This window comes from Rutidosis leptorrhynchoides, chromosome 2 (genome assembly GCF_046630445.1).
Source record: "Rutidosis leptorrhynchoides isolate AG116_Rl617_1_P2 chromosome 2, CSIRO_AGI_Rlap_v1, whole genome shotgun sequence".
Classification (NCBI taxonomy): Eukaryota; Viridiplantae; Streptophyta; class Magnoliopsida; order Asterales; family Asteraceae; genus Rutidosis; species Rutidosis leptorrhynchoides.
The window spans coordinates 658,709,781-658,781,869 of record NC_092334.1 but is presented as its reverse complement, the minus strand read 5'-3'; positions in this window follow the sequence as shown (position 1 = coordinate 658,781,869).

The following is a 72,089-nucleotide window of genomic DNA, read 5'->3' as shown; positions in this document are numbered from 1 at the left end:
CAAGTGTGACTCTTTAGGATCAGCTTGATATCTGGCATAGAGACATGTGGCAAACATAATATCTGGTCTGCTGGTTATAAGATAAAGTAGGGATCCAATCATACTACTATATTCAGTGATACTGACTGGTTCACCATTGGGATCAGCATCTATTTTAATGGATGCTGCCATTGGGGTCCCTATATAAGGTCAGACCAAATTTCTTTAACATATCTTTGATATATTTATCTTAACTTATAAAAATTCCATCATCAAGTTGTTTGATCTGCAATCCTAGAATGTATTGCAGATCTCTTTGTAAACTCATTTCATATGTCTTTGACATAAGTTTTGAAAATTCTTGACAATGTGATTCATTTTTAGAACCATAAATAATATCATCCACATATATCTGTACCAGTAAGAGATCACCATCTATCTCTTTTAAGAATACAGTGGTATCAATTGTTCCAACTTTAAAACCTATACCAGTGAGATACACATGAAGTGTCTCATACCATGCTCTTGGTGCCTGTTTGAGGCCGTAAAGAGCTTTGTCTAACTTGTAGACATGGTCTGTACATTTACTGCTTACAAAACCAGGAGGCTGTTTGACATAAACTTCCTCTTGCAACTTCCCATTTAGAAATGCAGACATAAAATCCATCTGGAGTACCCTAAAGTTCATCTTAGCAGCATATGCCAAGAACAATCTGATAGCTTCCATCCTAGCCACTGGTGCATAAGTCTTTCCATAATCCAATCCTTCTTCCTGTTTGAAACCCTGAGCTACCAATCTAGCTTTGTTTCTGGTCACAATCCCATCTTCATCCATCTTGTTTTTGAAAACCCACTTGGTACCAATGATCTTTTTAGTTTCATCATCAGGTTGAGGTACCAAAGTCCAAAACTTATTCCTATCAAACTGGGAAATCTCTTCTTGCATAGCTCCTGCCCAGCTGGGATCTTTGATTGCTTCTTCAGGTCATGTAGGTTCAATGGTAGATACAAAGTTTACATGCATACAGAAGTTGCTGGTTGCATGTCTTCTTATTTTAACACCACTTGCCAGATTACCAATAACTTGATTAATTGGATGCTCCTTTGTCCATCTCGTGTTATGAACAGGTGAGCTTGTTGTGGAACACACAACATCTTGATCATCAGTTGGCTCAGAGGAATGAGCAGCAGTGGGAGACAGCTGTTCATTATGAATGTAACCAGTACCAGTTTGAGATCTTTCTGAACTAGTAGACCAATGCTCAAGTTGTAAAACTTCTGTAGAGCCAGTAGGTCCACCAGGTTTAGACACAGATGGAACAGAGTGTTCCATCTCATCATCAGAGAACCCAGCAATATGGATTGATGAGGGATTTGCTTCTAGTTCTTTTTCATCATCTAGAGCTTGCTGAGTTGGCTCTTCAAACATTAACTCCTCATCTTCTTGACCAGAAGATGAAGTAGGGGCAGTTTCATCAAATGTAACATTAATAGATTCTTCAAAACAACCCCTTCTTTTATTGAAAACCCTACATGCCTTTGACATGTTAGAATATCTAAGAAATATACCTTCATCAGCCTTAGCATCAAACTTACCTAGCTGATCCATATTGTTTAGAATGAAACAGGGAGTGCCAAATACATGAAGAAATGAAATTGAGGGTCTTCTACCTTTGAGAACTTCATAAGCAGTTTTCTGAGTCTTTTCACTATTAAAGATCTATTCTGGTAAAACATGCAGTGTTTACAGCTTCTGCCCAATATAAATTTTTCAGCCCAGACTCAAGACTCAGCCAACATAGATCTTGTTCCTTCAATGAGAGTTCTATTTCTTCTTTCTGCAACACCATTCTGTTGAGGTGTTCTCACGGAAGAAAAATTCTGTGAAATACCTTTGTCAGCACAAAATTCTTCCAAAGTAACATTTCTGAATTCTGTACCATGATCACTTCTAAGCTGCTTCGCCAGTTGCCCATTTAGTAGTTCCATTCTTTTGATAAAATTGATAATTTCATCAGCAACTTCACTCTTTTGCGTCAAAAAGAATACCCAAGTGTATCTGGAATATTCATCAACAATCACCAGTGTATACTTCTTCCCACTACAGCTGGCTATATTAACAGGACCAAAATATCCATATGAAGTAGGTGAAATGGTTTCTCAACAGATGAAATCTGCTTTGACTTGAATGAGGCATGGTGATGCTTCCCTTTTTCACATCCAGGACACAGTCTGCCTTCACATAAGACATTGTGGGTAGCCCAGACACCAAAATTTTATTAGATAACTTATGAATATCATTGAAGTTGAGATGTGAGAGTCTCTTGTGCCATAACCACTTAAGGTTATCTACTGCCTTTGAATAGAAACAAGTATCAGTTGTTGTGACTGCTGTATTCATGTCAATTTGATACATGTTCTCATGTCTTTTTGCTGTCAGCAATGGCTTCCCTGTCTTATCAAAAATAGTATCAATCTTCCTTCTGAACTGGACTATCTTACTTTTGCTTGTCAGTTGGCTTATTCTGAGTAGATTATGTTTAAGCCCAACGACATATGCTACATTTGAAAATGTAACATTCCCATTTGTTAAAGTTCCAAAACCCTTTGTGTAACCCAACAAATTATCTCCATATGATACAACTAGACCATCCTTTTCTTGATAGTCCATCAACAGGGACTTACATCCGGTCATATGTCTCGAACAACCACTATCGAGATACCAGATTTGCTTGTTTTGAATGCCCTGCACAGTAGCTAAGAGATTAGTTCTTTTTGGGAACACATCCAAGGATGGGTTCTGGAAGGGTCATATTTGATGATATCTTCCTGTCTGCTGGCTTGCTTGAAGATGCAGCAGCAGATGGGGTTAGGGTTAGAGTACACCGGTTGGCTAAGTGAAACTTGCTGCCACACTTGTAGCATTTTCTCACATTTGGTATCGGTGACTGGTCATACACTGAGTAAATGGGTGCAGTAAGATCGGGTCTACTTTCAGATATGGCAGCAATGAGCTGGTTAAGCTTGACAGTCATTATCTCTGTGATAGATGACTCAGCACATGATTCCACAATTTGGTTCACTTTAGCTTTTCCCTTAAGGGCAGATTTCCTTTTAGAACTAGTACCATAATCATGGTATACTGCCTTGCCTTTGTTGTTCGACGAGCCAGTGTGGGAAGTTACTGACCCGTTAGCTAATACCGGACGATTCGTGTGAATCTTGATTGCTGCCTTTGACTTGCCAGCATTGCGTTTTGCTGGCTTTTCAGCAGCTACTGGTTGACCAGTATAATTTTCATCAGCTGGCTTAGCATTGGTGGAATTTGAACATGAAGGGGAATCAATTGTTTTGACTTTCTTTGGTTTTTTTTCAGTGATTTGCCTTTTAATGCGTCTTTCCTTTGGAGTCATGTAGTAAATGCTTGAGAGATCAGTAGTTTCATCAATTGAAGTACTGGTTTCCTTGGCTTTTACTTCATCCTCCAAGATTTTTTTCATGGACGGTGGTGTGGTCTCTGTAGGTCTGACAAACTTATTTGTTAAGACCTTTTTACCCTTAACTATCTTGGCAAAAGTATTTGGAAAGATAGCTTCAGGATCAGTTTCGAGAATGGGGTCTATGTAAGTAACTTCTGCAAGAGCAGCAGCAGCAGCATAGTCATCAGCAAAGAATGCTTCAACTTGGGTAGGCACCTGCTCATTCACACATTTTGTTGTGCGTTGAGCAGATGTACACCAGGAAGCAACAATATTTTTGAGATCGTTTAGCTGGTTCTTGACCTCTGCTGCCTCAACGTGGAGAGACTTTAAAGCAAAATTTTGTTTTTCAAGTTTTAAAATTTCATCTTTCAAGATTTTAAATTCATCGTTTTTGCCTTTAAGTTTTTCATTTAGAGATTTGTTATCAGATTTTAAAACTTCTTCACGTTTACTGCCTCTACATAAATCAACTCTTAGGTAGTCAAACATTTCATCTTTTTCATCATCAGTATAAGTTCAAAAATTATCAACCTTATACAGCATTTCAGATTTCCATTGAGGTGAATCCTTTTTCAGATCAGCTTCCCTCATATCAGCCATAAACGTACTACCATTATCATCCTCATCAGACTCCTTGACCTCCTTAGTCATCAAGCACAGCTTTCTACCAGAAGCATAACCAGCATCATCATCATCAGTATCACTGTCAGACGATGAAGAGGAGCTGGTTTCATCCCAGTCATGATGCTCAGCAACTAGAACCTTTTTTGGCTTCTTTCCTTTCTTATCAGCCTTTGCACTTTCTTTCATCTGAGCTTTCATAGCTTTGTACTTGTTCTTGTACTTGTCAGCTTTTGAGAAAGAGTTAGCATGTGAGACAGAAGGTGTCCTGGACATGCATTCAGCAGCAAAATGTCCAACCTTCCCACAATTGTAACACTCAGATTTAGGACCCTTGACTGATTTGCTGCTATACCTAGCACTTGGTTTCTTACTCCCTTTGTATGACTTGCTGGTTTTATTACAATTAAACCTTTTGAACTACCTAGCCAGCAAAGCCATACCTTCAGTAAGACCTTCCACATCATCATCATCATCACTGCTTTCTTCAGACCCAGTACCACTATCCACATCATCTTCAGCTGACTCTTCTTTTGCTGTCAACTTTTGAACCAGTAAAGGCTTTTGAGCTTTCTTTTTAGCAGCAGCCATACGATCAGTATCATCTATTTTAAAAGATTTTGAAGTGGTGGGGACAGACTTAAAGTTTTCTTTCAAGTTTAGTTCAAGTTTAGCTTCTGCCTTCTCATGGTTCCAAAGTGTACCATAGAGGGAAGACATGTTAAAGTTCTTTAAAGTCTGGGTGGTTCTTAGAGGGTCAGTCACTGGTTTCCATTTAGTAGACAATGAGTCAATGCATTTGTTTACTTGTTCAAAATCAGTATATGTGATTTTCAAAGTAAGCAGGTTCAGCAACTAAGGAGTTAAACCTAATGAAGGTTTGCTTAAGGGTCTCATTCTTATAGGTAAAGAACATTTCATACTCTCTTTTCAAAGCAATAATCTTGTTCTGCCTAACCTCATCCATTCCTTCATAAGTAATATCTAGATAGTCTAACATAAGCTTAGCATTCAGTTTTCCCTTAATCAGTTTGAACAATTGATTAGGTAAGGTTATAGCTAACAGAGTTCTGATCTTAGGGTCAAGTCCAACACGACGTTTGTCCTCAGCATCCCATTTGGCAGGAGTGAGAACAACCTCTCTGCCAGGAATGGCAGGAGTGTCAGCAGTGGCTGGAATGCTATCAGTAGTTTCAGTTGGGACAAATGGACCATATGTAGTAATGTCAGGCAGGAGTGGGTCAATAAACTCCAGGTGAAGCATGAACCTTGCCTTCCAAGTTTCATACTCATCTTCATCAACTTTGGGTGGTCTATTGGATGAGCCATTTTCAAGGTAAGCTGTATTTGAGTATGCAGCCATGAGAGAATTCAGATCCAAGATATTAAATTATCAAGACTGATTCTCTGATACCAGTTGTTGGTCCCTTGATTAACAACAGGAGTATTGTAGAGGGGGGTGAATACAATTTCTCTTTAATTAACTTAACAGTTAAACACAATTTAGTATTCAAGCAAGTAAATTAAATAGAGTCAGAGGTAATTTTCAACGGTTATTCTTTATTGATAAAATCACAAAGAATTACAACTATCCTTGGCGGAATGATAGTTGGTTGATACAGATTTACCTAGATTATATTTATGAGGATAAACTTAAAGTTATTACACGTTTTGGACTCTAAATAATAAAACCCACACCACTAGTTGTCACAATAGTGGATACAATAATTTATAGTAGTCCTTTTATACGTGTAATTGTTCCATTATCCACTAGTACATAGGATGTCTGTACTTGTGGGGACAACTGCATCAGAGAGCATGCTCTCCTCTTTCCTCTTTGGTAGCTATTTGCAGGAACACCCCAATTCGGTTTGGCACCACTATTTATTTAAACAAATAGAATGTTGTGTTCCCTAGGCATTGACAAAGTATAGCACATGTCTGCACATGCGTTAAACTTCTACATTCCTACGATGTCTTGTAAGGTCACTTGTCAGCCGCCGACGCGTGTCCTTTTCTGTTCAACTTTATCTTTGACTTCTGTTGAATAGTACAATTGATGTAGACCACTCAGGAAACCACTATGCTTGTAATGGAGCATAGCTGTCTTGTGTAGTAAGCTGCATTCCAGCTATGCTGGTTCTTCATTACTGAGTTACTTGATATTATTGAGTTGATGAGTATACATCCTGTGCTGATTGAAGAACACTGTCTATCTTGTGCTGGTAGACTAAGCAGCAAACTAAACACCCGACACAGTAATATCTGCTGTCTATACATAAACAAACTCGTGTTGGCTGCACATAACATTTTAGTACAAATAAATTACAGTTTTATCATAATTAAATCCTTAATTATTTTGGGGACTCAACACTTTCAAACAACACAAGCTGATGTTGAAGGTGGACAAGTAGATGAGGATTTGAATTTAAATGAATTTTATCTTGAGGAGACAGATGATGATAGATTTTTTATCTTGAGTAAACTATCATCTTTATATGCTATTCCTGATGACATATATATAGTTGATGAAGGGAATCCTGAACCGGAAACACATAGTGATGATGAAGAGGATTCTACTGATGAAGATGGTGGTGGTCAATATGAAACTCCAAATGTAGATGATATTTTTGATCATATTGAAGATGACAATGCTCCAACAGATGAAACAACAAATCCGACAAATGAAAATGAGAGTTCGACTTCAGGTGCAACAACATCAAGTTCTACTGTGAATTCCTGGTTTAAATACAACAACGGTTTATTTTTCAAAAATCAGGAACATTGTAAGACCCTGTTTCCATTTTAGTTGATCGGGACGCCGTTCAGGATTTGGGACGCCGTCTAGCAAAGAAGAGCTGGACGTCGTCCAATATTTGGGATGCCGTCCAGTTGGTCTATCGGGCCAGCTGTTTTACTTTAAGATATTTAGAGGGGTATTTCGGTATTTTCACTTGAGGGTCGGTTTGGAAGCCACAAAACTGACCCATGGGCTATATTATCCTCATTTCATCTCTTTTCACTCACACACTTGCATCTAGAGAGAGGAAGGGTTTAGAGAGAGAGAGAGAGAGAGAGCTTGATTTGGAGAAGAAGCAGTCGGTTTCTCACTAAAACTCGGGTTTTAAAGTTGTTCATCTCGTTCACGACTACGTTGTGGTAGTATTGGTAAGCTCAAACTCCGAATTTCAATTGTTAGATTTGATATTCAAGTTAGGGTTTTGAGCTAGTTTGTTGTAAAACCCTCTTAGATGATGAAATGGGTTTATGGTGACTAGTTATTCTTGTCACTTGGCGGGTTTTGGGTTGGTTGACGTTTTGGCCATGATTAGGCTTTGATAATGGGTTTAATCACTAGGTTTAGTGATTATGGAAGTGTCGGAACACTTTTGGGTGTGTTTGGTTGACTAATTTTGAAATGGGTCGAATTAGGGTTTTGGTGTCAAAATGGGTAAGACACGTGTTTAACACTTGTGTTTGGGTTTGTTTGACGTATTAGGACCATTTTCACTCGTGTTAGTGGTTATTGGTTAGTTTGGGCGCATTTTGTGTGAAATGTCCCGTTCTTATTGATTAAAAACGTTCCATATTAATTGATTTCGTTGCGAGGTTTTGACCTCTATATGAGACGTTTTTCAAAGACTGCATTCATTTTAAAACAAACCATAACCTTTATTTCATCAATAAAGGTTTAAAAAGCTTTACGTAGATTATCAAATAATGATAATCTAAAATATCCTGTTTACACACGACCATTACATAATGGTTTACAATACAAATATGTTACAACAAAATAAGTTTCTTGAATGCAGTTTTTACACAATATCATACAAGCATAGACTCCAAATCTCGTCCTTATTTAAGTATGCGATAGCAGAAGCTCTTAATAATCACCTGAGAATAAACATGCTTAAAACGTCAACAAAAATGTTGGTGAGTTATAGGTTTAACCTATATATATCAAATCATAATAATAGACCACAAGATTTCATATTTCAATACACATCCCATACATAGAGATAAAAATCATTCATATGGTGAACACCTGGTAACCGACAATGACAAGATGCATATATAAGAATATCCCCATCATTCCGGGACACCCTTCGGATATGATATAAATTTCGAAGTACTAAAGCATCCGGTACTTTGGATGGGGTTTGTTAGGCCCAATAGATCTATCTTTAGGATTCGCGTCAATTAGGGTGTCTGTTCCCTAATTCTTAGATTACCAGACTTAATAAAAAGGGGCATATTCGATTTCGATAATTCAACCATAGAATGTAGTTTCACGTACTTGTGTCTATTTTGTAAATCATTTATAAAACCTGCATGTATTCTCATCCCAAAAATATTAGATTTTAAAAGTGGGACTATAACTCACTTTCACAGATTTTTACTTCGTTGGGAAGTAAGACTTGGCCACTGTTGATTCACGAACCTATAACAATATATACATATATATTAAAGTATGTTCAAAATATATTTACAACACTTTTAATATATTTTGATGTTTTAAGTTTATTAAGTCAGCTGTCCTCGTTAGTAACCTATAACTAGTTGTCCACAGTTAGATGTACAGAAATAAATTGATAAATATTATCTTGAATCAATCCACGACCCAGTGTATACGTATCTCAGTATTGATCACAACTCAAACTATATATATTTTGGAATCAACCTCAACCCTGTATAGCTAACTCCAACATTCACATATAGAGTGTCTATGGTTGTTCCGAAATATATATAGATGTGTCGACATGATAGGTCGAAACATTGTATACGTGTCTATGGTATCTCAAGATTACATAATATACAATACAAGTTGATTAAGTTATGGTTGGAATAGATTTGTTACCAATTTTCACGTAGCTAAAATGAGAAAAATTATCCAATCTTGTTTTACCCATAACTTCTTCATTTTAAATCCGTTTTGAGTGAATCAAATTGCTATGGTTTCATATTGAACTCTATTTTATGAATCTAAACAGAAAAAGTATAGGTTTATAGTCGGAAAAATAAGTTACAAGTCGTTTTTGTAAAGGTAGTCATTTCAGTCGAAAGAACGACGTCTAGATGACCATTTTAGAAAACATACTTCCACTTTGAGTTTAACCATAATTTTTGGATATAGTTTCATGTTCATAATAAAAATCATTTTCTCAGAATAACAACTTTTAAATCAAAGTTTATCATAGTTTTTTAATTAACTAACCCAAAACAGCCCGCGGTGTTACTACGACGGCGTAAATTCAGTTTTACGGTGTTTTTCGTGTTTCCAGGTTTTAAATCATTAAGTTAGCATATCATATAGATATAGAACATGTGTTTAGTTGATTTTAAAAGTCAAGTTAGAAGGATTAACTTTTGTTTGCGAACAAGTTTAGAATTAACTAAACTATGTTCTAGTGATTACAAGTTTAAACCTTCGAATAAGATAGCTTTATATGTATGAATCGAATGATGTTATGAACATCATTACTACCTTAATTTCCTTGGATAAACCTACTGGAAAAGAGAAAAATGGATCTAGCTTCAATGGATCCTTGGATGGCTCGAAGTTCTTGAAGCAGAATCATGACACGAAAACAAGTTCAAGTAAGATCATCACTTGAAATAAGATTGTTATAGTTATAGAAATTGAACCAAAGTTTGAATATGATTATTACCTTGTATTAGAATGATAACCTACTGTAAGAAACAAAGATTTCTTGAGGTTGGATGATCACCTTACAAGATTGGAAGTGAGCTAGCAAACTTGAAAGTATTCTTGATTTTATGAAACTAGAACTTTTGGAATTTATGAAGAACACTTAGAACTTGAAGATAGAACTTGAGAGAGATCAATTAGATGAAGAAAATTGAAGAATGAAAGTGTTTGTAGGTGTTTTTGGTCGTTGGTGTATGGATTAGATATAAAGGATATGTAATTTTGTTTTCATGTAAATAAGTCATGAATGATTACTCATATTTTTGTAATTTTATGAGATATTTCATGCTAGTTGCCAAATGATGGTTCCCACATGTGTTAGGTGACTCACATGGGCTGCTAAGAGCTGATCATTGGAGTGTATATACCAATAGTACATACATCTAAAAGCTGTGTATTGTACGAGTACGAATACGGGTGCATACGAGTAGAATTGTTGATGAAACTGAACGAGGATGTAATTGTAAGCATTTTTGTTAAGTAGAAGTATTTTGATAAGTGTATTGAAGTCTTTCAAAAGTGTATAAATACATATTAAAACACTACATGTATATACATTTTAACTGAGTCGTTAAGTCATCGTTAGTCGTTACATGTAAGTGTTGTTTTGAAACCTTTAGGTTAACGATCTTGTTAAATGTTGTTAACCCAATGTTTATAATATAAAATGAGATTTTAAATTATTATATTATCATGATATTATCATGTATGAATATCTCTTAATATGATATATATACATTAAATGTCTTTACAACGATAATCGTTACATATATGTCTCGTTCAAAAATCATTAAGTTAGTAGTCTTGTTTTTACATATGTAGTTCATTGTTAATATACTTTATGATATGTTTTCTTATCATAGTATCATGTTAACTATATATATATATCCATATATATGTCATCATATAGTTTTTACAAGTTTTAACGTTCGTGAATCACCGATCAACTTGGGTGGTCAATTGTCTATATGAAACATATTTCAATTAATCAAGTCTTAACAAGTTTGATTGCTTAACATGTTGGAAACATTTAATCATGTAAATATCAATCTCAATTAATATATATAAACATGGAAAAGTTCGGGTCACTACAGTACCTACTCGTTAAATAAATTTCGTCCCGAAATTTTAAGCTGTTGAAGGTGTTGACGAATCTTCTGGAAATAGATGCGAGTATTTCTTCTTCATCTGATCTTCACGCTCCCAGGTGAACTCGGGTCCTCTACGAGCATTCCATCGAACCTTAACAATTGGTATCTTGTTTTGCTTAAGTCTTTTAACCTCACGATCCATTATTTCGACGGGTTCTTCGATGAATTGAAGTTTTTCGTTGATTTGGATTTCATCTAACGGAATAGTGAGATCTTCTTTAGCAAAACATTTCTTTAAATTCGAGACGTGGAAAGTGTTATGTACAGCCGCGAGTTGTTGAGGTAACTCTAGTCGGTAAGCTACTGGTCCGACACGATCAATAATCTTGAATGGTCCAATATACCTTGGATTTAATTTCCCTCGTTTACCAAATCGAACAACGCCTTTCCAAGGTGCAACTTTAAGCATGACCATCTCTCCAATTTCAAATTCTATATCTTTTCTTTTAATGTCAGCGTAGCTCTTTTGTCGACTTTGGGCGGTTTTCAACCGTTGTTGAATTTGGATGATCTTCTCGGTAGTTTCTTGTATAATCTCCTAACCCGTAATCTGTCTATCCCCCACTTCACTCCAACAAATCGGAGACCTGCACTTTCTACCATAAAGTGCTTCAAACGGCGCCATCTCAATGCTTGAATGGTAGCTGTTGTTGTAGGAAAATTCTGCTAACGGTAGATGTCGATCCCAACTGTTTCCGAAATCAATAACACATGCTCGTAGCATGTCTTCAAGCGTTTGTATCGTCCTTTCGCTCTGCCCATCAGTTTGTGGATGATAGGCAGTACTCATGTCTAGACGAGTTCCTAATGCTTGCTGTAATGTCTGCCAGAATCTTGAAATAAATCTGCCATCCCTATCAGAGATAATAGAGATTGGTATTCCATGTCTGGAGACGACTTCCTTCAAATACAGTCGTGCTAACTTCTCCATCTTGTCATCTTCTCTTATTGGTAGAAAGTGTGCTGATTTGGTGAGACGATCAACTATTACCCAAATAGTATCAAAACCACTTGCAGTCCTTGGCAATTTAGTGATGAAATCCATGGTAATGTTTTCCCATTTCCATTCCGGGATTTCGGGTTGTTGAAGTAGACCTGATGGTTTCTGATGCTCAGCTTTGACCTTAGAACACGTCAAACATTCTCCTACGTATTTAGCAACATCGGCTTTCATACCCGGCCACCAAAAATGTTTCTTGAGATCCTTGTACATCTTCCCCGTTCCATGATGTATTGAGTATCTGGTTTTATGAGCTTCTCTAAGTACCATTTCTCTCATATCTCCAAATTTTGGTACCCAAATCCTTTCAGCCCTATACCGGGTTCCGTCTTCCCGAATATTAAGATGCTTCTCCGATCCTTTGGGTATTTCATCCTTTAAATTTCCCTCTTTTAAAACTCCTTGTTGCGCCTCCTTTATTTGAGTAGTAATGTTATTATGAATCATTATATTCATAGATTTTACTCGAATGGGTTCTCTGTCCTTCCTGCTCAAGGCATCGGCTACCACATTTGCCTTCCCCGGGTGGTAACGAATCTCAAAGTCGTAATCATTCAATAATTCAATCCACCTACGCTGCCTCATATTCAGTTGTTTCTGATTAAATATGTGTTGAAGACTTTTGTGGTCGGTATATATAATACTTTTGACCCCATATAAGTAGTGCCTCCAAGTCTTTAATGCAAAAACAACCGCGCCTAATTCCAAATCATGCGTCGTATAATTTTGTTCGTGAATCTTCAATTGTCTAGACGCATAAGCAATCACCTTCGTTCGTTGCATTAATACACAACCGAGACCTTGCTTTGATGCATCACAATAAATCACAAAATCATCATTCCCTTCAGGCAATGACAATATAGGTGCCGTAGTTAGCTTTTTCTTCAATAACTGAAACGCTTTCTCTTGTTCATCATTCCATTCAAATTTCTTCCCTTTATGCGTTAATGCAGTCAAGGGTTTTGCTATTCTGGAAAAGTCTTGGATGAACCTTCTGTAGTAACCAGCTAGTCCTAAAAACTGGCGTATGTGTTTCGGAGTTTTCGGGGTTTCCCACTTTTCAACAGTTTCTATCTTTGTCGGATCCACCTTAATACCTTCTTTGTTCACTATGTGACCGAGGAATTGAACTTCTTCCAACCAAAATGCACACTTTGAAAACTTAGCGTACAATTCTTCCTTCCTCAATACTTCTAACACCTTTCTCAAATGTTCACCGTGTTCTTGGTCATTCTTTGAGTAAATAAGTATGTCATCAATGAAAACAATGACAAACTTGTCAAGGTATGGTCCACACACTCGGTTCATAAGGTCCATGAACACAGCTGGTGCATTAGTTAAACCAAACGGCATGACCATAAACTCGTAATGACCGTAACGTGTTCTGAAAGCAGTCTTTGGAATATCATCTTCTTTCACCCGCATTTGATGATACCCGGAACGTAAGTCAATCTTTGAATAAACAGACGAGCCTTGTAGTTGATCAAATAAGTCATCGATTCTCGGTAGTGGGTAGCGGTTCTTGATGGTAAGTTTGTTCAACTCTCGGTAGTCGATACACAACCTGAATGTACCATCTTTCTTCTTGACAAACAAAACAGGAGCTCCCCACGGTGATGTGCTTGGTCGAATGAAACCACGCTCTAAAAGTTCTTGTAATTGGCTTTGCAGTTCTTTCATCTCGCTGGGTGCGAGTCTGTAAGGAGCACGAGCTATTGGTGCAGCTCCTGGTACAAGATCTATTTGAAATTCAACGGATCGATGTGGGGGTAATCCCGGTAATTCTTTCGGAAATACATCGGGAAATTCTTTTGCAATGGGAACATCATTGATGCTCTTTTCTTCGGTTTGTACTTTCTCGACGTGTGCTAGAACAGCATAGCAACCTTTTCTTATTAGTTTTTGTGCCTTCAAATTACTAATAAGATGTAGCTTCGTGTTGCCCTTTTCTCCGTACACCATTAACGGTTTTCCTTTTTCTCGTATAATGCGAATTGCATTTTTGTAACAAACGATCTCCGCTTTCACTTCTTTCAACCAGTCCATACCGATTATCACATCAAAACTCCCTAACTCTACTGGTATCAAATCAATCTTAAATGTTTCGCTAGCCAGTTTAATTTCTCGATTCCGACATATATTATCTGCTGAAATTAATTTACCATTTGCTAATTCGAGTAAAAATTTACTATCCAAAGGCGTCAATGGACAACTTAATTTAGCACAAAAATCTCTACTCATATAGCTTCTATCCGCACCCGAATCAAATAAAACGTAAGCAGATTTATTGTCAATAAGAAACGTACCCGTAACAAGCTCCGGGTCTTCCTGTGCCTCTACCGCATTAATATTGAAAACTCTTCCACGGCCTTGTCCATTCGTGTTCTCCTGGTTCGGGCAATTTCTAATAATGTGGCCTGGTTTTCCACATTTATAACAAACTACATTGGCATAACTTGCTCTGACACTACTTGCTCCGCCATTACTCGTTCCGACACCATTTGTTCCTTTCGTTCTATTAACCCCTGGTCCGTAGACCTCACACTTCGCCGCGCTATGACCATTTCTTTTACACTTGTTGCAAAAGTTGGTGCAGAACCCCGAGTGATTCTTTTCACACCTTTGGCATAGCTGCTTCTGATTGTTGTTGTTGTTGCGGTTATTATTGTTGTTGGGATGATTGTTGTAGTTGCTGTTGTTGTTGTTGTTGTTGTTGTTGTTGGGCCGTTTGTTGTAGTTGCGATTGATGTTGCGATTTTTGGGATAATTGTTGCGATTATTGTTGTAATTGCTGTTGTTGTTGTATTGGTGATTCTTATCACCGTTTTCCTCCCACTTTCTTTTGACTTGCTTCACATTGGCCTCTTCAGCAGTCTGTTCTTTAATTCTTTCTTCAATCTGGTTCACTAGTTTGTGAGCCATTCTACATGCCTGTTGTATGGAGGCGGGCTCGTGTGAACTTATATCTTCTTGGATTCTTTCCGGTAATCCTTTCACAAACGCGTCGATCTTCTCTTCCTCATCTTCGAATGCTCCCGGACACAATAGGCACAATTCTGTGAATCGTCTTTCGTACGTGGTAATATCAAATCCTTGGGTTCGTAACCCTCTAAGTTCTGTCTTGAGCTTATTGACCTCAGTTCTGGGACGGTACTTCTCGTTCATCAAGTGCTTGAATGCTGACCACGGTAGTGCGTACGCATCATCTTGTCCCACTTGCTCTAGATAGGTATTCCACCATGTTAATGCAGAACCTGTGAAGGTATGCGTAGCGTACTTCACTTTGTCCTCTTCAGTACACTTACTTATGGCAAACACCGATTCAACCTTCTCGGTCCACCGTTTCAATCCGATCGGTCCTTCGGTTCCATCAAATTCCAAAGGTTTGCAGGCAGTGAATTCTTTGTAGGTGCATCCTACACGATTTCCTGTACTGCTAGATCCAAGGTTATTGTTGGTATGTAGCGCAGCCTGTACTGCGGCTATGTTTGAAGCTAGAAAAGTACGAAATTCCTCTTCATTCATATTCACGGTGTGTCGAGTAGTCGGTGCCATTTCCTTCAAAATAGTTAAATGGAACAAGTTAATCATACAGAATATTAAGAGTAGTTAATAGTATTTCGTAGCATAATATGAACTCATTTATAAAAGCTTTTTCTTCATATTAGCGTTTTATAAGTTTAAATTCGGGTAGTACCTACCCGTTAAGTTCATACTTAGTAGCTAATATACAATTCAACTACTACAATTCTATATGAAAAACTGATTGTAATAATATTTCGCGTTCAAACTTTTATACAATATTTTACAAACTTACAATACCGCTTATTTTACATAAAGCATGAAATATAGCACACAATAACTTTGATACAAGATAGTTGTGAAGACAATTCTAGCTAGTACACAAGTCGTTCAGCAAAGGCAATAAAGACACGTAATTCATACGTCCAGAAACAAGTCATGCATTCTGGTTTTACTAGGACTACTTCCCATCCTTGGTCTTGTGCAACATAACCGTTATGGCCGTTGATAAGACAGCGTGTTGTAACGTCATCAAAGGGACGAGGGTTACGTAATGTCCAACAGTCCCGTAATAATCTAAAAACCTCATTTCTTACCCCAATTACCGACTCCGTCACTTGTGGAAATGTTTTGTTTAATAGTTGTAGCCCGATGTTCTTGTTCTCACTTTGGTGAGAAGCGAACATTACTAATCCGTAAGCATAACATGCTTCTTTATGTTGCATTTTAGCCGCTTTTTCTAAATCACGAAGTCCAATATTCGGATATATTGAGTCAAAATAATTTCTTAACCCGTTGCGTAAAATAGCATTTGGGTTCCCCGCAATATATGCGTCAAAGTAAACACATCGTAACTTATGGGTTTCCCAATGTGATATCCCCCATCTTTCAAACGAAAGTCTCTTATAAACCAAGACATTCTTGGAACGTTCTTCAAATGTCTTACAAACTGATCTCGCCTTAAATAGTTGTGCCGAAGAATTCTGGCCGACTCTAGACAAGATTTCATCAATCATGTCTCCGGGTAGGTCTCTTAAAATATTGGGTTGTCTATCCATTTTGTGTTTTTAAACTGTAAAATAGACAAGAGTTAGATTCATAAAAAAATACTTATTAATACAAGCAATTTTTACATATATCATAAAGCATAAGAACACTATATTACATATATTACACCACACGAATACAACTATCTTATTCCGACTCGCTCGTTTCTTCTTCTTCGGTTTTGGTTCGTTTTGCCAAGTTTCTAGGGATATATGATGTTCCCCTAATACGAGCCGTCGTTGTCCACATTGGTTTAGAAAAACCTGGTGGTTTAGAGGTTCCCGGGTCATTGTTACAACTTAAGGACTTCGGGGGTTGACGATACATATAGAGTTCATCGGGGTTGGAATTAGATTTCTCTATTTTTATGCCCTTTCCCTTATTATTTTCTTTTGCCTTTTTAAATTCAGTTGGGGTAATTTCTATAACATCATCGGAATTCTCGTCGGAATCCGATTCATCGGAGAATTGGTAATCCTCCCAATATTTTGCTTCCTTGGCGGAAACACCATTGACCATAATTAACTTTGGTCGGTTGGTTGAGGATTTTCTTTTACTTAACAGTTTTATTATTTCCCCCACCGGTTCTATTTCTTCATCCGGTTCCGATTCTTCTTCCGGTTCCGATTCTTCTTCCGGTTCCGACTCTTCTTCCGGTTCCTCTTCGGGAACTTGTGAATCAGTCCACAAATCATTCCAATTTACATTTGACTCTTCATTATTATTAAGTGAGTCAATGGGACTTGTTCTAGAGGTAGACATCTATCACATAATATCAAACACGTTAAGAGATTAATATATCACATAATATTCATATGTTAAAAATATATAGTTTCCAACAAAAATGTTAAGCAATCATTTTTAAAGAAAACACGGTCGAAGTCCAGACTCACTAATGCATCCTAACAAACTCGATAAGACACACTAATGCAAATTTTCTGGTTCTCTAAGACCAACGCTCGGATACCAACTGAAATGTCCCGTTCTTATTGATTAAAAACGTTCCATATTAATTGATTTCGTTGCGAGGTTTTGACCTCTATATGAGACGTTTTTCAAAGACTGCATTCATTTTAAAACAAACCATAACCTTTATTTCATCAATAAAGGTTTAAAAAGCTTTACGTAGATTATCAAATAATGATAATCTAAAATATCCTGTTTACACACGACCATTACATAATGGTTTACAATACAAATATGTTACAACAAAATAAGTTTCTTGAATGCAGTTTTTACACAATATCATACAAGCATAGACTCCAAATCTCGTCCTTATTTAAGTATGCGATAGCGGAAGCTCTTAATAATCACCTGAGAATAAACATGCTTAAAACGTCAACAAAAATGTTGGTGAGTTATAGGTTTAACCTATATATATCAAATCATAATAATAGACCACAAGATTTCATATTTCAATACACATCCCATACATAGAGATAAAAATCGTTCATATGGTGAACACCTGGTAACCGACAATGACAAGATGCATATATAAGAATATCCCCATCATTCCGGGACACCCTTCGGATATGATATAAATTTCGAAGTACTAAAGCATCCGGTACTTTGGATGGGGTTTGTTAGGCCCAATAGATCTATCTTTAGGATTCGCGTCAATTAGGGTGTCTGTTCCCTAATTCTTAGATTACCAGACTTAATAAAAAGGGGCATATTCGATTTCGATAATTCAACCATAGAATGTAGTTTCACGTACTTGTGTCTATTTTGTAAATCATTTATAAAACCTGCATGTATTCTCATCCCAAAAATATTAGATTTTAAAAGTGGGACTATAACTCACTTTCACAGATTTTTACTTCGTCGGGAAGTAAGACTTGGCCACTGTTGATTCACGAACCTATAACAATATATACATATATATTAAAGTATGTTCAAAATATATTTACAACACTTTTAATATATTTTGATGTTTTAAGTTTATTAAGTCAGCTGTCCTCGTTAGTAACCTATAACTAGTTGTCCACAGTTAGATGTACAGAAATAAATTGATAAATATTATCTTGAATCAATCCACGACCCAGTGTATACGTATCTCAGTATTGATCACAACTCAAACTATATATATTTTGGAATCAACCTCAACCCTGTATAGCTAACTCCAACATTCACATATAGAGTGTCTATGGTTGTTCCGAAATATATATAGATGTGTCGACATGATAGGTCGAAACATTGTATACGTGTCTATGGTATCTCAAGATTACATAATATACAATACAAGTTGATTAAGTTATGGTTGGAATAGATTTGTTACCAATTTTCACGTAGCTAAAATGAGAAAAATTATCCAATCTTGTTTTACCCATAACTTCTTCATTTTAAATCCGTTTTGAGTGAATCAAATTGCTATGGTTTCATATTGAACTATATTTTATGAATCTAAACAGAAAAAGTATAGGTTTATAGTCGGAAAAATAAGTTACAAGTCGTTTTTGTAAAGGTAGTCATTTCAGTCGAAAGAACGACGTCTAGATGACCATTTTAGAAAACATACTTCCACTTTGAGTTTAACCATAATTTTTGGATATAGTTTCATGTTCATAATAAAAATAATTTTCTCAGAATAACAACTTTTAAATCAAAGTTTATCATAGTTTTTTAATTAACTAACCCAAAACAGCCCGCGGTGTTACTACGACGGCGTAAATCTAGTTTTACGGTGTTTTTCGTGTTTCCAGGTTTTAAATCATTAAGTTAGCATATCATATAGATATAGAACATGTGTTTAGTTGATTTTAAAAGTCAAGTTAGAAGGATTAACTTTTGTTTGCGAACAAGTTTAGAATTAACTAAACTATGTTCTAGTGATTACAAGTTTAAACCTTCGAATAAGATAGCTTTATATGTATGAATCGAATGATGTTATGAACATCATTACTACCTTAATTTCCTTGGATAAACCTACTGGAAAAGAGAAAAATGGATCTAGCTTCAATGGATCCTTGGATGGCTCGAAGTTCTTGAAGCAGAATCATGACACGAAAACAAGTTCAAGTAAGATCATCACTTGAAATAAGATTGTTATAGTTATAGAAATTGAACCAAAGTTTGAATATGATTATTACCTTGTATTAGAATGATAACCTACTGTAAGAAACAAAGATTTCTTGAGGTTGGATGATCACCTTACAAGATTGGAAGTGAGCTAGCAAACTTGAAAGTATTCTTGATTTTATGAAACTAGAACTTTTGGAATTTATGAAGAACACTTAGAACTTGAAGATAGAACTTGAGAGAGATCAATTAGATGAAGAAAATTGAAGAATGAAAGTGTTTGTAGGTGTTTTTGGTCGTTGGTGTATGGATTAGATATAAAGGATATGTAATTTTGTTTTCATGTAAATAAGTCATGAATGATTACTCATATTTTTGTAATTTTATGAGATATTTCATGCTAGTTGCCAAATGATGGTTCCCACATGTGTTAGGTGACTCACATGGGCTGCTAAGAGCTGATCATTGGAGTGTATATACCAATAGTACATACATCTAAAAGCTGTGTATTGTACGAGTACGAATACGGGTGCATACGAGTAGAATTGTTGATGAAACTGAACGAGGATGTAATTGTAAGCATTTTTGTTAAGTAGAAGTATTTTGATAAGTGTATTGAAGTCTTTCAAAAGTGTATAAATACATATTAAAACACTACATGTATATACATTTTAACTGAGTCGTTAAGTCATCGTTAGTCGTTACATGTAAGTGTTGTTTTGAAACCTTTAGGTTAACGATCTTGTTAAATGTTGTTAACCCAATGTTTATAATATAAAATGAGATTTTAAATTATTATATTATCATGATATTATCATGTATGAATATCTCTTAATATGATATATATACATTAAATGTCTTTACAACGATAATCGTTACATATATGTCTCGTTCAAAAATCATTAAGTTAGTAGTCTTGTTTTTACATATGTAGTTCATTGTTAATATACTTTATGATATGTTTTCTTATCATAGTATCATGTTAACTATATATATATATCCATATATATGTCATCATATAGTTTTTACAAGTTTTAACGTTCGTGAATCACCGATCAACTTGGGTGGTCAATTGTCTATATGAAACATATTTCAATTAATCAAGTCTTAACAAGTTTGATTGCTTAACATGTTGGAAACATTTAATCATGTAAATATCAATCTCAATTAATATATATAAACATGGAAAAGTTCGGGTCACTACATTGTGCTTGGAAGTGCATTTGGGTCGAATTTGCACTAAGTGTCAAATGGGTTGGTTTGTAAGTCAACCCTAATTGTGTTGTGTGTTTTGTGATAATGGAATAGGTACTTTCCATTGACGAGTTGCGGATTATTCGGTGGCATTCATCAAGGCGATAAGGTGAGTGTTAATATCCTATGTACATGTGTATGTGTAGGATGGGTGCGGGTCGGGTGAAGTGGTTCTCGGTTATAGAGCTCACTTCACATATAGGTGGATTTGATGGACTTGCGTTTAGGTCCAATTGGCACGGTTGTGCGTTTTGGTTGACCACCTTTGGCGAGGTATACGTTTTGTGTGTACATTTTCACACATGTTTGTGATGTGGTGTATATAACCTCAATGGCGAAGGGTTGATATTGTTGTGATGTGGATAACCCCGATGTGGTAGATTTTATAATCCCGTGACCGTGGGTTTTGAGTTGGAGAAGTGAGTCTCGTGTAGTTCGGATTCACGATGATGCATGTAGTTCGTTCATCTTATCGGAAGTGAGTCTCGTGTAGTTCGAATTCACGATGATGCGTGTAGTTCGGTCATCTTGTTGAGGTAGTGATCTCGTGTAGTTAGGATTCACTAAGGCTCGTGTAGCTCGGCCAACCTCGATGTTGTGTTATTGAAGATAGTAGTCTCGTGTGTATGCGGATTTACTAAGGCTCGTGTAGTTCGACCAATCTTCATGTGGTAATCGGTTGTCGGTTCTCGGTATTGGGTTAAGGGGTTAACCTTGGACGTTTATATATTGTTATATATATTAATGTATTGTTGTGATGTAGCTGACCCTACGGGTGTAGCTCATTGGCGTTGTTCACATCATCGTTGTTGAACTTATATTTGTTGATGTATCCTTAACTTGTTGCTTAGTGGTTATACGGTATGCTTAGACTAGCTTGCCTTTATGCTTGGATGCTCCGGTATGCGGTATTTGATTATTTGTGTGGCGTGTCCATTTTATGCATATATATGTATGTAGTATATTCTCACTCACTAAGCGTTAGCTTACCCTCTCGTTGTTTACATTTTTATAGATTGCATGGATGCGGTGGCTCGGGTAAGCGTGGGACTAGTGGACTTGCGTAGTTTGCTTTAGAAGACTTGCTTTTGGATTCGATTAGGATTGGGTAGCGTATCCCCAATCACCATGCTCGGTCTATGTTTTGAATTAAACTAAATGGGTCAAAATGGTCACTTTGTAGTAAGATGGGTCGATGTGGGCTCGGTGTTGTAAAACTCGATTTTATTGTGGAAAACTCTTAGTTTTAATTATTATAATATATTGTGAATGTGTTTTGGTTTAAAAGTGTCGGGAAGGGTTTTTCGCCCGCGTAGTATAAGAAAAACTGATCAGGAGCTTTTAGTGTATTTGGACGCCGTCCCAGATGGCTGGACGCCGTCCAGTCCTTCACGGATGGACGCCGTCCAGATAGCTGGATGCCGTCCAGATGAACTGTCCCAGAAAAAAAAAAATTTAGCACGTTTTTGGATGGATAACGGGTTGGGTCATTACAAGTGGTATCAGAGCATGGTCTAATGGATTTAGGTGACTTGAGATAGGTGCCTAGACTTAGACTTTTGTGTGTGCTTATTTGTTGCGGGACTTGTAGGAGTACGGGTCGGAATGGGTTATAGTTAGTGCCTTGTTTGTAGGTGGACTAACGTTTATATTAGTAATGCGGATATTATTAATATATTATTGTGTGGTGATAATAATTCTTGCGTGTGTTTTATCGCGTAGGATTTTTTGTTATGTTGATTTATATCATCGAGCGAGGCGGTCGTTGTACTAACAAGTTGATACGGCGTGTGTGCGTAATAAGGACTTGCAAACCTTATTACGGGTGCAAATCGTGTCTAACAAATGATGTACGACGAGTGTTTAGCAAGATGGGGCGGTATTTTGTGTGTGCTTTATACGTTCGTGATCTAATCGCTTTGCATTCCTTAGAATGGCGACGGGAACTGGGATAAAGAAGAACGATTTGGAGTTTAACGCTAGAGTTGCGGCCGCCATTGCGAAGCAAATGAGTGCGTTTCAAGAAGAGATGGATAGGAAGTTTTCCGAACTTCAAAGTAGTCGTGAAATGGAGCGTTGTCTTAAGAGCTTCATGAGGACTAAACCCCCGATGTATGACGACAAACTGGATCCTTTGGTTAGCACAACATGGATCTCGGATGTCGAAGGGTGTTTTCGCACTATTGAATGCCCTCCTGAGAAAAAGACAAGACTCGCTACTAGTTTGTTGCGGGGTAGGGCGAAGGATTGGTTGGATGGTAAGATTGATCTTGTCGGTGGCGAAACGTTTATGGCGTTATCATGGGACAAATTTAAGAAGGAATTCTTTGAGGAGTTTCGGACTTCAGCCGATTAATCGGAAATGCGTAATGAGTTGCGAAATTTGCAACAGGGTTCTATGGACTTGAATACTCTCAAAACGACCTTTATGGCGAAGGCTCATTTTTGCCCGGAGTATTTGGGGAATGATCGTTTGTTGATGGGGGATTTCTATCGCACCTTGAATGATGACTTGAAGAGTAAAATTAGTCGAGGTCAAGCGAAATCGTTTGCGGAATTATTCGACTTGGCTAGAGGTTTCGAGTTGTATTCGCGATCGAAGATGGGTGAACCTTCAAGTGAGAGAAGGGTTGTTTCGTATGGTGCTCCAAGTAAGAGGACTAAGGGTCCGAGCGTGAGCACGGGTGGTACACAGACGGGTATCAGATTCTAGTGCGTCTAGGTGTTACAATTGTGGCGTGAGGGGTCACAAGTCTTGGGAATGTTCGGTACCAAAGGGTGATGGCATGGTGTACTTCCATTGCCAAGAAGAAGGACATCGTAAGTCGGAATGTCCCGAGTTAGCGGAGACAGCTGCGGCAAGGAGACGTTAAGGTACGTTTTATTTTAATAAATATGCCCTTTGATTATTTATTATGTGCCGTTTGAGTTTGTTAAATGCATTGTGTTGTGCATGTTATTGATATGGGTGACGTTCCTAATGGAAGTACCCTATGGTGACGTTTGATTGTCGGGCGAAGGGCGTAAGACTTGGTACAACCAAGCATTCCTTAGTATTTGGGAAATGTTTCTACCAAGCCATGGAAATGGGTTTTGGTGTTCGATTGTTAAGCACGTGTTCGCTTTTGTGTTGAAGTTGATGAACCATGAGGTTCGTCGGGTAGATTGGAACCCGAAATAGATCGAGCGTTTGATCTCGATGTATGTTGGTAAAGGAGTCTACGTGACGCGATATTAGGTGCCTCTTTTATACCTACTAGCGTGGTGTTCGACTCCGATTGTGTTGCGGTTACATTGTACTTAGGGTACCGAAGTGAAACCCTTAGGTACATGAGTGACTGGGTGAAAGTTGACAAACTAAAGCAATTGGATGATTGCGAGAGTATAGTTTGTGTAATTTGTGTACACTTTTCGTTCGAAATGTTTAGGGATTGGTTAAAATCCTTAGTATACTCATGGTTGGAGCAAGATATGGTGATGGGTCGTATGAACCCAATTATTGGTAAAGTCTACTTTTGGTAGCATTGTACGAGTGTACAAGTTGTGGTTATGGAACGTAATTCCAAGTGGGGGAGTTACACTCCCGCACGAGGAGGTTTTAGTGTGAGATTTCGGATGACGCTTTTAGTTGATCTGAAATTTGTGTTGGGACCTAGTTTTGGTCGATTTGTGGTAGAGTACAATTTCGGTTAAATTGTACTTATGATCACGGATATGAATTATCACCGAGGTGGTAATGTTGTAAATCTCGTTGAGAGATAATGGATGTATTTGGCGAGCAAGGTGAAATCCCTCGGTTAAGGGATGTGTGTGTCGGATTCTCTTCTAGAGAATTATTGTTTTGTACCTATGTTTGATATAGGTGTTCTTGCTCGATTGTGTGAATGGTTAGTGGTATCCGTTAGGATTCACTATGGCGTAGCAGAGCGCGATGTTACGCTACTCGTTGTTCGAGGCCAAAAGGGCGTTGATTGGTGAAGCATGACCTTCGGGGTCCGCTGACTTCATCATGGGAGTATGTGATTGGTGAAGCATGACTTTCGGGGTCCGCTGACTTCATCATGGGAGTATGTGATTGTTGAAGCATGACCTTCGGGGTCCGCTGACTTCATCATGAGAGTAATGTCATATTGGTGAAGAATGACCTTCGGGGTCCACTGACTTCATCATGGGAGTGGTGTTATATCGGTGAAGCATGACCGTTGTCGGGGTCCGCTAACTTCATCCGGTGTGGAGATTGGGAAGTGGATCGCGTGTGTTTGCGGATTCACGATGACGCGTGTAGTTTCTGTCACTTTATTGTGGAAGTGAGTCGCGTGTAGTTCGGATTCACAAATGACTCGTGTGGTTTTGGTCATTGTATTAAGGAGTGAGTCTCGTGTAGTTCGGATTCACAAGTGACGCGTGTGGTTGCGGTCATTCTTTTGGGATAGTGACTCTCGTGTAGTTCGGATTCACTAAGGCGCGTGTAGTTCTGCCAATCCCGATTGTTGTGCGATGGAGGTAGTGAGTCGCGTGTGGTTGCGGATTCACTAAGTCGCGTGTAATTTTAGGCCAGCCTTCATGTTGTTGGATGTGTGATCCATTGGTTGTTGTATACGCCGATGGTGGGGCCGTAAGGACCGTGTTGTTTGATCTATCGGTTGTTTAATACACCGATGGTGGGGTCGTAAGGACCATGTTGTTCGATCTATTGGTTGTTTTATACGCCAATGGTGGGGTCGTGAGGATCGTGTTGTATGATTAGTGATGCGATAGCCGTGTTTCGCTCACATGATGTTACGGGTGTGACGATAGTCGATTTTGTACACCTTGGGATTTGCGTTGCCATGGTCGTTGGGCGAAATCGGTTTTAGCCGTTGGATTGTGATGTTACGGTAGTTGCGTATTGGTCGTGTTGCGCACTACAAAGGATGTTAAGTGGTAAGTGTTATCCGTAAGGGTTCGCTTTTATTCGGTTTTCGTCGGTTTAGATGGTTGACCTTATGTTGGTATGTGGTTACTTTGGCATTGTACTTGGTAATGGTACGCTAGAGGGTTGATATCTTGGTTCGAGATTGGATGAGTTTTCCCGATATGAGGGAATGAGGAAGGTTTTAGTGCTCGAATTGTAATTTGATAAATCGTGTGTGACGATTTTAATTGTTAAAGGTGATTCATTGGGAAGACTTGCCTAGGGAAGTCGGATTGGGACTTATGTTTGAGGACCGTTGAGTGTGGTTCGTTCGGTTAAGTGGCGCAGATCGCGAGGACGCGATCATGTCTAAGTGGGGGAGAGTTGTAAGACCATGTTTCCATTTCAGTTGATCAGGACGCCGTCCAGGATTCGGGACGCCGTCCAGCAAAGAAGAGCTGGACGCCGTCCAATATTTGGGACGCCGTCCAGTTGGTCTGTCGGGCCAGCTATTTTACTTTAAGATATTTAGAGGCGTATTTCGGTATTTTCACTTGAGGGTCGGTTTGGAAGCCACAAAACTGACCCATGGGCTATCTTATCCTCATTTCACCTCTTTTCACTCACACACTTGCATCTAGATAGAGAGGAAGGGTTTAGAGAGAGAGAGAGAGAGAGAGAGAGAGAGAGAGAGAGAGAGAGAGAGAGAGAGAGAGAGAGAGAGAGAGCTTGATTTGGAGAAGAAGGAGTCGGTTTCTCACCAAAACTCGGGTTTTAAAGTTGTTCATCTCGTTCACGGCTACGTTATGGTAGTATTGGTAAGCTCAAACTCTGAATTTCAATTGTTAGATTTGATATTCAAGTTAGGGTTTTGAGCTAGTTTGTTGTAAAACCCTCTTAGATGATGAAATGGGTTTATGGTGACTAGTTATTCTTGTCACTTGGTGGGTTTTGGGTTGGTTGACATTTTGGCCATGATTAGGCTTTGATAATGGGTTTAATCACTAGGTTTAGTGATTATGGAAGTGTCGGAACACTTTTAGGTGTGTTTGGTTGACTAATTTTGAAATGGTCGAATTAGGGTTTTGGTGTCAAAATGGGTAAGACACGTGTTTAACACTTGTGTTTGGGTTTGTTTGACGTATTAGGACCATTTTCACTCGTGTTAGTGATTATTGGTTAGTTTGGGCGCGTTTTATGCTTGAAAGTGCATTTGGGTCGAATTTGCACTAAGTGTCAAATGGGTTGGTTTGTAAGTCAACCCTAATTGTGTTGTGTGTTTTGTGATAATGAAATAGGTACTTTCCATTGACGAGTTGCAGATTATTCGGTGGCATTCATCAAGGCGATAAGGTGAGTGTTAATATCTTATGTACATGTGTATGTGTAGGATGGGTGCGGGTCGGGTGAAGTGGTTCTCGGTTATAGAGCTCACTTTACATATAGGTGAATTTGATGGACTTGCGTTTAGGTCCAATTGGCACAGTTGTGCATTTTGGTTGACCACCTTTGGCGAGGTATACGTTTTGTGTGTACGTTTTCACACATGTTTGTGATGTGGTGTATATAACCTCAATGGCGAAGGGTTGATATTGTCGTGATGTGGATAACCCCGATGTGGTGGATTTTATAATCCCGTGACCGTGGGTTTTGAGTTGGAGAAGTGAGTCTCGTGTAGTTCGGATTCACGATGACGCGTGTAGTTCGGTCATCTTATCGGAAGTGAGTCTCGTGTAGTTCGGATTCACATCTTATTGAGGTAGTGATCTCGTGTAGTTCGGATTCACTAAGGCTCGTGTAGCTCGGTCAACCTCGATGTTGTGTTATTGAAGATAGTAGTCTCGTGTGTATGCGGATTTACTAAGGCTCGTGTAGTTCGGGCAATCTTCATGTGGTAATCGGTTGTCGGTTCTCAGTATTGGGTTAAGGGGTTAACCTTAGACGTTTATATATTGTTATATATATTAATGTATTGTTGTGATGTAGCTAACCCTCCGGGTGTAGCTCATTGGCGTTGTTCACATCGTCGTTGGTGAACTTATATTTGTTGATGTATCCTTAACTTGTTGCTTAGTGGTTATACGGTATGCTTAGACTAGCTTGCCTTTATGCTTGGATGCTCCGGTATGCGGTATTTGATTATTTATGTGGCGTGTCCATTTTATGCATATATATGTATGTAGTATATTCTCACTCACTAAGCGTTAGCTTACCCTCTCGTTGTTTACATTTTTATAGATTGCATGGATGCGGTGGCTCGGGTAAGCGTGGGACTAGTGGACTTGCGTAGTTTGCTTTAGAAGACTTGCTTTTGGATTCGATTAGGATTGAGTAGCGTATCTCCAATCACCATGCTCGGTCTATGTTTTGAATTAAACTAAATGGGTCGAAATGGTCACTTTGTAGTAAGATGGGTCGATGTGGGCCCGGTGTTGTAAAACTCGGTTTTATTGTGGAAAACTCTTAGTTTTAATTATTATAACATATTGTGAATGTGTTTTGGTTTAAAAGTGTCGGGAAGCGGGTTTTTCGCCCGCGTGTATAAGAAAAACTGATCAGGAGTTTTTAGTGTATTTGGACGCTGTCCCAGATGGCTGGACGCCGTCCAGTCCTTCAGAGCTGGACGCCGTCCAGATGAACTGTCCCAGAAAAAAAAATTAGCACGTTTTTGGATGGATAACGGGTTGGGTCGTTACAAACATCCACTGCAACTGGGAGTTGAACATGATTTCATGACATTAAGGAACACATTCATCGAAGAAAATGCTTATAAGATCTTCCGCATAAATGAGACACCAAGAAGTAAAAGATTTACCTATATTGGTTCACGATTACTTCCAGCTAATGAACGAAATTGGTATGAGTTTATGTGTAGGAAACATATCAATCGCAATGAAGATGATTTGTGGCTTCAGAGAAAGTACCGATCGACAGAAGTACTGGATATTACTCGAGTCGGAGTTGAAATTAGTGTAAAGAAATACGTCATCAGTCAGTTCCATGTTATCAGAGAAGATGAGAAGGAGTACAAGTTCACAGAAGCCGATTTTCAGAATCTAGACATGCTTGACATCATTCACATCTACAACTACCTCAGTATTCTCGCAATTCGACCGTATGCTAAGTCTCAAGCTTTGGAAGCTGTGAAGAGATACATGATGGAGACAATAGAACTGATGAGACGTGAGGACTTTCAAATTGGTCTCGAAGCTAAAAGGAAAAAGATTCGAATCATGTGTCCGAATCAATTCACAAAGGGACTGAAGGATATGGAAATGTTTCAAATGCAATTCAAACCTGAAGGGTTTGTATTTGTAAATTCACAAAAAGAAAAGGTGTTCATCCGAACGAATGAACTACACAAATATTCAGATGGTACACTAAAGGCTGCACTGAAGTATCTCAAGTTTCGTCAAAGCAAGTTTGATGACATTGACATGAAAATGGGTCTTAGAGAGTTTATTAAACATATCAGAGATCGTCTCAAAATTCGGATTCGAACCAGATAATTTGAGATTCTTCCTGGTCAAAGAAAAAGACGTTATTTCAAAGAATTGTATGAATATCCATTATATGAGGGAGATCCAAGAAAGGTATGGGGTGTCTGGAAGTCTAAAAGAAGATTTCAGATAATCAAGTTGAATTTTCTAACCCCACTGGCAAGAGATGGAAAGCTACTTTTGGACCTCTCAAGATATCTCAATAGGATTACACTTGTAATTTTCACATTTAACACTAAGGGGGAGATTGTTAGGATCCCGAAGTATGTATAGTGTTAATGTGAAATAAGCCTAAATGAAGGTTCCTTAGAAGAGGGCTATATAAGGAACCTAAGTAGTCCTAATTAGATAGCCATTGCATTGTAACTGAGTTCTAGAAGCTGTGGAATGTAATTTTATCGATTCTCTCTAATACCGAATCTGTTCTTCACTTACCGAGTCTCACTCTAACTCATCACATCTTCTAATCTCACCATGATTTGACCTATCACATCACGAATTGAAAGATTGTTAGATCGAAAGTTTATTCAATTATTTATTGTTAGCGAGGTTGTTATTTAATTTATACACATACATATATACATATACATATAATTAATTAAATCGTATTCTATAAATATAATATTAAATTCCTTTCATATCTCATTCGAAATCTTAAATCTAAAAACTATATAAATAATTAAAATCCTACTTCTAATTCTAAAATATCTTTAATTTTGTTATTCAATTATTCCATGAGAATTTATTCCCGCGAAAGTTACTTGTTTTATTTTCCCTTCTTTTCTTTCTTTTGTTGTTGTTTTCTGCGGTGTGATCGCAACTAGGTTTTTAGCATATTCATGATGTCGTATAAGATGAAATTCAGTTATATTCCTAAACTTAAAAGATGGACAGTGGTAAATGCTGAATGGTTTGAACACGAGACTGAGAAGGAGGATGAAGAAGCGCAAATCCAAATCCATCCTGAACTGAAAATATACACGCCTTTGATTCAATCTCCGGAACAGTTAAAGACGACAGAGTTTGTTCCAACCTTCCACTCCACGACCTAACCTATCACCACCTATGTTATTAGAATGGGTAGTATATTTAACGATAAAATCTTAGATGAGGAAGCAGCGGGTATAGATTGGGATCTTTTGGATAAAGAAGACGATGATGAGTTCCATCCGGTAAAATGGGATTCTTCAGATGATGAAGATGAGGATTCTTATCTTAATTTTTGAGGTGGGCAGATATCTAGAAAACACTAGATTGGTGGAGATTGCTGAAATTTTGAGGATAGATTCTCTGGTTGTTGAAGAGCTTACTCGTTTAGATCCACTTTCTAAGATTTTGCACGAATTTCCTTAGTTACATACTTGCTTATTTAATGGTATAGATGAGGTTGTTATGAATGAATAAGAGGGTTTGTTAGCTATGTTGATGGCTAATGGTTATACGCCTACGTCTGAGGAACTAGTTGAATTAAGGATAAATGTTGATGTCACGACCCGGAAAATTTTTGACTAATTTTTAAACCAAACTCTTGATACGATTTAATATTTTTGACACAATAAGAAAAGTCTGTTAGGTTGAGTCTCAAAACGTTTGAACTGTTTCACATATTCAATTGACCTTTGACTAGTTCCGACGATTCACGAATCATTGTTTGTAAATATGTGTACATAAATAAATATATATGTGTATATAATTTGAATTACATTAATATTATATACAATTATTGTTATAAATATGTAAAATAATAATGTGCGTTGTAATGAAAACTATTATCTTATATATATAGGAAAATCATTTAATATATATATTGTTACAATTCAAATTATCCTGTACAAAATATATATTTAATATATTCATTTATGTAATAAAAACTTGTAATGTAAATATATATTATTTCGGAATATATATAATTATATATTATACGAACTTGTTTTACATTATTTAGAAATACTCATTCTATTTTCTTAAGAAAGTTAATGACGATTATTTTATATAATTATAAAGTTAACATATGATATATATATATATATATATATATATATATATATATATGAATATTATATGTAATTTACAAAACTTATATTTATAGAAATAGAAATTGTTAATATTTCATAAATATGTGTTAATATTAATCTGTTATATTTATATTATTATTATTATTATTAATATTATAACATTATTAATATAGATATTTATTATTAATATAACTATAATATATATATATATATATATATATATATATATAATATATATAATCAGATATATACAAAAATGTGCAAGGTTTTTCTTCATGTGCTTTATTTTTTTGTTGTGTTCCCCTTGGATTGAATAAACTATCAGGATATCCAGTTATATATCAATCAATCTTTGAAGGACAAAAGCCATTCAATATTCCATCTCTTCCTTTCTCTTCACTCTCGCTATTCCTCTCTTTTCTCTAACTCTCTTCTCTTCCAATTTTAGTCGTGAACCACCACTTTCTCCAACCATCATGTTCGTCATCACCACCACCACTTCAAGCTACCACCGTCGAACACCCTATGTACGCTACTGCTACACTATTTATATATTTTTGTTGTGTGTTCTTGTCACCAACAAATGAAACACCATCGGCAATCTTGAAACAGCCATCACTCAACACCACCGTGATCATCTCCGTTCACCTTGTTCACCATCGAATACAAGCATGCAATTACCTTCCTTTACTTTCTCTCTCTTCTTTTCTTCTGTCTCTTGATCCCGTTTGAAAACAATCACAAAGGACCACCATAATAGCCATCTCTGATCACCACGAAAAACAAACAAACAATCCTGTGTAACTACTATATCTTTCTGTTCAAGCACCGCCTTGTAAACCACCATAAATCACCACTACTATTACACGTTATTTATTACTGCTACTGTCGTTTATGTTTTTTGTTTCAGACCACCGAAACTACCACAACCATCATATAAAACTGCACCTTTTTACTGCTGCTGTTACAGCTCCTGTTTCTTCTTCTTTCCGTACAGTAACAATTACATATGACGAAGTGATTGATGATGTGGACGGTATATTTGTTTTTCTGCTTCCACTCCTGTTACCAGCTGTAAATGGCTCCCACTTTTATTCTAGCCGACAATTGCAAACCCCACTTGTGATTAAATAAATACGATGGCTAAAGTTACCCTCAAACCCTTTAAACGTTCAATGTATTTACTTGTTTGGGCCTGCAATTGGACTGCCTTGTTTTTAAATTTTATTTGGGCCAGGAACCAATTTCTGTTTCAATGAACACCCAATCCGAACCCATACACAACACCTCAACGAGACAACTTCAAAAACCCATCGGGTGTTACTGTTTCTTGACCGAATAAACCCAACAATACCACTTACGACTAGTCTTGCAGCTCCTGTTGTTATTTTCTGTTCGACAGACTACCTCCTTTAAACTGCTATTCGCTATTATTGTTAACTGAGAAACAACACACTCAATCACAACTAATTGACCTACTACTTGTTACCATCTATTGTTTTTGTTAACAAAAATAATAAAGATGATGAAACAAATTAATGATAATGATTAAGATGGACTGAGAGGATGATGAAATGTGGTACGTATGAGAATGGTGATGACTAGATGATGTTAAATGATTAGGTTATGATCATGATAACGATTAGGGTTATTATTATGATGACGTGAAAATGGTAAACGAGGTTGATTTCGAATAATTGATAATGATCATAAAATGATAATGATCATGAATCCGAGATGGTTTGGGGTCGATGATGATCATGGAGTATGATTATAATTATAATTATGATTATGATTATGATTATGATAATGAAATACCGTATGATGATAATGACCGAATGATGTCAATGAAGATGATCGTTCCGTGATGATCATAATGGTATAAAACTATTTTTACTAATGTTATTATTAGTTTTATTATTATTATTATTATTATTATTATTATTATTATTATTATTATTATTATTATTATTATTATTATTATTATTATTATTATTATTATTATTACTAATAATTAATATTACGTTTATGATAAAATAAAAATAGATATAAAATATGTTAATATATATTGAGATAAAAGTGATTACGATTATGATTATGAATATAACTAAGTTAATTACAAACGCGAAGTATAACTATAAGTACGTATACGATTAAGATGAAGATAATTATAACTAAGTCATGATCGAATGAAATTATTATTTTTATTAAAAATTATCATTTTTTAAAATTATTATTGTTATTATTATCATTATTATTATTATTATCATTGTTTTAGTAATATTATAATTATTATTTTAATAAACAAATGATATTTATTTATAAATATATATATATATATATATATATATATATATATATATATATATATATATATATATATATATATATATATATCTTACATATGTCCTAACTATACTAATATTACATATTGATTTAAATAAAATGTTATTATTATAAAATATTAATTAAGTTATATATAATAGATAAATACATTTTAATATAATCATATATATAAGAATATTAGTAAAATATCTAAAATATATAACATAGTTATAATTAAACCATTTATTATGATAACATATAAATTATTAAGTATATTAATATTAATATATAAAACTTGTTTAATTGTTATTACATGTATTAATATATATACTTAATTTAGGTTCGTGAATCCGAGGCCAACCCTAAACTTATTCAATGACGTTATATGTATTTTTACTACAAAATACAGTATGGTGAGTTTCATTTGCTCCCTTTTTAATTGCTTTTGCAATATATATTTTCGAGCTGAGAATACATGCGCTGTTTTTATAAATGTTTACGAGATAGACACAAGTACTTAAAATACATTCTACATTGAGTTGTACCACTAGCATACTTCCCTGTAGCTTGGTAACTACTATTTACATAGGTATTGTAAACGCGAATCCTGTTGATAGATCTATCGGGCCTGACAACTCCAACCGGACTGGACGACCAGTATTCAACGGTTGCACAGTACTTCGTTTTGTTACTACACTTAGTACAGTGTAGAGAGATTTCATAATAAAGGGAATATGCGACGTTGATTAAATGTTAAGTATGGTTACCAAGTGCTCAACCACTTAGAATGATTTACATACACTTGCGAGTGTATTATGTTTACGATTATGAAATTTTGTGGTCTATTAATATATTGAAATGATTGTTATGATAAACCTATGAAGTCACCAACCTTTTGGTTGACACTTTTAAGCATGTTTATTCTCAGGTACGAATTAAGTCTTCCGCTGTGCATTTGCTCAATTTAAGGACATTACTTGGAGTCGATCATCGCAATGGGACCAGATGTTGATGACTTCGTCCAGGGGGATATGGACGGGTCATTTCAGATGGTATCAGAGCGGTGGTCATAGCGAACCAGGTCTTGCATTAGTGTGTCTAACTAGTAGTTGTTAGGATGCATTAATGAGTCTGGACTTTGACCTAGTAGTTGTTAGGTTATGTTAATGAATCTAGACTTGAACCTGGTCTGCATGTTAAAAGTGTTTGCTTACCACCATTTGTTGGAAAATATCTACTTATCATTATCAGTCTCGACGCGTCTAATTGCAATTATTGCATAGACGGTGTACAGACAAATTCACATCTCATCACATTAAGTCTTGTCTGACACGTTTCCAAAATTCTCTCCGTAATCTACGAGATCTTCTGTAATATACTTAGATATTCTAGGTAATTAGAATATCATCCGATATCCGAAATTCATTTCATACCAAAAACTCTTTATCTAATCGAGCAAAATGGAACCACCACTAGTTCAAGCCCCTCGGATTCCGATATGGAGTCCCACTCCAGCTCCGAAAGTAGCATCACCAGAATGAATCAATCAATCAGCCATCCCCAATTCATCTGATGGGTTCGTAGTTGACTTAATCAATGGAGACGCGAAGAAGGCGATCCCTTCCACCAACTGAATTCACCTCTTGATGAAGAACCTGAAGCACTTACCGGCGAACCTGTTCGTAACACCATTTTCACCCCCATTTCCCGAATATCTCGTCATGAATATATTATATCTAAAATTCAAAACCTTATTCACTCGCCCGTTCTTACCGACAATCATCCCGGAGTAATCAAAGAAGTCAACGAACTTCGCGCTCGAGTAATAAACTTGGAAAATATGGTGCAAAACTTACCAGCTTCAGCAACATCATCGGAACCAACAGTACCGTCAGTAACAGCACCAGTACCATGAACAATCCATGCCTCAACATCTTATTCTGTACCTCAAGCATAATCTTCGTTTTACACTTTGTTCTACATCAATAAATTTTCGTTCTACGAATCGTTCTATATCATTTATCTTCACAGAACATGGCGATTATGTAATCTCTAAAGTCTTAGAGATTAGCTATTCTAGCTCAAACCAAAAAGCAAATGAGATTAATATCATATTAATTCATTAAATCCATGATTAAATCTGAAGAAAATATATATGTAAGTATATTTTCATAAAGATTGTAATTAAAAAGTCTTTCGTACAAACTGTTAATGTTGAAAATATTTTAACGGGTAGGTAATACCCGAGGAATATTCAGATTTCACATTAATAAGTATACTGTACATTCTTCCAAATCTAATTCAATAGTCATTTACGATCCTATTTACAACCACCGATATACGTATCCGTTCACCACAGAATAACCATTTTCATTCAATTTCATTTATGGATTTTGATCTATCAGAATCCAACAAGTGGCATAATGAAGAAAACACTGGACAAAATAAAACTTGTCAGAAACAAACAAATTAACTACGAGAAAAATGTTGTTAAGAATTCACGCTAACTGTTCCTAGCTAATTGTTCCTAGCTAACTGATTACATTTTATTTATCGCAATTTATATATCGCAATTTACATTCTCGCAGTTTTATTTATCGTCATTTAATTTCTGTTCTTTACTTTACGCACTTTATTTATCGTCATTTAATTTCTGTTATTTATTTTTACGCACTTCAAATATCGGGACACGTATACAAGGTTTTGACATATCATATCGACGCATCTATATATATTATTTGGAATAACCATAGACACTCTATATGCAGTAATGCGGGAGTTAGCTATACAGGGTTGAGGTTGATTCTACAATAATATATATAGTTTGAGTTGTGATCGAGTCTGAGACGTATACGGGTCACGAAACATATTAATTAATTCGAATATTATATATTAAACTATATATGAATTATTGGACTGTTAACTGTGGACTATCGACTTCGGACTAATAATATTGGATAATTAAAATGAATTAAAATATTGATTATAACATATGAAACTAAACATTTCTTCAAGTTTGCCACTTGATTTCATCTTAAACCTCATTTATATCTTGATGATTACAATCTACGTTCAAACCTTTTACGAATCTTGGAAGCATCTCAATCGAGAGGATGATCTAACTACACGTATCTGTGTCAGATCCTTTAGCATTGTTATTACCGAAAATAACTTTGCAATCCCTTTTCAAAGTAGCAAATTTTGTCACAGCTTCATGCAAGTCAACTTCGACTTTTCATTCAAAACAACATTATTATGACCCTGATGTATATGCGTGCTCATTTATTGTTACCGGAAAACTTTTACATTCCACCATACTTCCATCAGCGTTTATGAAATGTCCCATTCTTATTGATTAAAAACGTTCCATATTAATTGATTTCGTTGCGAGGTTTTGAGCTCTATATGAGACGTTTTTCAAAGACTGCATTCATTTTTAAAACAAACCATAACCTTTATTTCATCAATAAAGGTTTAAAAAGCTTTATGTAGATTATCAAATAATGATAATCTAAAATATCCTGTTTACACACGACCATTACATAATGGTTTACAATACAAATATGTTACAACAAAATAAGTTTCTTGAATGCAGTTTTTACACAATATCATACAAGCATGGACTCCAAATCTCGTCCTTATTTAAGTATGCGATAGCGGAAGCTCTTAATAATCACCTGAGAATAAACATGCTTAAAACGTCAACAAAAATGTTGGTGAGTTATAGGTTTAACCTATATATATCAAATCATAATAATAGACCACAAGATTTCATATTTCAATACACATCCCATACATAGAGATAAAAATCATTCATATGGTGAACACCTGGTAACAGACATTAACAAGATGCATATATAAGAATATCCCCATCATTCCGGGACACCCTTCGGATATGATATAAATTTCGAAGTACTAAAGCATCTGGTACTTTGGATGGGGTTTGTTAGGCCCAATAGATCTATCTTTAGGATTCGCGTCAATTAGGGTGTCTGTTCCCTAATTCTTAGATTACCAGACTTAATAAAAAGGGGCATATTCGATTTCGATAATTCAACCATAGAATGTAGTTTCACGTACTTGTGTCTATTTTGTAAATCATTTATAAAACCTGCATGTATTCTCATCCCAAAAATATTAGATTTTAAAAGTGGGACTATAACTCACTTTCACAGATTTTTACTTCGTCGGGAAGTAAGACTTGGCCACTGGTTGATTCACGAACCTATAACAATATATACATATATATCAAAGTATGTTCAAAATATATTTACAACACTTTTAATATATTTTGATGTTTTAAGTTTATTAAGTCAGCTGTCCTCGTTAGTAACCTACAACTAGTTGTCCACAGTTAGATGTACAGAAATAAATCGATAAATATTATCTTAAATCAATCCACGACCCAGTGTATACGTATCTCAGTATTGATCACAACTCAAACTATATATATTTTGGAATCAACCTCAACCCTGTATAGCTAACTCCAACATTCACATATAGAGTGTCTATGGTTGTTCCGAAATATATATAGATGTGTCGACATGATAGGTCGAAAAATTGTATACGTGTCTATGGTATCTCAAGATTACATAATATACAATACAAGTAGATTAAGTTATGGTTGGAATAGATTTGTTACCAATTTTCACGTAGCTAAAATGAAAAAAATTATCCAATCTTGTTTTACCCATAACTTCTTCATTTTAAATCCGTTTTGAGTGAATCAAATTGCTATGGTTTCATATTGAACTCTATTTTATGAATCTAAACAGAAAAAGTATAGGTTTATAGTCGGAAAAATAAGTTACAAGTCGTTTTTGTAAAGGTAGTCATTTCAGTCGAAAGAATGACGTCTAGATGACCATTTTAGAAAACATACTTCCACTTTGAGTTTAACCATAATTTTTGGATATAGTTTCATGTTCATAATAAAAATCATTTTCCCCGAATAACAACTTTTAAATCAAAGTTTATCATAGTTTTTAATTAACTAACCCAAAACAGCCCGCGGTGTTACTACGACGGCGTAAATCCGGTTTTACGGTGTTTTTCGTGTTTCCAGGTTTTAAATCATTAAGTTAGCATATCATATAGATATACAAAATGTGTTTAGTTGATTTTAAAAGTCAAGTTAGAAGGATTAACTTTTATTTGCGAACAAGTTTAGAATTAACTAAACTATGTTCTAGTGATTACAAGTTTAAACCTTCGAATAAGATAGCTTTATATGTATGAATCGAATGATGTTATGAACATCATTACTACCTCAAGTTCCTTGGATAAACCTACTGGAAATGAGAAAAATAGATCTAGCTTCAAAGGATCATTGGATGGCTTGAAAGTTCTTGAAGCAGAATCATGACACGAAAACAATTTCAAGTAAGATTTCCACTCGAAATAAGATTGTTATAGTTATAGAAATTGAATTAAAGTTTGAATATGATTATTACCTTGTATTAGAAAGATAACCTACTGTAAGTAACAAAGGTTTCTTGATCTTGGATGATTACTTGGAATGGATTTAGAAAACTTGGAAGTAAACTTGCAATCTTGGAAGTATTCTTGATTTTATGAAACTAGAACTTTTGGAATTTATGAAGAACACTTAGAACTTGAAGATAGAACTTGAGAGAGATCAATTAGATGAATAAAATTGAATAATGAAAGTGTTTGTAGGTGTTTTTGGTCGTTGGTGTATGGATTAGATATAAAGGATATGTAATTTTGTTTTCATGTAAATAAGTCATGAATGATTACTCATATTTTTGTAATTTTATGAGATATTTCATGCTAGTTGCCAAATGATGGTTCCCACATGTGTTAGGTAACTCACATGGGCTGCTAAGAGCTGATCATTGGAGTGTATATACCAATAGTACATACATCTAAAAGCTGTGTATTGTACGAGTACGAATACGGGTGCATACGAGTAGAATTGTTGATGAAACTGAACGAGGATGTAATTGTAAGCATTTTTGTTAAGTAGAAGTATTTTTATAAGTGTCTTGAAGTCTTTCAAAAGTGTATGAATACATATTAAAACACTACATGTATATACATTTTAACTGAGTCGTTAAGTCATCGTTAGTCGTTACATGTAAATGTTGTTTTGAAACCTTTAGGTTAACGATCTTGTTGAATTTTGTTAACCCATTGTTTATTATAACAAATGACATTTTAAATTATTATATTATCATGATATTATCATGTATGAATATCTCTTAATATGATATATATACATTAAATGTCTTTACAACGATAATCGTTACATATATGTCTCGTTTAAAAATCATTAAGTTAGTAGTCTTGTTTTTACATATGTAGTTCATTGCTAATATACTTAATGATATGTTTACTTATAATAGTATCATGTTAACTATATATATATATCCATATATATGTCATCATATAGTTTTTACAAGTTTTAACGTTCGTGAATCACCGGTCAACTTGGGTGGTCAATTGTCTATATGAAACATATTTCAATTAATCAAGTCTTAACAAGTTTGATTGCTTAACATGTTGGAAACATTTAATCATGTAAATATCAATCTCAATTAATATATATAAACATGGAAAAGTTCGGGTCACTACAGTACCTACCCGTTAAATAAATTTCGTCCCGAAATTTTAAGCTGTTGAAGGTGTTGACGAATCTTCTGGAAATAGATGCGGGTATTTCTTCTTCATCTGATCTTCACGCTCCTAGGTGAACTCGGGTCCTCTACGAGCATTCCATCGAACCTTAACAATTGGTATCTTGTTTTGCTTAAGTCTTTTAACCTCACGATCCATTATTTCGACGGGTTCTTCGATGAATTGAGGTTTTTCGTTGATTTGGATTTCATCTAACGGAATAGTGAGATCTTCTTTAGCAAAACATTTCTTCAAATTCGAGACATGGAAAGTATTATGTACAGCTGCGAGTTGTTGAGGTAACTCAAGTCGGTAAGCTACTGGTCCGACACGATCAATAATCTTGAATGGTCCAATATACCTTGGATTTAATTTCCCTCGTTTACCAAATCGAACAACGCCTTTCCAAGGTAAAACTTTAAGCATGACCATCTCTCCAATTTCAAATTCTATATCTTTTCTTTTAAAGTCAGCGTAGCTCTTTTGTCGACTTTGGGCGGTTTTCAACCGTTGTTGAATTTGGATGATCTTCTCGGTAGTTTCTTGTATAATCTCCGGACCCGTAATCTGTCTATCCCCCACTTCATTCCAACAAATCGGAGACCTGCACTTTCTACCATAAAGTGCTTCAAACGGCGCCATCTGCTAACGGTAGATGTCGATCCCAACTGTTTCCGAAATCAATAACACATGCTCGTAGCATGTCTTCAAGCGTTTGTATCGTCCTTTCGCTCTGCCCATCAGTTTGTGGATGATAGGCAGTACTCATGTCTAGACGAGTTCCTAATGCTTGCTGTAATGTCTGCCGGAATCTTGAAATAAATCTGCCATCCCTATCAGAGATAATAGAGATTGGTATTCCATGTCTGGAGACGACTTCCTTCAAATACAGTCGTGCTAACTTCTCCATCTTGTCATCTTCTCTTATTGGAAGGAAGTGTGCTGATTTGGTGAGACGATCAACTATTACCCAAATAGTATCAAAACCACTTGCAGTCCTTGGCAATTTAGTGATGAAATCCATGGTAATGTTTTCCCATTTCCATTCCGGGATTTCGGGTTGTTGAAGTAGACCTGATGGTTTTTGATGCTCAGCTTTGACCTTAGAACATGTCAAACATTCTCCTACGTATTTAGCAACATCGGCTTTCATACCCGGCCACCAAAAATGTTTCTTGAGATCCTTGTACATCTTCCCCGTTCCAGGATGTATTGAGTATCTGGTTTTATGAGCTTCTCTAAGTACCATTTCTCTCATATCTCCAAATTTTGGTACCCAAATCCTTTCAGCCCTATACCGGGTTCCGTCTTCCCGAATATTAAGATGCTTCTCCGATCCTTTGGGTATTTCATCCTTTAAATTTTCCTCTTTTAAAACTCCTTGTTGCGCCTCCTTTATTTGAGTAGTAAGGTTATTATGAATCATTATATTCATAGATTTTACTCGAATGGGTTCTCTGTCCTTCCTGCTCAAGGCATCGGCTACCACATTTGCCTTCCCCGGGTGGTAACGAATCTCAAAGTCGTAATCATTCAATAATTCAATCCACCAACGCTGCCTCATATTCAGTTGTTTCTGATTAAATATGTGTTGAAGAATTTTGTGGTTGGTATATATAATACTTTTGACCCCATATAAGTAGTGCCTCCAAGTCTTTAATGCAAAAACAACCGCACCTAATTCCAAATCATGCGGCGTATAATTTTGTTCGTGAATCTTCAATTGTCTAGACGCATAAGCAATCACCTTCGTTCGTTGCATTAATACACAACTGAGACCTTGCTTTGATGCGTCACAATAAATCACAAAATCATCATTCCCTTCAGGCAATGACAATATAGGTGCCGTAGTTAGCTTATTGACAATAAATACACAACCGTATTTAGCAAACTTGCAATCTTGGAAGTATTCTTGATTTTATGAAACTAGAACTTTTGGAATTTATGAAGAACACTTAGAACTTGAAGATAGAACTTGAGAGAGATCAATTAGATGAAGAAAATTGAAGAATGAAAGTGTTTGTAGGTGTTTTTGGTCGTTGGTGTATGGATTAGATATAAAGGATATGTAATTTTGTTTTCATGTAAATAAGTCAAGAATGATTACTCATATTTTTGTAATTTTATGAGATATTTCATGCTAGTTGCCAAATGATGGTTCTCACATGTGTTAGGTGACTCACATGGGCTGCTAAGAGCTGATCATTGGAGTGTATATACCAATAGTACATACATCTAAAAGTTGTGTATTGTACGAGTACGAATACAGGTGCATACGAGTAGAATTGTTGATGAAACTGAACGAGGATGTAATTGTAAGCATTTTTGTTAAGTAGAAGTATTTTGATAAGTGTCTTGAAAGCCAATGTCATTGCCTGAAGGGAATGATGATTTTGTGAATTATTGTGATGCATCAAAGCAAGGTCTCGGTTGTGTATTAATGCAACGAACGAAGGTGATTGCTTATGCGTCTAGACAATTGAAGATTCACGAACAAAATTATACGACGCATGATTTGGAATTAGGCGTGGTTGTTTTTGCATTAAAGACTTGGAGGCACTACTTATATGGGGTCAAAAGTATTATATATACCGACCACAAAAGTCTTCAACACATATTTAATCAGAAACAACTGAATATGAGGCAGCGTAGGTGGATTGAATTATTGAATGATTATGACTTTGAGATTCGTTACCACCCGGGGAAGGCAAATGTGGTAGCCGATGCCTTGAGCAGGAAGGACAGAGAACCCATTCAAGTAAAATCTATGAATATAATGATTAATAATAACCTTACTACTCAAATAAAGGAGGCGCAACAAGGAGTTTTAAAAGAGAAAAATTTAAAGGATGAAATACCCAAAGGATCGGAGAAGCATCTTAATATTCGGGAAGACGGAACCCGGTATAGGGCTGAAAGGATTTGGGTACCAAAATTTGAAGATATGAGAGAAATGGTACTTAGAGAAGCTCATAAAACCAGATACTCAATACATCCTGGAACGGGGAAGATGTACAAGGATCTCAAGAAACATTTTTGGTGGCCAGGTATGAAAGCCGATGTTGCTAAATACGTAGGAGAATTTTTGACGTGTTCTAAGGTCAAAGCTGAGCATCAGAAACCATCAGGTCTACTTCAACAACTCGAAATCCCGGAATGGAAATGGGAAAACATTACCATGGATTTCATCACTAAATTGCCAAGGACTGCAAGTGGTTTTGATACTATTTGGGTAATAGTTGACCGTCTCACCAAATCAGCACACTTCCTGCCAATAAGAGAAGATGACAAGATGGAGAAGTTAGCACGACTGTATTTGAAGGAAGTCGTCTCCAGACATGGAGTACCAATCTCTATTATCTCTGATAGGGATGGCAGATTTATTTCAGGATTCTGGCAGACATTACAGCAATCATTAGGAACTCGTCTAGACATGAGTACTACCTATCATCCACAAACTGATGGGCAGAGCGAAAGGACGATACAAACGCTTGAAGACATGCTACGAGCATGTGTTATTGATTTCGGAAACAGTTGGGATCGACATCTACCGTTAGCAGAATTTTCCTACAACAACAGCTACCATTCAAGCATTGAGATGGCGCCGTTTGAAGCACTTTATGGTAGAAAGTACAGGTCTCCGATTTGTTGGAGTGAAGTGGGGGATAGACAGATTACGGGTCCGGAGATTATACAAGAAACTACCGAGAAGATCATCCAAATTCAACAACGGTTGAAAACCGCCCAAAGTCGACAAAAGAGTTACGCTGACATTAAAAGAAAAGATATAGAATTTGAAATTTGAGAGATGGTCATGCTTAAAGTTGCACCTTGGAAAGGCGTTGTTCGATTTGGTAAACGAGGGAAATTAAATCCAAGGTATATTGGACCATTCAAGATTATTGATCGTGTCGGACCAGTAGCTTACCGACTTGAGTTACCTCAACAACTCGCGGCTGTACATAACACTTTCCACGTCTCGAATTTGAAGAAATGTTTTGCTAAAGAAGATCTCACTATTCCGTTAGATGAAATCCAAATCAACGAAAAACTTCAATTCATCGAAGAACCCGTCGAAATAATGGATCGTGAGGTTAAAAGACTTAAGCAAAACAAGATACCAATTGTTAAGGTTCGATGGAATGCTCGTAGAGGACCCGAGTTCACCTGGGAGCGTGAAGATTAGATGAAGAAGAAATACCCGCATCTATTTCCAGAAGATTCGTCAACACCTTCAACAGCTTAAAATTTCGGGACGAAATTTATTTAACGGGTAGGTACTGTAGTGACCCGAACTTTTCCATGTTTATATATATTAATTGAGATTGATATTTACATGATTAAATGTTTCCAACATGTTAAGCAATCAAACTTGTTAAGACTTGATTAATTGAAATATGTTTCATATAGACAATTGACCACCCAAGTTGACCGGTGATTCACGAACGTTAAAACTTGTAAAAACTATATGATGACATATATATGGATATATATATAGTTAAAATGATACTATGATAATTAAACATATCATTAAGTATATTAACAATGAACTACATATGTAAAAACAAGACTACTAACTTAATGATTTTTAAACGAGACATATATGTAACGATTATCGTTGTAAAGACATTTAATGTATATATATCATATTAAGAGATATTCATACATGATAATATCATGATAATATAATAATTTAAAATCTCATTTGATATTATAAACATTGGGTTAACAACATTTAACAAGATCGTTAACCTAAAGGTTTCAAAACAACACTTACATGTAACGACTAACGATGACTTAACGACTCAGTTAAAATGTATATACATGTTGTGTTTTAATATGTATTTATACACTTTTGAAAGACTTCAATACACTTATCAAAATACTTCTACTTAACAAAAATGCTTACAATTACATCCTCGTTCAGTTTCATCAACAATTCTACTCGTATGCACCCGTATTCGTACTCGTACAATACACAGCTTTTAGATGTATGTACTATTGGTATATACACTCCAATGATCAGCTCTTAGCAGCCCATGTGAGTCACCTAACACATGTGGGAACCATCATTTGGCAACTAGCATGAAATATCTCATAAAATTACAAAAATATGAGTAATCATTCATGACTTATTTACATGAAAACAAAATTACATATCCTTTATATCTAATCCATACACCAACGACCAAAAACACCTACAAACACTTTCATTCTTCAATTTTCTTCATCTAATTGATCTCTCTCAAGTTCTATCTTCAAGTTCTAAGTGTTCTTCATATATTCTACAAGTTCTAGTTACATAAAATCAAGAATACTTTCAAGTTTGCTAGCTCACTTCGAATCTTGTAAGGTGATCATCCAACCTCAAGAAATCTTTGTTTCTTACAGTAGGTTATCATTCTAATACAAGGTAATAATCATATTCAAACTTTGGTTCAATTTCTATAACTATAACAATCTTATTTCAAGTGATGATCTTACTTGAACTTGTTTTCGTGTCATGATTCTGCTTCAATAACTTCGAGCCATCCAAGGATCCGTTGAAGCTAGATCCATTTTTCTCTTTTCCAGTAGGTTATCCAAGGAACTTAAGGTAGTAATGATGTTCATAACATCATTCGATTCATACATATTAAGCTATCTTATTCGAAGGTTTAAACTTGTAATCACTAGAACATAGTTTAGTTAATTCTAAACTTGTTCGCAAACAAAAGTTAATCCTTCTAACTTGACTTTTAAAATCAACTAAACACATGTTCTATATCTATATGATATGCTAACTTAATGATTTAAAACCTGGAAACACGAAAAACACCGTAAAACCGGATTTACGCCGTCGTAGTAACACCGCGGGCTGTTTTGGGTTAGTTAATTAAAAACTATGATAAACTTTGATTTAAAAGTTGTTATTCTGAGAAAATGATTTTTATTATGAACATGAAACTATATCCAAAAATTATGGTTAAACTCAAAGTGGAAGTATGTTTTCTAAAATGGTCATCTAGACGTCGTTCTTTCGACTGAAATGACTACCTTTACAAAAACGACTTGTAACTTATTTTTTCGACTATAAACCTATACTTTTTCTGATTATATTCATAAAATAGAGTTCAATATGAAACCATAGCAATTTGATTCACTCAAAACGGATTTAAAATGAAGAAGTTATGGGTAAAACAAGATTGGATAATTTTTCTCATTTTAGCTAGGTGAAAATTGGTAACAAATCTATTCCAACCATAACTTAATCAACTTGTATTGTATATTATGTAATCTTGAGATACCATAGACACGTATACAATGTTTCGACCTATCATGTCGACACATCTATATATATTTTGGAACAATCATAGACACTCTATATGTGAATGTTGGAGTTAGCTATACAGGGTTGAGGTTGATTCCAAAATATATATAGTTTGAGTTGTGATCAATACTGAGATACGTATACACTGGGTCGTGGATTGATTCAAGATAATATTTATCGATTTATTTCTGTACATCTAACTGTGGACAACTAGTTGTAGGTTACTAACGAGGACAGCTGACTTAATAAACTTAAAACATCAAAATATATTAAAAGTGTTATAAATATATTTTGAACATACTTTGATATATATGTATATATTGTTATAGGTTCGTGAATCAACCAGTGGCCAAGTCTTACTTCCCGACGAAGTAAAAAATCTGTGAAAGTGAGTTATAGTCCCACTTTTAAAATCTAATATTTTTGGGATGAGAATACATGCAGGTTTTATAAATGATTTACAAAATAGACACAAGTACGTGAAACTACATTCTATGGTTGAATTATCGAAATCGAATATGCCCCTTTTAATTAAGTCTGGTAATCTAAGAATTAGGGAACAGACACCCTAATTGACGCGAATCCTAAAGATAGATCTATCGGGCCCAACAAGCCCCATCCAAAGTACCGGATGCTTTAGTACTTCGAAATTTATATCATATCAGAAAGGTGTCCCGGAATGATGGGGATATTCTTATATATGCATTTTGTTAATGTCGGTTACCAGGTGTTCACCATATGAATGATTTTTATCTCTATGTATGGGATGTGTATTGAAATATGAAATCTTGTGGTCTATTATTATGATTTGATATATATAGGTTAAATCTATAACTCACCAACAATTTTGTTGACGTTTTAAGCATGTTTATTCTCAGGTGATTATTAAGAGCTTCCGCTGTCGCATACTTAAATAAGGACGAGATTTGGAGTCCATGCTTGTATGATATTGTGTAAAAACTGCATTCAAGAAACTTATTTTGTTGTAACATATTTGTATTGTAAACCATTATGTAATGGTCGTGTGTAAACAGGATATTTTAGATTATCATTATTTGATAATCTACGTAAAGCTTTTTTTAAACCTTTATTGATGAAATAAAGGTTATGGTTTGTTTTAAAATGAATGCAGTCTTTGAAAAACGTCTCATATAGAGGTCAAAACCTCGCAACGAAATCAATTAATATGGAACGTTTTTAATCAATAAGAACGGGACATTTCAGTTGGTATCCGAGCGTTGGTCTTAGAGAACCAGAATTTTGCATTAGTGTGTCTTATCGAGTTTGTTAGGATACATTAGTGAGTCTGGACTTCGACCGTGTTTACTTGAAAAATGATTGCTTAACAAATTTTGTTGGAAACTATATATTTTTAACATGTGAATATTATGTGATATATTAATCTCTTAACGCGTTTGATATTATGTGATAGATGTCTACCTCTAGAACAAGTCTCATTGACTCACCTAATAATAATGAAGAGTTAAATGTAAATTGGAATGATTTGTGGACTGATTCACAAGTTCCCGAAGAGGAACCGGAAGAAGAGTCGGAACCGGAAGAAGAATCGGAACCGGAAGAAGAATCGGAACCGGATGAAGAAATAGAACCGGTGGGGGAAATAATAAAACGGTTAAGTAAAAGAAAATCCTCAACCAACTGACCAAGGTTAATTATGGTCAATGGTGTTTCCGCCAAGGAAGCAAAATATTGGGAGGATTACCAATTCTCCGATGAATCGGATTCCGACGAAAATTCCGATGATGTTATAGAAATTACCCCAACTGAATTTAAAAAGGCAAAAGAAAATAATAAGGGAAAGTGCATAAAAATAGAGAAATCTAATTCCAACCCCGATGAACTTTATATGTATCGTCAACCCCCGAAGTCCTTAAGTTGTAACAATGACCCAGGAACCTCTAAACCACCAGGTTTTTCTAAACCAATGTGGAAAACGACGGCTCGTATTAGGGGAACATCATATATCCCTAGAAACTTGGAAAAACGAACCAAAACCGAAGAAGAAGAAACAAGCGAGTCGGAATAAGATAGTTGTATTCGTGTGGTGTAATATATGTAATATAGTGTACTTATGCTTTATGATATATGTAAAAATTGCTTGTATTAATAAGTATTTTTTTTATGAATCTAACTCTTGTCTATTTTACAGTATAAAAACACAAAATGGATAGGCAACCCAATATTTTAAGAGACCTACCCGGAGACATGATTGATGAAATCTTGTCTAGAGTCGGTCAGAATTCTTCGGCACAACTATTTAAGGCGAGATCAGTTTGTAAGACATTCGAAGAATGTTCCAAGAATGCCTTGGTTTATAAAAGGCTTTCGTTCGAAAGATGGGGGATATCACATTGGGAAATCCATAAGTTACGATGTGTTTACTTTGACGCATATATTACGGGGAACCCAAATGCTATTTTACGCAATGGGTTAAGAAATTATTTTGACTCAATATATCCGAATATTGGACTTCGTGATTTAGAAAAAGCGGCTAACATGCAACATAAAGAAGCATGTTATGCTTACGGATTAGTAATGTTCGCTTCTCACTAAAGTGAGAACAAGAACATCGGCCTACAACTATTAAACAAAACGTTCCCACAAGTGACGGAGTCGGTAATTGGGGTAAGAAATGAGGTTTTTAGATTGTTACGGGACTGTTGGACATTACATAACCCTCGTCCCTTTGACGACGTTACAACACGCTGTCTTATCAACGGCCATAACGGTTATGTTCCACAAGACCAAGGATGGGAAGTAGTCCTAGTAAAACCAGAATGCATGACTTGTTTCTGGACGTATGAATTACGTGTCTTTATTGCCTTTGCTGAACGACTTGTGTACTAGCTAGAATTATCTTCACAACTATCTTGTATCAAAGTTATTGTGTGCTATATTTCATGCTTTATGTAAAATAAGCGGTATTGTAAGTTTGTAAAATATTGTATAAAAGTTTGAACGCGAAATATTATTATAATCAGTTTTTCATATAGAATTGTAGTAGTTGAATTGTATATTAGCTACTAAGTATGAACTTAACGGGTAGGTACTACCCGAATTTAAACTTATAAAACGCTAATATGAAGAAAAAGCTTTTATAAATGAGTTCATATTATGCTACGAAATACTATTAACTACTCTTAATATTCTGTATGATTAACTTGTTCCATTTGACTATTTTGAAGGAAATGGCACCGACTACTCGACACACAGTGAATATGAATGAAGAGGAATTCCGTACTTTTCTAGCTTCAAACATAGCCGCAGTACAGGCTGCGCTACATACCAACAATAACCTTGGATCTAGCAGTACAGGAAATCGTGTAGGATGCACCTACAAAGAATTCACTGCCTGCAAACCTTTGGAATTTGATGGAACCGAAGGACCGATCGGATTGAAACGGTGGACCGAGAAGGTCGAATCGGTGTTTTCCATAAGTAAGTGTACTGAAGAGGACAAAGTAAAGTACGCTACACATACCTTCACAGGTTCTGCGTTAACATGGTGGAATACCAATCTAGAGCAAGTGGGACAAGACGATGCGTACGCACTACCGTGGTCAGCATTCAAGCACTTGATGAACGAGAAGTACCGTCCCAGAACCGAGGTCAATAAGCCCAAGACAGAACTTAGAGGGTTACGAACCCAAGGATTTGATATTACCACGTACGAAAGACGATTCACAGAATTGTGCCTATTGTGTCCGGGAGCATTCGAAGATGAGGAAGAGAAGATCGACGCTTTTGTGAAAGGATTACCGGAAAGAATCTAAGAAGATATAAGTTCACACGAGCCCGCCTCCATACAACAGGCATGTAGAATGGCTCACAAACTAGTGAACCAGATTGAAGAAAGAATTAAAGAACAGACAGCTGAAGAGACCAATGTGAAGCAAGTCAAAAGAAAGTGGGAGGAAAACGGTGATAAGAATCACCAATACAACAACAACAGCAATTACAACAATAATCGCAACAATTATCCCAACAATCGCAACATCAATCGCAACTACAATAAACGGCCCAACAACAACAACAACAACAACAACAACAACAGCAACTACAACAATCATCCCAACAACAATAATAACCGCAACAACAACAACAATCAGAAGCAGCTATGCCAAAGGTATGAAAAGTATCACTCGGGGTTCTGCACCAAATTTTGCAACAAGTGTAAAAGAAATGGTCATAGCGCGGCGAAGTGTGAGGTCTACGGACCAGGGGTTAATAGAACGAAAGGAACAAATAGTGTCGGAACGAGTAATGGCGGAGCAAGTAGTGTTGGAGCAAGTTATGCCAATGTAGTTTGTTATAAATGTGGAAAACCGGGCCACATTATTAGAAATTGCCTGAACCAGGAGAACACGAATGGACAAGGCCGCGGAAGAATTTTCAATATTAATGCGACAGAGTAACAGGAAGACTCGGAGCTTGTTACGGGTACGTTTCTTATTGACAATAAATCTGCTTACGTTTTATTTGATTCGGGTGCGGATAGAAGCTATATGAGTAGAGATTTTTGTGCTAAATTAAGTTGTCCATTGACGCCTTTGGATAGTAAATTTTTACTCGAATTAGCAAATGGTAAATTAATTTCAGCAGATAATATATGTCAGAATCGAGAAATTAAACTGGTTAGCGAAACATTTAAGATTGATTTGATACCAGTAGAGTTAGGGAGTTTTGATGTGATAATCGGTATGGACTGGTTGAAAGAAGTGAAAGCAGAGATCGTTTGTTACAAAAATGCAATTCGCATTATACGAGAAAAAGGAAAACCCTTAATGGTGTACGGAGAAAAGGGCAACACGAAGCTACATCTTATTAGTAATTTGAAGGCACAAAAACTAATAAGAAAAGGTTGCTATGCTGTTCTAGCACACGTTGAGAAAGTACAAACTAAAGAAAAGAGCATCAATGATGTTCCCATTGCAAAAGAATTTCCCGATGTATTTCCGAAAGAATTACCGGGATTACCCCCACATCGATCCGTTGAATTTCAAATAGATCTTGTACCAGGAGCTGCACCAATAGCTCGTGCTCCTTACAGACTCGCACCCAGCGAGATGAAAGAACTGCAAGACCAATTACAAGAACTTTTAGAGCGTGGTTTCATTCGACCAAGCACATCACCGTGGGGAGCTCCTGTTTTGTTTGTCAAGAAGAAAGATGGTACATTCAGGTTGTGTATCGACTACCGAGAGTTGAACAAACTTACCATCAAGAACCGCTACCCACTACCGAGAATCGACGACTTATTTGATCAACTACATGGCTCGTCTGTTTATTCAAAGATTGACTTACGTTCCGGGTATCATCAAATGCGGGTGAAAGAAGATGATATTCCAAAGACTGCTTTCAGAGCACGTTACGGTCGTTACGAGTTTATGGTCATGCCGTTTGGTTTAACTAATGCACCAGCTGTGTTCATGGACCTTATGAACCGAGTGTGTGGACCATACCTTGACAAGTTTGTCATTGTTTTCATTGATGACATACTTATTTACTCAAAGAATGACCAAGAACACGGTGAACATTTGAGAAAGGTGTTAGAAGTATTGAGGAAGGAAGAATTGTACGCTAAGTTTTCAAAGTGTGCATTTTGGTTGGAAGAAGTTCAATTCCTCGGTCACATAGTGAACAAAGAAGGTATTAAAGTGGATCCGGCAAAGATAGAAACTGTTGAAAAGTGGGAAACCCCGAAAACTCCGAAACACATACGCCAGTTTTTAGGACTAGCTGGTTACTACAGAAGGTTCATCCAAGACTTTTCCAGAATAGCAAAACCCTTGACTGCATTAACGCATAAAGGGAAGAAATTTGAATGGAATGATGAACAAGAGAAATCGTTTCAGTTATTGAAGAAAAAGCTAACTACGGCACCTATATTGTCATTGCCTGAAGGGAATGATGATTTTGTGATTTATTGTGATGCATCAAAGCAAGGTCTCGGTTGTGTATTAATGCAACGAACGAAGGTGATTGCTTATGCGTCTAGACAATTGAAGATTCACGAACAAAATTATACGACGCATGATTTGGAATTAGGCGCGGTTGTTTTTGCATTAAAGACTTGGAGGCACTACTTATATGGGGTCAAAAGTATTATATATACCGACCACAAAAGTCTTCAACACATATTTAATCAGAAACATCTGAATATGAGGCAGCGTAGGTGGATTGAATTATTGAATGATTACGACTTTGAGATTCGTTACCACCCGGGGAAGGCAAATGTGGTAACCGATGCCTTGAGCAGGAAGGACAGAGAACCCATTCGAGTAAAATCTATGAATATAATGATTAATAATAACCTTACTACTCAAATAAAGGAGGCGCAACAAGGAGTTTTAAAAGAGAGAAATTTAAAGGATGAAATACCCAAAGGATCAGAGAAGCATCTTAATATTCGGGAAGACGGAACCCGGTATAGGGCTGAAAGGATTTGGGTACCAAAATTTGGAGATATGAGAGAAATGGTACTTAGAGAAGCTCATAAAATCAGATACTCAATACATCCTGGAACGGGGAAGATGTACAAGGATCTCAAGAAACATTTTTGGTGGCCGGGTATGAAAGCCGATGTTGCTAAATACGTAGGAGAATGTTTGACGTGTTCTAAGGTCAAAGCTGAGCATCAGAAACCATCAGGTCTACTTCAACAACCCGAAATCCCGGAATGGAAATGGGAAAACATTACCATGGATTTCATCACTAAATTGCCAAGGACTGCAAGTGGTTTTGATACTATTTGGGTAATAGTTAATCGTCTCACCAAATCAGCACACTTCCTGCCAATAAGAGAAGATGACAAGATGGAGAAGTTAGCACGACTGTATTTGAAGGAAGTCGTCTCCAGACATGGAGTACCAATCTCTATTATCTCTGATAGGGATGGCAGATTTATTTCAAGATTCTGGCAGACATTACAGCAAGTATTAGGAACTCGTCTAGACATGAGTACTGCCTATCATCCACAAACTGATGGGCAGAGCGAAAGGACGATACAAACGCTTGAAGACATGCTACGAGCATGTGTTATTGATTTCGGAAACAGTTGGGATCGACATCTACCGTTAGCAGAATTTTCCTACAACAACAGCTACCATTCAAGCATTGAGATGGCGCCGTTTGAAGCACTTTATGGTAGAAAGTACAGGTCTCCGATTTATTGGAGTGAAGTGGGGGATAGACAGATTACGGGTCCGGAGATTATACAAGAAACTACCGAGAAGATCATCCAAATTCAACAACGGTTGAAAACCGCCCAAAGTCGACAAAAGAGCTACGCTGACATTAAAAGAAAATATATAGAATTTGAAATTGGAGAGATGGTCATGCTTAAAGTTGTACCTTGGAAAGGCGTTGTTCGATTTGGTAAACGAGGGAAATTAAATCCAAGGTATATTGGACCATTCAAGATTATTGATCGTGTCGGACCAGTAGCTTACCGACTTGAGTTACCTCAACAACTCGCGGCTGTACATAACACTTTCCACGTCTCGAATTTGAAGAAATGTTTTGCTAAAGAAGATCTCACTATTCCGTTAGATGAAATCCAAATCAACGAAAAACTTCAATTCATCGAAGAACCCGTCGAAATAATGGATCGTGAGGTTAAAAGACTTAAGCAAAACAAGATACCAATTGTTAAGGTTCGATGGAATGCTCGTAGAGGACCCGAGTTCACCTGGGAGCGTGAAGATCAGATGAAGAAGAAATACCCGCATCTATTTCCAGAAGATTCGTCAACACCTTCAACAGCTTAAAAATTTCGGGACGAAATTTATTTAACGGGTAGGTACTGTAGTGACCTGAACTTTTCCATGTTTATATATATTAATTGATATTGATATTTACATGATTAAATGTTTCCAACATGTTAAGCAATCAAACTTGTTAAGACTTGATTAATTGAAATATGTTTCATATAGACAATTGACCACCCAAGTTGACCGGTGATTCAAGAACGTTAAAACTTGTAAAAACTATATGATGACATATATATATGGATATATATATAGTTAACATGATACTATGATAATTAAACATATCATTAAGTATATTAACAATGAACTACATATGTAAAAACAAGACTACTAACTTAATGATTTTTAAACGAGACATATATGTAACGATTATCGTTGTAAAGACATTTAATGTATATATATCATATTAAGAGATATTCATACATGATAATATCATGATAATATAATAATTTAAAATCTCATTTGATATTATAAACATTGGGTTAACAACATTTAACAAGATCGTTAACCTAAAGGTTTCAAAACAACACTTACATGTAACGACTAACGATGACTTAACGACTCAGTTAAAATGTATATACATGTTGTGTTTTAATATGTATTTATACACTTTTGAAAGACTTCAATACACTTATCAAAATACTTCTACTTAACAAAAATGCTTACAATTACATCCTCGTTCAGTTTCATCAACAATTCTACTCGTATGCACCCGTATTCGTACTCGTACAATACGCAGCTTTTAGATGTATGTACTATTGGTATATACACTCCAATGATCAGCTCTTAGCAGCCCATGTGAGTCACCTAACACATGTGGGAACCATCATTTGGCAACTAGCATGAAATATCTCATAAAATTACAAAAATATGAGTAATCATTCATGACTTATTTACATGAAAACAAAATTACATATCCTTTATATCTAATCCATACACCAACGACCAAAAACACCTACAAACACTTTCATTCTTCAATTTTCTTCATCTAATTGATCTCTCTCAAGTTCTATCTTCAAGTTCTGAGTGTTCTTCATATATTCTACAAGTTCTAGTTACATAAAATCAAGAATACTTTCAAGTTTGCTAGCTCACTTCCAATCTTGTAAGGTGATCATCCAACCTCAAGAAATCTTTATTTCTTACAGTAGGTTATCATTCTAATACAAGGTAATAATCATATTCAAACTTTGGTTCAATTTCTATAACTATAACAATCTTATTTCAAGTGATGATCTTACTTGAACTTGTTTTCGTGTCATGATTCTGCTTCAAGAACTTCGAGCCATCCAAGGATCCGTTGAAGCTAGATCCATTTTTCTCTTTTCCAGTAGGTTATACAAGGAACTTAAGGTAGTAATGATGTTCATAACATCATTCGATTCATACATATAAAGCTATCTTATTCGAAGGTTTAAACTTGTAATCACTAGAACATAGTTTAGTTAATTCTAAACTTGTTCGCAAACAAAAGTTAATCCTTCTAAATTGACTTTTAAAATCAACTAAACACATGTTCTATATCTATATGATATGCTAACTTAATGATTTAAAACCTGGAAACACGAAAAACACCGTAAAACCGGATTTACGCCGTCGTAGTAACACCGCGGGCTGTTTTGGGTTAGTTAATTAAAAACTATGATAAACTTTGATTTAAAAGTTGTTATTCTGAGAAAATGATTTTTATTATGAACATGAAACTATATCCAAAAATTATGGTTAAACTCAAAGTGGAAGTATGTTTTCTAAAATGGTCATCTAGACGTCGTTCTTTCGACTGAAATGACTACCTTTACAAAAATGACTTGTAACTTATTTTTCCGACTATAAACCTATACTTTTTCTGTTTAGATTCATAAAATAGAGTTCAATATGAAACCATAGCAATTTGATTCACTCAAAACGGATTTAAAATGAAGAAGTTATGGGTAAAACAAGATTGGATAATTTTTCTCATTTTAGCTAGGTGAAAATTGGTAACAAATCTATTCCAACCATAACTTAATCAACATGTATTGTATATTATGTAATCTTGAGATACCATAGACACGTATACAATATTTCGACCTATCATGTCGACACATCTATATATATTTTGGAACAACCATAGACACTCTATATGTGAATGTTGGAGTTAGCTATACAGGGTTGAGGTTGATTCCAAAATATATATAGTTTGAGTTGTGATCAATACTGAGATACGTATACACTGGGTCGTGGATTGATTCAAGATAATATTTATCGATTTATTTCTGTACATCTAACTGTGAACAACTAGTTGTAGGTTACTAACGAGGACAGCTGACTTAATAAACTTAAAACATCAAAATATATTAAAAGTGTTATAAATATATTTTGAACATACTTTGATATATATGTATATATTGTTATAGGTTCGTGAATCAACCAGTGGCCAAGTCTTACTTCCCGACGAAGTAAAAAATCTGTGAAAGTGAGTTATAGTCCCACTTTTAAAATCTAATATTTTTGGGATGAGAATACATGCAGGTTTTATAAATGATTTACAAAATAGACACAAGTACGTGAAACTACATTCTATGGTTGAATTATCGAAATCGAATATGCCCCTTTTAATTAAGTCTGGTAATCTAAGAATTAGGGAACAGACACCCTAATTGACGCGAATCCTAAAGATAGATCTATCGGGCCCAACAAGCCCCATCCAAAGTACCGGATGCTTTAGTACTTCGAAATTTATATCATATCCGAAGGGTGACCCGGAATGGTGGGGATATTCTTATATATGCATTTTGTTAATGTCGGTTACCAGGTGTTCACCATATGAATGATTTTTATCTCTATGTATGGGATGTGTATTGAAATATGAAATCTTGTGGTCTATTATTATGATTTGATATATATAGGTGAAACCTATAACTCACCAACAATTTTGTTGACGTTTTAAGCATGTTTATTCTCAGGTGATTATTAAGAGCTTCCGCTGTCGCATACTTAAATAAGGACGAGATTTGGAGTCCATGCTTGTATGATATTGTGTAAAAACTGCATTCAAGAAACTTATTTTGTTGTAACATATTTGTATTGTAAACCATTATGTAATGGTCGTGTGTAAACAGGATATTTTAGATTATCATTATTTGATAATCTACGTAAAGCTTTTTTTAAACCTTTATTGATGAAATAAAGGTTATGGTTTGTTTTAAAATGAATGCAGTCTTTGAAAAACGTCTCATATAGAGGTCAAAACCTCGCAACGAAATCAATTAATATGGAACGTTTTTAATCAATAAGAACGGGAGATTTCAGGAACCATCATTTGGCAACTAGCATGAAATATCTCATAAAATTACAAAAATATGAGTAATCATTCATGACTTATTTACATGAAAACAAAATTACATATCCTTTATATCTAATCCATACACCAATGACCAAAAACACCTACAAACACTTTCATTCTTCAATTTTCTTCATCTAATTGATCTCTCTCAAGTTCTATCTTCAAGTTCTAAGTGTTCTTCATATATTCTACAAGTTCTAGGTACATAAAATCAAGAATACTTTCAAGTTTGCTAGCTCACTTCCAATCTTGTAAGGTGATCATCCAACCTCAAGAAATCTTTGTTTCTTATAGTAGGTTATCATTCTAATACAAGGTAATAATCATATTTAAACTTTGGTTCAATATCTATAACTATAACAATCTTATTTCAAGTGATGATCTTACTTGAACTTGTTTTCGTGTCATGATTCTGCTTCAAGAACTTCGAGCCATCCAAGGATCCGTTGAAGCTAGATCCATTTTTCTCTTTTCCAGTAGGTTTATCCAAGGAACTTAAGGTAGTAATGATGTTCATAACATCATTCGATTCATACATATAAAGCTATCTTATTCGAAGATTTAAACTTGTAATCACTAGAACATAGTTTAGTTAATTCTAAACTTGTTCGCAAACAAAAGTTAATCCTTCTAACTTGACTTTTAAAATCAACTAAACACATGTTCTATATCTATATGATATGCTAACTTAATGATTTAAAACCTGGAAACACGAAAAACACCGTAAAACCGGATTTACGCCGTCGTAGTAACACCGCGGGCTGTTTTGGGTTAGTTAATTAAAAACTATGATAAACTTTGATTTAAAAGTTGTTATTCTGAAAAAATGATTTTTATTATGAACATGAAACTATATCAAAAAATTATGGTTAAACTCAAAGTGGAAGTATGTTTTCTAAAATGGTCATCTAGACGTCGTTCTTTCGACTGAAATGACTACCTTTACAAAAATGACTTGTAACTTATTTTTCCGACTATAAACCTATACTTTTTCTGTTTAGATTCATAAAATAGAGTTCAATATGAAACCATAGCAATTTGATTCACTCAAAACGGATTTAAAATGAAGAAGTTATGGGTAAAACAAGATTGGATAATTTTTCTCATTTTAGCTACGTGAAAATTGGTAACAAATCTATTCCAACCATAACTTAATCAACTTGTATTGTATATTATGTAATCTTGAGATACCATAGACACGTATACAATGTTTCGACCTATCATGTCGACACATCTATATATATTTCGGAACAACCATAGACACTCTATATGTGAATGTTGGAGTTAGCTATACAGGGTTGAGGTTGATTCCAAAATATATAGAGTTTGAGTTGTGATCAATACTGAGATACGTATACACTGGGTCGTGGATTGATTCAAGATAATATTTATCGATTTATTTCTGTACATCTAACGGTGGACAACTAGTTGTAGGTTACTAACGAGGACAGCTGACTTAATAAACTTAAAACGTCAAAATATATTAAAAGTGTTGTAAATATATTTTGAACATACTTTGATATATATGTATATATTGTTATAGGTTCGTGAAGCAACCAGTGGCCAAGTCTTACTTCCCGACGAAGTAAAAATCTGTGAAAGTGAGTTATAGTCCCACTTTTAAAATCTAATATTTTTGGGATGAGAATACATGCAGGTTTTATAAATGATTTACAAAATAGACACAAGTACGTGAAACTACATTCTATGGTTGAATTATCGAAATCAAATATGCCCCTTTTTATTAAGTCTGGTAATCTAAGAATTAGGGAACAGACACCCTAATTGACGCGAATTCTAAAGATAGATCTATTGGGCCTAACAAACCCCATCCAAAGTACCGGATGCTTTAGTACTTCGAAATTTATATCATATCCGAAGGGTGTCCCGGAATGATGGGGATATTCTTATATATGCATCTTGTTAATGTCGGTTACCAGGTGTTCACCATATGAATGATTTTTATCTCTATGTATGGGATGTGTATTGAAATACGAAATCTTGTGGTCTATTGTTACGATTTGATATATATAGGTTAAACCTATAACTCACCAACATTTTTGTTGACGTTTAAAGCATGTTTATTCTCAGGTGAATACTAAGAGCTTCCGCTGTTGCATACTAAAATAAGGACAAGATTTGGAGTCCATGTTTGTATGATATTGTGTAAAAACTGCATTCAAGAAACTGATTTCGATGTAACATATTTGTATTGTAAACCATTATGTAATGGTCGTGTGTAAACAGGATATTTTAGATTATCATTATTTGATAATCTACGTAAAGCTTTTTAAACCTTTATTGATGAAATAAAGGTTATGGTTTATTTTAAAATGAATGCAGTCTTTGAAAAACGTCTCATATAGAGGTCAAAACCTCGCAACGAAATCAATTAATATGGAACGTTTTTAATCAATAAGAACGGGACATTTCAGTTGGTATCCGAGCGTTGGTCTTAGAGAACTAGAATTTTGCATTAGTGTGTCTTATCGAGTTTGTTAGGATGCATTAGTGAGTCTGGACTTCGACCGTGTTTACTTGAAAAATGATTGCTTAACAAATTTTGTTGGAAACTATATATTTTTAACATGTGAATATTATGTGATATATTAATCTCTTAACGCGTTTGATATTATGTGATAGATGTCTACCTCTAGAACAAGTCCCATTGACTCACCTAATAATAATGAAGAGTCAAATGTAAATTGGAATGATTCGTGGACTGATTCACAAGTTCCCGAAGAGGAACCGGAAGAAGAGTCGGAACCGGAAGAAGAATCAGAACCGGATGAAGAAATAGAACCGGTGGGGGAAATAATAAAACGGTTAAGTAAAAGAAAATCCTCAACCAACCGACCAAGGTTAATTATGGTCAATGGTGTTTCCGCCAAGGAAGCAAAATATTGGGAGGATTACCAATTCTCCGATGAATCGGATTCCGACGAGAATTCCGATGATGTTATAGAAATTACCCCAACTGAATTTAAAAAGGCAAAAGAAAATAATAAGAGAAAGGGCATAAAAATAGAGAAATCTAATTCCAACCCCGATGAACTTTATATGTATCGTCAACCCCCGAAGTCCTTAAGTTGTAACAATGACCCGGGAACCTCTAAACCACCAGGTTTTTCTAAACCAATGTGGAAAACGACGGCTCGTATTAGGGGAACATCATATATCCCTAGAAACTTGGCAAAACGAAACCAAAACCGAAGAAGAAGAAACAAGCGAGTCGGAATAAGATAGTTGTATTCGTGTGGTGTAATATATGTAATATAGTGTGCTTATGCTTTATGATATATGTAAAAATTGCTTGTATTAATAAGTATTTTTTTTTTTGAATCTAACTCTTGTCTATTTTACAGTATAAAAACACAAAATGGATAGACAACCCAATATTTTAAGAGACCTACCCGGAGACATGATTGATGAAATCTTGTCTAGAGTCGGTCAGAATTCTTCGGCACAACTATTTAAGGCGAGATCAGTTTGTAAGACATTAGAAGAACGTTCCAAGAATGCCTTGGTTTATAAAAGGCTTTCGTTCGAAAGATGGGGGATATCACATTGGGAAATCCATAAGTTACGATGTGTTTACTTTGACGCATATATTGCGGGGAACCCAAATGCTATTTTACGCAATGGGTTAAGAAATTATTTTGACTCAATATATCCGAATATTGGACTTCGTGATTTAGAAAAAGCGGCTAACATGCAACATAAAGAAGCATGTTATCCTTCTCACCAAAGTGAGAACAAGAACATCGGGCTACAACTATTAAACAAAACGTTCCCACAAGTGACAGAGTCGGTAATTGGGGTAAGAAATGAGGTTTTTAGATTGTTACGGGACTGTTGGACATTACGTAACCCTCGTCCCTTTGACGATGTTACAACACGCTGTCTTATCAACGGCCATAACGGTTATGTTCCACAAGACCAAGGATGGGAAGTAATCCTAGTAAAACCAGAATGCATGACTTGTTTCTGGACGTATGAATTACGTGTCTTTATTGCCTTTGCTGAACGACTTGTGTACTAGCTAGAATTATCTTCACAACCATCTTGTATCAAATTTATTGTGTGCTATATTTCATGCTATATGTAAAATAAGCGGTATTGTAAGTTTGTAAAATATTGTGTAAAAGTTTGAACGCGAAATATTATTATAATCAGTTTTTCATATAGAATTGTAGTAGTTGAATTGTATATTAGCTACTAAGTATGAACTTAACGGGTAGGTACTACCCGAATTTAAACTTATAAAACGCTAATATGAAGAAAAAGCTTTTATAAATGAGTTCATATTATGCTACGAAATACTATTAACTACTCTTAATATTTTGTATGATTAACTTGTTCCATTTGACTATTTTGAAGGAAATGTCACCGACTACTCGACACACCATGAATATGAATGAAGAGGAATTCCGTACTTTTCTAGCTTCAAACATAGCCGCATTACGGGCTGCGCTACATACCAACAATAACCTTAGATCTAGCAGTACATGAAATCGTGTAGGATGCACCTACAAAGAATTCACTGCCTGCAAACCTTTGGAATTTGATGGAACCGAAGGACCGATCGGATTGAAACGGTGGACCGAGAAGGTCGAATCGGTGTTTGCCATAAGTAAGTGTACTGAAGAGGACAAAGTGAAGTACGCTACGCATACCTTCACAGGTTCTGCGTTAACATGGTGGAATACCTATCTAGAGCAAGTGGGACAAGACGATGCGTACGCACTACCGTGGTCAGCATTCAAGCACTTGATGAACGAGAAGTACCGTCCCAGAACCGAGGTCAATAAGCTCAAGACAGAACTTAGAGGGTTACGAACCCAAGGATTTGATATTACCACGTACGAAAGACGATTCATAGAATTGTGCTTATTGTGTCCGGGAGCATTCGAAGATGAGGAAGAGAAGATCGATGCGTTTGTGAAAGGATTACCGGAAAGAATCCAAGAAGATATAAGTTCACACGAGCCCGCCTCCATACAACAGGCATGTAGAATGGCTCACAAACTAGTGAACCAGATTGAAGAAAGAATTAAAGAACAGACTGCTGAAGAGGCCAATGTGAAGCAAGTCAAAAGAAAGTGGGAGGAAAACGGTGATAAGAATCACCAATACAACAACAACAGCAATTACAACAATAATCGCAACAATTATCCCAACAATCGCAACATCAATCGCAACTACAACAAATGGCCCAACAACAACAACAACAACAACAACAACAGCAACTACAACACTCATCCCAACAACAATAATAACCGCAACAACAACAACAATCAGAAGCCGCTATGCCAAAGTTGTGAAAAGTATCACTCGAGGTTCTACACCAAATTTTGCAACAAGTGTAAAAGAAATGGTCATAGCGCGGCGAAGTGTGAGGTCTACAGACCAGGGGTTAATAGAACGAAAGGAACAAATGGTGTCGGAACGAGTAATGGCGGAGCAAGTAGTGTCGGAGCAAGTTATGCCAATGTAGTTTGTTATAAATGTGGAAAACCGGGTCACATTATTAGAAATTGCCCGAACCAGGAGAACACGAATGGACAAGGCCGCGGAAGAGTTTTCAATATTAATGCGGCAGAGGTACAGGAAGACCCGGAGCTTGTTACGGGTACGTTTCTTATTGACAATAAATCTGCTTAAGTTTTATTTGATTCGGGTGCGGATAGAAGCTATATGAGTAGAGATTTTTGTGCTAAATTAAGTTGTCCATTGACGCCTTTGGATAGTAAATTTTTACTCGAATTAGCAAATGGTAAATTAATTTCAGCAGATAATATATGTCGGAATCGAGAAATTAAACTGGTTAGCGAAACATTTAAGATTGATTTGATACCAGTAGAGTTAGGGAGTTTTGATGTGATAATCGGTATGGACTGGTTGAAAGAAGTGAAAGCAGAGATCGTTTGTTACAAAAATGCAATCCGCATTATACGAGAAAAAGGAAAACCCTTAATGGTGTACGGAGAAAAGGGCAACACGAAGCTACATCTTATTAGTAATTTGAAGGCACAAAAACTAATAAGAAAAGGTTGCTATGCTGTTCTAGCACACGTCAAGAAAGTTCAAACTGAAGAAAAGAGCATCAATGATGTTCCCATTGCAAAAGAATTTCCCGATGTATTTCCGAAAGAATTACCGGGATTACCCCCACATCGATCCGTTGAATTTCAAATAGATCTTGTACCAGGAGCTGCACCAATAGCTCGTGCTCCTTACAGACTCGCACCCAGCGAGATGAAAGAACTGCAAAGCCAATTACAAGAACTTTTAGAGCGTGGTTTCATTCGACCAAGCACATCACCGTGGGGAGCTCCTGTTTTGTTTGTCAAGAAGAAAGATGGTACATTCAGGTTGTGTATCGACTACCGAGAGTTGAACAAACTTACCATCAAGAACCACTACCCACTACCGAGAATCGACGACTTATTTGATCAACTACAAGGCTCGCCTGTTTATTCAAAGATTGACTTACGTTCCGGGTATCTTCAAATGCGGGTGAAAGAAGATGATATTCCAAAGACTGCTTTCAGAACACGTTACGGTCATTACGAGTTTATGGTCATGCCGTTTGGTTTAACTAATGCACCAGCTGTGTTCATGGACCTTATGAACTGAGTGTGTGGACCATACCTTGACAAGTTTGTCATTGTTTTCATTGATGACATACTTATTTACACAAAGAATGACCAAGAACACGGTGAACATTTGAGAAAGGTGTTAGAAGTATTGAGGAAGGAAGAATTGTATGCTAAGTTTTCAAAGTGTGCATTTTGGTTGGTAGAAGTTCAATTCCTCGGTCACATAGTGAACAAAGAAGGTATTAAGGTGGATCCGGCAAAGATAGAAACTGTTGAAAAGTGGGAAACCCCGAAAACTCCGAAACACATACGCCAGTTTTTAGGACTAGCTGGTTACTACAGAAGGTTCATCCAAGACTTTTCCAGAATAGCAAAACCCTTGACTGCATTAACGCATAAAGGGAAGAAATTTGAATGGAATGATGAACAAGAGAAAGCGTTTCAGTTATTGAAGAAAAAGCTAACTACGGCACCTATATTGTCATTGCCTGAAGGGAATGATGATTTTGTGATTTATTGTGACGCATCAAAGCAAGGTCTCGGTTGTGTATTAATGCAACGAACGAAGGTGATTGCTTATGCGTCTAGACAATTGAAGATTCACGAACAAAATTATACGACGCATGATTTGAAATTCGGCGCGGTTGTTTTTGCATTAAAGACTTGGAGGCACTACTTATATGGGGTCAAAAGTATTATATATACCGACCACAAAAGTCTTCAACACATATTTAATCAGAAACAACTGAATATGAGGCAGCGTAGGTGGATTGAATTATTGAATGATTACGACTTTGAGATTCGTTACCACCCGGGGAAGGCAAATGTGGTAGCCAATGCCTTGAGCAGGAAGGACAGAGAACCCATTCGAGTAAAATCTATGAATATAATGATTCATAATAACCTTACTACTCAAATAAAGGAGGCGCAACAAGGAGTTTTAAAAGAGAAAAATTTAAAGGATGAAATACCCAAAGGATCGGAGAAGCATCTTAATATTCGGGAAGACGGAACCCGGTATAGGGCTGAAAGGATTTGGGTACCAAAATTTGGAGATATGAGAGAAATGGTACTTAGAGAAGCTCATAAAACCAGATACTCAATACATCCTGGAACGGGGAAGATGTACAAGGATCTCAAGAAACATTTTTGGTGGCCGGGTATGAAAGCCGATGTTGCTAAATACGTAGGAGAATGTTTGACGTGTTCTAAGGTCAAAGCTGAGCATCAGAAACCATCAGGTCTACTTCAATAACCCGAAATCCCGGAATGGAAATGGGAAAACATTACCATAGATTTCATCACTAAATTGCCAAGGACTGCAAGTGGTTTTGATACTATTTGGGTAATAGTTGATCGTCTCACCAAATCAGCACACTTCCTGCCAATAAGAGAAGATGACAAGATGGAGAAGTTAGCACGACTGTATTTGAAGGAAGTCGTCTCCAGACATGGAATACCAATCTCTATTATCTCTGATAGGGATGGCAGATTTATTTCAAGATTCTGGCAGACATTACAGCAAGCATTAGGAACTCGTCTAGACATGAGTACTGCCTATCATCCACAAACTGATGGGCAGAGCAAAAGGATGATACAAATGCTTGAAGACATGCTACGAGCATGTGTTATTGATTTCGGAAACAGTTGGGATCGACATCTACCGTTAGCAGAATTTTCCTACAACAACAGCTACCATTCAAGCATTGAGATGGCGTCGTTTGAAGCACTTTATGGTAGAAAGTGTAGGTCTCCGATTTTTTGGAGTGAAGTGGGGGATAGACAGATTACGGGTCCGGAGATTATACAAGAAACTACCGAGAAGATCATCCAAATTCAACAACGGTTGAAAACCGCCCAAAGTCGACAAAAGAGCTACGCTGACTTTAAAAGAAAAGATATAGAATTTGAAATTGGAGAGATGGTCATGCTTAAAGTTTCACCTTGGAAAGGCGTTGTTCGATTTGGTAAACGAGGGAAATTAAATCCAAGGTATATTGGACCATTCAAGATTATTGATCGTGTCGGACCAGTAGCTTACCGACTTGAGTTACCTCAACAACTCGCGGCTGTACATAATACTTTCCATGTCTCGAATTTGAAGAAATGTTTTGCTAAAGAAGATCTCACTATTCCGTTAGATGAAATCCAAATCAACGAAAAACTTCAATTCATCGAAGAACCCGTCGAAATAATGGATCGTGAGGTTAAAAGACTTAAGCAAAACAAGATACCAATTGTTAAGGTTCGATGGAATGCTCGTAGAGGACCCGAGTTCACCTGGGAGTGTGAAGATCAGATGAAGAAGAAATACCCGCATCTATTTCCAGAAGATTCGTCAACACCTTCAACAGCTTAAAATTTCGGGACGAAATTTATTTAACGGGTAGGTACTGTAGTGACCCGAACTTTTCCATGTTTATATATATTAATTGAGATTGATATTTACATGATTAAATGTTTCCAACATGTTAAGCAATCAAACTTGTTAAGACTTGATTAATTGAAATATGTTTCATATAGACAATTGACCACCCAAGTTGACCGGTGATTCACGAACGTTAAAACTTGTAAAAACTATATGATGATATATATATGGATATATATATATAGTTAACATGATACTATGATAAGTAAACATATCATTAAGTATATTAACAATGAACTACATATGTAAAAACAAGACTACTAACTTAATGATTTTTAAACGAGACATATATGTAACGATTATCGTTGTAAAGACATTTAATGTATATATATCATATTAAGAGATATTCATACATGATAATATCATGATAATATAATAATTTAAAATCTCATTTGATATTATAAACATTGGGTTAACAACATTTAACAAGATCCTTAACCTAAAGGTTTCAAAACAACACTTACATGTAACGACTAACGATGACTTAACGACTCAGTTAAAATGTATATACATGTGGTGTTTTAATATGTATTTATACACTTTTTAAAGACTTCAATACATTTATCAAAATACTTCTACTTAACAAAAATGTTTACAATTACATCCTCGTTCAGTTTCATCAACAATTCTACTCGTATGCACCCGTATTCGTACTCGTACAATACACAGCTTTTAGATGTATGTACTATTGGTATATACACTCCAATGATCAACTCTTAGCAGCCCATATGAGTCACCTAACACATGTGGGAACCATCATTTGGCAACTAGCATGAAATATCTCATAAAATTACAAAAATATGAGTAATCATTCATGACTTATTTACATGAAAACAAAATTACATATCCTTTATATCTAATCCATACACCAACGACCAAAAACACCTACAAACACTTTTATTCTTCAATTTTCTTCATCTAATTGATCTCTCTCAAGTTCTATCTTCAAGTTCTAAGTGTTCTTCATATATTCTACAAGTTCTAGTTACATAAAATCAAGAATACTTTCAAGTTTGCTAGCTCACTTCCAATCTTGTAAGGTGATCATCCAACCTCAAGAAATTTTTGTTTCTTACTGTAGGTTATCATTCTAATACAAGGTAATAATCATATTCAAACTTTGGTTCAATTTCTATAACTATAACAATCTTATTTCAAGTGATGATCTTACTTGAACTTGTTTTCGTGTCATGATTCTGCTTCAAGAACTTCGAGCCATCCAAGGATCCGTTGAAGCTAGATCCATTTTTCTCTTTTCCAGTAGGTTTATCCAAGGAACTTAAGGTAGTAATGATGTTCATAACATCATTCGATTCATACATATAAAGCTATCTTATTCGAAGGTTTAAACTTGTAATCACTAGAACATAGTTTAGTTAATTCTAAACTTGTTCGCAAACAAAAGTTAATCCTTCTAAATTGACTTTTAAAATCAACTAAACACATATTCTATATCTATATGATATGCTAACTTAATGATTTAAAACCTGGAAACACGAAAAACACCGTAAAACCGGATTTACGCCGTCGTAGTAACACCGCGGGCTGTTTTGGGTTAGTTAATTAAAAACTATGATAAACTTTGATTTAAAAGTTGTTATTCTGAAAAAATGATTTTTATTATGAACATGAAACTATATCCAAAAATTATGGTTAAACTCAAAGTGGAAGTATGTTTTCTAAAATGGTCATCTAGACGTCGTTCTTTCGACTGAAATGACTACCTTTACAAAAACGACTTGTAACTTATTTTTCTGACTATAAACCTATACATTTTGTGTTTAGATTCATAAAATAGAGTTCAATATGAAACCATAGCAATTTGATTCACTCAAAACGGATTTAAAATGAAGAAGTTATGGGTAAAACAAGATTGGATAATTTTTCTCATTTTAGCTACGTGAAAATTGGTAACAAATCTATTCCAACCATAACTTAATCAACTTGTATTGTATATTATGTAATCTTGAGATACCATAGATACGTATACAATGTTTTGACCTATCATGTCGACACATCTATATATATTTCGGAACAACCATAGACACTCTATATGTGAATGTTGGAGTTAGCTATACAGGGTTGAGGTTGATTCTAAAATATATATAGTTTGAGTTGTGATCAATACTGAGATACGTATACACTGGGTCGTGGATTGATTCAAGATAATATTTATCGATTTATTTCTGTACATCTAACTGTGGACAACTAGTTGTAGGTTACTAACGAGGACAGCTGACTTAATAAACTTAAAACATCAAAATATATTAAAAGTGTTGTAAATATATTTTGAACATACTTTGATATATATGTATATATTGTTATAGGTTCGTGAATCAAGCAGTGGCCAAGTCTTACTTCCCGACGAAGTAAAAATCTGTGAAAGTGAGTTATAGTCCCACTTTTAAAATCTAATATTTTTGGGATGAGAATACATGCAGGTTTTATAAATGATTTACAAAATAGACACAAGTACGTGAAACTATATTCTATGGTTGAATTATCGAAATCGAATATGCACCTTTTTATTAAGTCTGGTAATCTAAGAATTAGGGAACAGACACCCTAATTGACACGAATCCTAAAGATAGATCTATTGGGCCTAACAAACCCCATCCAAAGTACCGGATGCTTTAGTACTTCGAAATTTATATCATATCCGAAGGGTGTCCCGGAATGATGGGGATATTCTTATATATGCATCTTGTTAATGTCGATTACCAGGTGTTCACCATATGAATGATTTTTATCTCTATGTATGGGATGTGTATTGAAATACGAAATCTTGTGGTCTATTGTTATGATTTGATATATATAGGTTAAACCTATAACTCACCAACATTTTTGTTGACGTTTAAAGCATGTTTATTCTCAGGTGAATACTAAGAGCTTCCGCTGTTGCATACTAAAATAAGGACAAGATTTGGAGTCCATGTTTGTATGATATTGTGTAAAAACTGCATTCAAGAAACTGATTTCGATGTAACATATTTGTATTGTAAACCATTATGTAATGGTCGTGTGTAAACAGGATATTTTAGATTATCATTATTTGATAATCTACGTAAAGCTTTTTAAACCTTTATTGATGAAATAAAGGTTATGGTTTGTTTTAAAATGAATGCAGTCTTTGAAAAACGTCTCATATAGAGGTCAAAACCTCGCAACGAAATCAATTAATATGGAACGTTTTTAATCAATAAGAACGGGACATTTCAGTTGTTGGGCTGTTTGTTGTAGTTGCGATTGATGTTGCGATTGTTGGGATAATTGTTGCGATTATTGTTGTAATTGCTGTTGTTGTTGTATTGGTGATTCTTATCACCGTTTTCCTCCCACTTTCTTTTGATTTGCTTCACATTGGCCTCTTCAGCAGTCTGTTCTTTAATTCTTTCTTCAATCTGGTTCACTAGTTTGTGAGCCATTCTACATGCCTGTTGTATGGAGGCGGGCTCGTGTGAACTTATATCTTCTTGGATTCTTTCTGGTAATCCTTTCACAAACGCGTCGATCTTCTCTTCCTCATCTTCGAATGCTCCCGGACACAATAGGCACAATTCTGTGAATCGTCTTTCGTACGTGGTAATATCAAATCCTTGTGTTCGTAACCCTCTAAGTTCTGTCTTGAGCTTATTGACCTCGGTTCTGGGACGGTACTTCTCGTTCATCAAGTGCTTGAATGCTGACCACGGTAGTGCGTACGCATCATCTTGTCCCACTTGCTCTAGATAGGTATTCCACCATGTTAACACAGAACCTGTGAAGGTATGCGTAGCGTACTTCACTTTGTCCTCTTCAGTACACTTACTTATGGCAAACACCGATTCGACCTTCTCGGTCCACCGTTTCAATCCGATCGGTCCTTCGGTTCCATCAAATTCCAAAGGTTTGCAGGCAGTGAATTCTTTGTAGGTGCATCCTACACGATTTCCTGTACTGCTAGATCCAAGGTTATTGTTGGTATGTAGCGCAGCCTGTACTGCGGCTATGTTTGAAGCTAGAAAAGTACGAAATTCCTCTTCATTCATATTCACGGTGTGTCGAGTAGTCGGTGCCATTTCCTTCAAAATAGTCAAATGGAACAAGTTAATCATACAGAATATTAAGAGTAGTTAATAGTATTTCGTAGCATAATATGAACTCATTTATAAAAGGTTTTTCTTCATATTAGCGTTTTATAAGTTTAAATTCGGGTAGTACCTACCCGTTAAGTTCATACTTAGTAGCTAATATACAATTCAACTACTACAATTCTATATGAAAAACTGATTATAATAATATTTCGCGTTCAAACTTTTATACAATATTTTACAAACTTACAATACCGCTTATTTTACATAAAGCATGAAATATAGCACACAATAACTTTGATACAAGATAGTTGTGAAGATAATTCTAGTACACAAGTCGTTCAACAAAGGCAATAAAGACACGTAATTCATACGTCCAGAAACAAGTCATGCATTCTGGTTTTACTAGGATTACTTCCCATCCTTGGTCTTGTGGAACATAACCGTTATGACCGTTGATAAGACAGCGTGTTGTAACGTCGTCAAAGGGACGAGGGTTACGTAATGTCCAACAGTCTCGTAACAATCTAAAAACTTCATTTCTTACCCCAATTACCGACTCCGTTACTTGTGGGAACGTTTTGTTTAATAGTTGTAGCCCGATGTTCTTGTTCTCACTTTGGTGAGAAGCGAACATTACTAACCCGTAAGCATATCATGCTTCTTTATGTTGCATGTTAGCCGCTTTTTCTAAATCATGAAGTCCTATATTCGGATACATTGAGTCAAAATAATTTCTTAACCCGTTGCGTAAAATAGCATTTGGGTTCCCCGCAATATATGCGTCAAAGTAAACACATCGTAACTTATGGGTTTCCCATTGTGATATCCCCCATCTTTCAAACGAAAGTCTCTTATTAACCAAGACATTCTTGGAACGTTCTTCGAATGTCTTACAAATTAATTTCGCCTTAAATAGTTGTGCCGAGGAATTCTGACCGACTCTAGACAAGATTTCATCAATCATGTCTCCGGGTAGGTCTCTTAAAATATTGGGTTGTCTATCCATTTTGTGTTTTTAAACTGTAAAATAGACAAGAGTTAGATTCATAAAAAAAATTACTTATTAATACAAGCAATTTTTACATATATCATAAAGCATAAGCACACTATATTACATATATTACACCACACGAATACAACTATCTTATTCCGACTCGCTCGTTTCTTCTTCTTCGGTTTTGGTTCGTTTTGCCAAGTTTCTAGGGATATATGATGTTCCCCTAATACGAGCCATCGTTTTCCACATTGATTTAGAAAAACCTGGTGGTTTAGAGGTTCCCGGGTTATTGTCACAACTTAAGAAATACGGGTGTTGACGATACATATAAAGTTCATCGGGTTTGGAATCAAATTTCTCTACTTTTATGCCTTTCCCTTATTATTCTCTTTTTCCTTATTAAATTG